Source organism: Culex pipiens, chromosome 1, assembly GCF_016801865.2.
Source record: "Culex pipiens pallens isolate TS chromosome 1, TS_CPP_V2, whole genome shotgun sequence".
Taxonomy (NCBI): Eukaryota; Metazoa; Arthropoda; class Insecta; order Diptera; family Culicidae; genus Culex; species Culex pipiens.
The window spans coordinates 59,368,791-59,439,573 of record NC_068937.1 but is presented as its reverse complement, the minus strand read 5'-3'; the positions used below and the strand labels follow the sequence as shown (position 1 = coordinate 59,439,573).

General features: G+C 38.0%; 7 protein-coding genes and 1 long non-coding RNA gene across 8 annotated transcripts in view; 4 read left to right on the top strand and 4 right to left on the bottom strand.

The window, feature by feature from the left end:
* Window positions 1-10,859: 10,859 nt before the first annotated feature.
* Window positions 10,860-21,823, bottom strand: LOC128093574 (uncharacterized). Its single transcript, XR_008212604.1, has 2 exons — window positions 20,212-21,823; window positions 10,860-14,249 (listed from the first exon to the last, which is right to left on the bottom strand). It is a non-coding gene; the product is annotated as an uncharacterized LOC128093574 (long non-coding RNA).
* Window positions 21,824-46,574: 24,751 nt separating this feature from the next.
* Window positions 46,575-51,438, bottom strand: LOC120425015 (peroxiredoxin-2). The gene is made up of 5 exons (XM_039589386.2): window positions 51,316-51,438; window positions 47,494-47,639; window positions 47,360-47,420; window positions 47,163-47,304; window positions 46,575-47,099 (listed from the first exon to the last, which is right to left on the bottom strand). Exons 2-5 carry the CDS (start codon window positions 47,524-47,526, stop codon window positions 46,637-46,639), a joined length of 699 nt encoding a protein of 232 aa, XP_039445320.1. The 5' UTR covers window positions 47,527-47,639; window positions 51,316-51,438; the 3' UTR covers window positions 46,575-46,636.
* On the top strand, window positions 51,418-53,331 carry LOC120425012 (zinc finger and SCAN domain-containing protein 22-like). Its single transcript, XM_039589384.2, has 4 exons — window positions 51,418-51,688; window positions 51,768-52,349; window positions 52,412-52,993; window positions 53,067-53,331. The coding sequence occupies exons 1-4, from the start codon at window positions 51,572-51,574 to the stop codon at window positions 53,304-53,306; spliced, it is 1,521 nt and encodes a 506-aa protein (XP_039445318.1). The 5' UTR covers window positions 51,418-51,571; the 3' UTR covers window positions 53,307-53,331.
* A 4,184-nt stretch (window positions 53,332-57,515) lies between these two features.
* On the top strand, window positions 57,516-58,486 carry LOC120425016 (translocator protein-like). The gene is made up of 2 exons (XM_039589387.2): window positions 57,516-58,164; window positions 58,227-58,486. The coding sequence occupies exons 1-2, from the start codon at window positions 57,844-57,846 to the stop codon at window positions 58,416-58,418; spliced, it is 513 nt and encodes a 170-aa protein (XP_039445321.1). The 5' UTR covers window positions 57,516-57,843; the 3' UTR covers window positions 58,419-58,486.
* Window positions 58,487-59,456: 970 nt separating this feature from the next.
* Window positions 59,457-62,220, bottom strand: LOC120425026 (translocator protein-like). Its single transcript, XM_039589396.2, has 3 exons — window positions 60,953-62,220; window positions 59,902-60,662; window positions 59,457-59,838 (listed from the first exon to the last, which is right to left on the bottom strand). The coding sequence occupies exons 2-3, from the start codon at window positions 60,223-60,225 to the stop codon at window positions 59,641-59,643; spliced, it is 522 nt and encodes a 173-aa protein (XP_039445330.1). The 5' UTR covers window positions 60,226-60,662; window positions 60,953-62,220; the 3' UTR covers window positions 59,457-59,640.
* Window positions 62,221-62,359: 139 nt separating this feature from the next.
* Window positions 62,360-63,195, top strand: LOC120425024 (translocator protein). The gene is made up of 2 exons (XM_039589395.2): window positions 62,360-62,805; window positions 62,867-63,195. The coding sequence occupies exons 1-2, from the start codon at window positions 62,485-62,487 to the stop codon at window positions 63,071-63,073; spliced, it is 528 nt and encodes a 175-aa protein (XP_039445329.1). The 5' UTR covers window positions 62,360-62,484; the 3' UTR covers window positions 63,074-63,195.
* A 4,218-nt stretch (window positions 63,196-67,413) lies between these two features.
* Window positions 67,414-68,121, top strand: LOC120425030 (iron-sulfur cluster assembly scaffold protein IscU). The gene has a single exon (XM_039589401.2). It carries the CDS (start codon window positions 67,537-67,539, stop codon window positions 67,984-67,986), a length of 450 nt encoding a protein of 149 aa, XP_039445335.1. The 5' UTR covers window positions 67,414-67,536; the 3' UTR covers window positions 67,987-68,121.
* Window positions 68,122-70,731: 2,610 nt separating this feature from the next.
* The window catches only part of LOC120425019 (28S ribosomal protein S14, mitochondrial), a 600-nt gene continuing 548 nt past the window's right edge, over window positions 70,732-70,783 (bottom strand). The window contains exon 2 of the mRNA XM_039589388.2: window positions 70,732-70,783. This exon is cut by the window's right edge and continues 321 nt beyond it. Coding sequence (XP_039445322.1) covers window positions 70,781-70,783 — 3 coding nt within the window. The 3' untranslated portion in view covers window positions 70,732-70,780.

The window sequence follows — 70,783 nt, the reverse complement described above, 5'->3', positions numbered from 1 at the left end:
GTTCTGAAATATCTCGAGTACAATACCGTAAACATAATTCACTTTGAATGTTCCAAAAATATCAAACAAGAATGTTGTTTGTCGGTACACAAACAATATAAAAAAAGTTGTTTATCTTAATTAACATCTTTGAACAAATCGCTCTTTACGCTACACTTGATTTCATACTTCATTTGCATCCGACATTTTCTCCCAAAGGAATCGAGTTGGGAGGATAAAACGGATTCCGACGAAAATAGGCCGTTAATTCAGTTTACACCCGAAATGCACTTGGCCCTCACCCCAACACGATAAGCCAAACGCCGCCGAGTGGATTTTTACCTTTACGCCTGCAAATCTTTGATTGCCCGCACCGAAACAATGCGCTTAACGGGATTAAAATTATAATTACTTGGAATTATTACCGTTCCCGTTTCCTCTCATTGTATTGAGGTTCAACCCCGCGCGAGGTCCTGAAGAAAGGCTCGAACGCATTCCGGAGCAGTAGCAGCAGAAGGGCTTAAGTTAGAAACAATGCTGCTTCTTTCACTTTTCCCGACAATTCGACTCACGTAGCACATTGCGAAAAGCCCAAATCGTTTCGATTTGGTATACAGTTTGGGTTTTGGCAATTCGAATTGGTCAAGTCAAGCATACTAGTTGAGCTCAGCTGGCGCCAGCATTGATATGTGGCTTAAACCGTCGGAAGCGTCAAAGAAAACACAGGAGGAAACAATTATTAATGGGAAAAATAATCTGGACAAGCTGAAGAATCGAGTCGAGTTGTTTTGATGGTATATCATTATATATATATATATATATTCTTTATATGAGGAATACTTAAAAAATAAATCGATTTACAAATGAAACTAACCAACAATTGTTATTGCGAGAGGGAAATTGAGGACACACAACCAAAAGATGTTTTAGTTTGTTCATTGAAGCAGTTTGTCTACACTAAGTGTTGTAGACCTGTTAACGACTCGGTGCAATTTCCATTTAATTTGCAAAAATGAAAACTGATTGTTTGTTAAGACTTTAAATACTGTTTTGTCGATGCTTACTCATTTTTACTCATACTCATTGTTCATTTGGAGAAGACAGAACATCTTTCAAAATTGCCTACATGCTTAGTAAGCCATGCAATGCTTACTTCACACAAATAGAAAAAGCTAGTTCCTTCAACTCCAACTTCTCCTTCTACTGTATAGATACTGTATAACACATGGCATGAGACCTTCATTACAGTTACTTTTTATGTTTTCATAACTGCATGGACAAGCTTGATTCACATCATAATTCCACCGACCGCACCAAATCACCGAGACACAATAAACGAACTTGCGAGATAAAAATGATATTTCTTGTGTCCAGTTGGAACTGCCATCTGCTCGCTTTTGATAGATCTATGGTGCATTTTTCATCCCGTGGTCATCACTCTCGGACCAGCGCAAAACTCTTTGAATCAACTTTTCGCTAATAAATCTTCTTTTTATTATGATTCAACGGAGCCACAAACCACCGCCAGTAAGGGATTGCATTCGCGTAGAGACAAAAAATGAGTTCCAACAGAGACCTCCGAAATCCATCTCTATTATCTGCGCAGCAGTTACCTTTTTCCTGATGGGACGCCCCAAAACTCTGAGTCCTTGTGTCACGATACAGAATATGTCTACCGCACGTGTGTGGCCATCATGGCTTATGCAGCGTACATTGCTGGTGGTGGAAAAGAAAGCAAAAAAAAAAATAATCATCATCAACGCAGCCGAGATACTTGTCCATCAAATACACACCTTCCGTATATGGAGGAAAAATAAGGGATTTTGGGATCGCTAGTTTGAACATTAAAGCGCTAATATTTTCTATATGATCCAGTTTTTTTTTTTTCTTAACTTTCAAAAAAGAAAACTATATTTTTTGAGAATCCTTTGTTACTTGGCTTTGGTCACAACGAAGGAGGGTGACAAATAATACAAAAAAAAATCCAAAAATAAAAATAAATCGAAATGTTTAATAATGTCATGTTTCATAAAACCCTTTTTCCTATTAAAGTTTAAAAAATCTTCAGAATACTTAGATTCGAGAGACAACAAGTTTCTTGCAAAATGTCTGATCCATTGTACCTAATTGTTGTAACTAATAAGGTTCAGCTTTTTTAGTCATTATTTTATGAAAAATATCTACAGTATGTAAAAAAAGTATTCACACCCCTTGGACACTATGCACATTTTGTGATGAAACATGTAAACAATTTAATGTTGATAGAAACCTAGTACTACGTTTTGTTCAAAAACTCATGCCGAACATTTTGCTACAAAAAGTTCTTGAAAAGATGATTTCTATAAAAAGTTCTATAACAAATACTATTACAAAACTCAAAAAAGGTGCAAAAAATATTTGTACACCTTTCGAAAAATTAATATAAATAAAGTTATTTGTTGACAATTCACCATAAATCCAGTTTTCCATTTAGTTAAATTAAAAGTTTTCAAAATAAGTTTTGATAAGTTTTATATAGAATTTCCAGAGTTATATAAACTTTTATTCTAACTAGTTAGTTAACTTTATATTCAATCCAAATTATTTTTGTAATCAGTCAAGGATGCCTATTTGGAGTTGGGAGACTTATTTGTGTTAATTTTTAGAAAGGTGTACAAACTTTGCACCTTTTTTGGTTTTTGTAATAGTATTTGTTATGGAACTTTTTATAGAAATCATCTTTTCAAGAACTTTTTGTAGAAAAATGTTCGGCATGAGTTTCTGAACAAAACGTAGCACTAGGTTTCTATCAACATTAAATTGTTTTGATGTTTCATCACAATATGTGCATTAATGTGTAATATGGTTGTATGGAAAAAAATAAAGTTGTTCAAATTTAGTGAGCACAGCAACTTTTCAGTTCCTTTTGGTGTCCTAAACAACTCCCCAAAGTTTGCGAACGATTGGTTAAGTCCCACTTTGCGCAAAGCGATTAAATTTTCCATATAAATTTGTATGGGGAAACCATTTTTTTGGATTTTGATATTTAAAAAATCCACGTTTCAAGCTATATTAAAACCGGAATCATATTTGATTGCTCTGAAATGTGCTCTACAACTTTCCCGAAGAGAGTATGGTGCTAACTTGTTCCTAAAAAAGATACAGCGTGTTCAAAACTCGTCTAAAACGTGTTTTTTGATCGAAAATCACGATTTAGACGAGTTTTGAGGACGCTGTATCTTCATTCAGGGACAAGCTGAACCAATCGTTCCCAAAAGGAACTGAAAAATTGCTGTGCTGGAAAATCGATTTCGTTATTACACCCTAATGTGCATAGTGCCCAAGGGGTGTAAATACATTCTTTACATGCATACTGTAGTTAATTTTAAGGTAATACAAACTAGGGGGTTTCCTATGTTTTGGGACCATTGAAAAAACTCTCGATATGCATTCCGGGAAAACTCAAAGTTTGGTTGTAATTGTATGTTTAAATGCTAACTGTCCTTAAACAATATTCAATTTCAATTTGAAATGTTAGAAACTGCTTAGTTTTTTTTTAAAATGATTTGTTGAATAATAACAACAACAAAAAAAAACATTCATAATATAATCCCCAACACTCCATAACAACCCATCCTCGGAAGGTACGAAATCTCCCTCACCTCCGCGGACAACCGAACAACGATGCTCGCTGACTGACGCTGATTCCGAACAGGAGCACTACTAACTAAATAACGAGCTCGGGCCAGAAGTCATGCATAGCCGAAGAGTGCATAAAAATGTTTAATTTTGAAAATTGGACTCCTTCATCTAACATCCATGAGAAAAAGAACGCGATTGATTCACCTATTGGGAATCCGAGATTAAGTTGTTAAACAAAAAAAATAAGGTCCTATTCTTATTATATTGAGGGAACAGCATCTAATTCAAGCGTGCTTCTAATGTTTTGTCATATCAACACTTTGACATTCAAATACAGCTCATGAAAAGCATTTTAAACTGAAATCAAGTGATAAATAACTCAAGAAGTGAGCAAGTATGTTTCTATCAAAAGATTTGCAAAATTAGTTGTTTAAATGGTCAAAATCAGCAAACTGGATGGAGTTAGGATCGAGTGCTTAGCCTGCCAAACATACGAGAATTCCCCTAGTTTAAATCGTTTAAATATATTTATTTTTTTCATTTTCATTCCCGTTTTCAATATCAATATAAGGTCAGTGAAAATTTTAGATTAATTTCAAGTTTTTGTCCATCCCCCTTATAAGTTTGTAATCTAATCTAATCTAATCTATTCAGACCCTAGCGCAGCCAATCTTTCGAAGGGATCCTGGAGAGTGCCTTAGGTTAGATGACGCCTAGCACTCTTCTTGTCATTTATTAACATTTGTAGTGCGCCATTGCATTAGAATCCATTGAAACATCACAAGAGTTAAAGCGGCCAGGCCTACTGCGTAAAGCCGTATCGCAGAGATGACTCGTAATTGGGTTGAGTTTGAGCACTGAGTGTTCGAACAACAACACAATTCTGAATCGACAGGGGAGGAAGAAGCGTGGGGACACACCACCATACGCTCCGAGATTTGGTTGTATTCGTTTGGAGCACCATGCTAAGAAGGTTTGGTACTCCGGGGCCCTCTGGGATGGGACATTGTATTTCCACGAATGCCCTGGACACTATTTGCCGTGGTTATAGCGCCTCAACTCGCTCTCTGTAACAGTAGGGGAGAGTGGGGAGACTTGATCCCCGGGGACACTTGATCTCAAGCCTGTATCTCGTCAGCATGTGGGTAAAACAATTAGCTATGTTCTAGAAAGTTGGAGCCTAACATTTCAAAAGGGCACAAAACTTTTGTAAACAATAGTGTATCCCTTTCGCTCAAATGACAGTTTGCATAAGGTGTGAGAGGGATGCACTCTTGTGTACAAAAGTTTTGTGCCCTAATGAAATGGAAAGCACGAGTTGTGCGAAATTAACTAAAACTCATTGTAGAAGACAAAGCAAACAAATTAAAAATGTTTAGATTGAGTCACACACATTTTTCTAAAACGAGCTGCAAAAAACTTCCAAGAGATCTTTTTTTCTTTGTTTTGATATGTATAGAAAACACTAAAAAATTATTCAAAAAAATATTTTTTATACATGAATTGTTTGATAAACTTATCAACTCTAAAACCCTTACGCATTTGATGTTAAATTTATCGTCATACTATTTTTACAATCAATTGTTTAAAAATATGGGTTTAGGGAGACTTGATCCCTGCATTTTTAAAGTCACTGGAATCAGCCTCAAGATTAATTAATTGGGCTGGGTTTTCATACTTAGTTTCCTTTAGTATAGCTGTACATAACTTACTGCAGTTAGAACCTTTTTTCAAAAGTTTTGTAAACAAAAATTACCAGCTTTCGTAAACATGCCTAATTTTGGTCTAAAAAATAATATATTCAGTTTTTAAATATTTTACATACTAAACATGTTATATTTTGAACACAAACGTACAGGTTTTATATGAAATTTCTGTAACTTATAGAAAATTGAAAGTTTGGATGAATAAGAAACATTTTGCTCAAGATTTCTTCGAAATGTTGAAAGGGGGATCAAGTTACCCCTAACATTTTTGAAATGCCGGTTTAAAATATTTTTTTAAAACGCTTGGCATGATTCGAAAAGATTATCTGCTGAAATACCCTTATTAGCCAAACATAGATGAATGTTTAAGCTTTCAATTCATGCAAAAATTTTATAGTTTTGTGAGAAATTGACAGAGTTATGTGCGATACAAAAAAAGGGGATCAAGTCTCCACACTCTCCCCTATTCCTAATTCCAGTCCATGCTCACCAAGTCGTCATGGCCTGGTGGTTAGCATTTTTGCTTACCAATCCAAAGGACGGGGGATCGAACCCCGCCTCGAGCGACTTTGATTTTTCGTTCATATTCACCATTTCAAATTTATGTGTTCTTAACTTTCTCGTTGGGAGCAGATGGGAATCGAACCCAGAACCATTCGCTTACAAAGCGAACACCGTAACCAGTCAGCCACGGCCGCTTCCGTAAATGTCCTTCCCCCTTCTAAGTTTCCACAAAAACAGGGGGAAAGTAGCAACAATATAAATTTCCTTTGGAAATATGTGTTAAGAGGCAGTATTTGTAAATATTGGTCGGTTTGTTCTAGAGGTCGTATCGAGATGCTCCGATTTGAATGAAACTTTCAGCGTTTGTTTGTCTATACATGAGATGAACTCATGCCAAATATGAGCCCTCTACGACAAAGGGAAGTGGGGTATAACGGGCATTGAAGTTTGAGGTCCAAAAATCATGAAAAATCTTAAAATTGCTCCCATTTCCGTAAAACTTCATTAATTCCAACTCTCTTAGATGCATTCGAAAGGTTTTTTGAAGCACTTCAAAATGTGCCATAGACATCCAGGATTGGTTCGACTTTTTCTCTTAGCTTTTGCAAATTACTGTCAAAAATTGATTTTTTTGAAACCCTTATATCTTTTTGCAACAGCCTCCAACACCCATACTCCCATAGGTCAAAAGATAGGTAATTACATGGACTTATAAGCCTACGGTAATAACTTTTTGGCCAATCGCAGTTTTTCTCATAGTTTTTTGATTTTTCTAGAACAAACATTTTACAACGTTAGATTTTGCACTGTAGGCCAAGAAGACGGCAATTTTTGGTCTCAATTTTGTCATATTCGGAATCCTCGGACAATTTCACGTAAGTTAGAAGTATTGGAGTTGTAAATTTGATTTAAAAAATAATTAAATAAAACATTTTTGAAAAAAGAAGTAGATCTTATTTACCCTGTGATCAATACGTCAAATGCTGTATCAAGTAGGCGAAAACCTGTTGTACCCCTAATCCAACAAATTGTTAAAACATATTTTAATTCATTCTAAATGGCAATTTTTCCAATGAAATTTACAACTCCAATACCTCTAACTTTCGTGAAATTGTCCGAGGATTCCTAATATGACAAAATTGAGACCAAAAAGTGCCGCAATGGCGGCCCATAGGGCAAAAACTAACGTTGTAAAATGTTTGTTCTAGAAAAATCGAAAAACTATGAGAAAAACTGCGATTGGCCAAAAAGTTAATACCGTAGGTTTATAGTCCATGAAATTCCTTAACTTTTGACCTATGGGAGTATGGGTGTTGGAAGCTGTTGCCAAAAGTTATTAAGGTTTTAAAAAAATCCTTTTTTAACAGTAATTTGCAAAAGCTAAGAGAAAAAGTCAAACAGATCCTAGATGTCTATAGCACATTTTGAAGGGCTTCAAAAGACCTTTCTAATGCATCTAAGAGAGTTGGAATTGATGAAGTTTTACGGAAATGCGAGCAATTTTAAGATTTTTCATGATTTTTGGACCTCAAACTTCAATGCCCGTTATACCCCACTTCCCTTTGTCGTAGAGGGCTCATATATGGCATGAGTTCATCTCATGTATAGACAAACAAACCCTGAAAGTTTCATCCAAATCGGAGCACCTCGATACGACCTGTTTCACATCGGTGAAAAACTCGCTCTTAATTAATAAATGTGTAATTTATTAAGGCAGTTTATAAAAGTAGCATAGCTGTAATTGTCTATATTTTTTTTTTTTTTTAGATACGTCCTGCTTACTTTTTTATATTAGGCTTGAAAATTGAATTGATTTTTTATATTTCATTGAAATTCCTCTCGACATCGACCAGAGCTGAGTTACACAAACTGGAAATTGAATTTGTAGCAGCCTTATTTATAATAATAAATATTTACAATAATTGTCTAAAAAACCAACCGTAACAGCGAATGCCACAAGAAATGACGCCAGATCATATGGCATGAATGTATGCAAAGCCGACAGACTCCTGAGCACGTGCACGAAAAAATGCATCGAAAATAGTCAGCCAGAGGATAAAAAAAGGAATCAACGATAAGAGAGAAAGAGAGAGTAGTTCCTCTGACGGACGAAATGGTAGCGGTGCTTGCTGCTTATAGATGCACAGCACGAGTAGGAATTGCGTCGCTGGTTGCGTCTACAAGTTCGCAATCCATCACGTGAAAACTATCGGATCAATCCGTGGAATATTTTGGACACGAGCAAAAGCGATGTATTCCACAGAATAAGACTATTATAACTGAGTAAATGAAAAGTTGGAAATAACAAATGGGTAATTCTCCGCACACTCACACGAAATCGGAAAAAGTCGTCCCAACCCCTCTTCGATTTGCATGAAACTTAGTCCCAAGGGTTAACTTTTGTCCCTGATCACGAATCCGAGTCTTATTTTTTTGATATCTCGTGACGGAGGGGCATACATTCGAAAAAAGACGTGTTTTTCAATAATTTTCAGCCTGAATGGTGACAACTCAACAATACAATTTTGAATGTTATAGCTATGTATCATTAAAAGCCACCATACTAAGAAGTTCTGGTGCTTTGGGCCCCTTGAAGGTGAGACATAGAATTTCCGCGAATGCCCTGGAAACTTTTAACGTGGTTATATAACTCGCTAAAATGTGTATGTTCTCATTCTAGATTAAAAATACTCAAATATTGACAAACTATGGCTATGGCTGATAGTTTAGCAACTCTACTAGAAAATTAGTTGTGGTTCTTACTGGATTTTGCTTTACTATGTTACTCCTACTAAAACTGTTTTTTTTATAGATTTAATAAATTTTGGCGACAGAATAGCACAGACAAACAGACATGAAAGTCGAGGTCACTAACTTGTCCCAAAACTGTAACGGTCATTTTTCAAAAAATCGAAAAGCATGGTAATTGTTTTCCGGATTCACCACCAGAGGCGCCATTGCGCTCAGCGGCCGTTCTTTGAAATGACAGCTTTGAGCTTTCATTTTATTTTGTTTTGGTTGCCGACAAGGCGACAACGCGTGGAGTTTTTCTCCGTAATTTTTTATTTTCGAAAATCTTTGGATCGAAGTCGTTTTTCTGGGGCTTCCCGTCTGATCGATCTTAACAAAGACCATGCACTAGGTTCCGCTGAGTGAGCGGAGTCGCGAGATGGTTCCGTTCGGCCGTGCCTGTTTATCCGATGGATTGGTCTGCGCTTGTTTGTGCAATGATTGTTTGTCTTAGCGGGTGGTTCCATCAGTGCAGTTTCTTTGTGGCCGGTGCAGGAGGAGAACTTGCCACAAGCTGCACAGCCTCGTTCTTTTGGGTACGTTTGTTGCCACGTTGATGTTGGCGAAGTGGAGGAACCCACCCCACCCATCTGTCGGTGGGTGGAGTTTCCAGCGCCTTTAACGTGTTTTGTTCATTTGACGCGACCTGGTCCCGAACTTGGCCAGCGATTTGTTCAGGCACCCAAAGGAATATCCTAGCTGCTAGGTCAGATTGTTCTAGGGCATCGCGGTAGACACAATGCAAGCACGGCGTTGGGCGCTCTCCCACCTAGTCAGTATGAGCGTGAAACGGGCGCGACGGGGAGAGCGAGGCTGTGCGGCTGGTGGCGGTTTCTCCTTTTGCACCGGTTGTTGAGGAGACTGCGCCGATGGAACCGACGACGATGGAACCGACGACGATGGAACCGTCCTTCAAGGCAAGCAGTCACTACGCATAGAGCAACGCAGCCTAGTCCACCAGAACACGGACGCGCGGAACCACTCTGCGGCTCCGCTCTCTCAGCGGAACCAAGTGTCTTCGTTATGATCGATCTGATCTGGTGTTGTCCACGGCACGGCACATTGTGTTTCATTGTGGGAGTTTACTTGGCCAGTGACGAAAGGAACAAACTGACCTCGTAGCCGCGTTTTTCCGATTGTTTATGATTGCCTTTGATGCTATGGTTATCTGTCAACATATACTCATACATACATACTAGGGTGGGTACGTTTTTCAAAAAGTTCTCGGATCAAGTTTTAGTATGGTTCCCCTTGTAGGGCATGCCCATAGGGACTTTCATGCCAAATATCAGCTCATTTGGTTGTAAACTGGCTGCGCGCATCAGGGTTAAAGTTTACATGGGAATTACTATTGGAAATTGGAACTTTTTGTTCAAACGCTCCTACAGGTCTGGGAAAATCACGCGCCAACTTCTGGTATGGTCAGGCCTATGGGAAATGGTCTGGAGAACACTTTTCCCGAAGAGAGCATATGGATTCGTTGTCCCTAGACCTGGCGCATCAGCAAACAATCCGATGTCTCCGGAATCGACGGTTTTGCCTGAAAAAGCATCGAATTTTCCTTAGCATGCTATGAAAGCTCGATGAACACCGCGACGCCATACGTCAGGCAAAAAAAAATTGCAAAAAAAATACAAATTTGCTATGCAAAGATTCTGAATTCGACTAAATAATATCAGGATTACTCGAAATGATCATTTTCTAGTTAAAAGAAGGTTTGCAATTGAATATTCCAGCCGTTTCTCACCCACGTGGTAGCTACCTGACGTATGGCGTCGCGGTGTTCATCAAGCTTTCATAGCATGCTAAGGAAAATTCGATGCTTTTTCAGGCAAAACCGTCGATTCCGGAGACATCGGATTGCTTGCTGATGCGCCAGGTCTAGGGACAACGAATCCATATGCTCTCTTCGGGAAAAGTGTTCTCCAGACCATTCTCCATAGGCTTGACCATACCAGAAGTTGGCGCGTGATTTTCCCAGACCTGTAGGAGCGTTTGAACAAAAAGTTCCAATTTCCCATAGTAATTCCCATGTAAACTTTAACCCTGATGCGCGCAGCCAGTTTACAACCAAATGAGCTGATATTTGGCATGAAAGTCCCTATGGGCATGCCCTACAAGGAGAACTATACTAAAACTTGATCCGAGAACTTTTTGAAAAACGTACCCACCCTAATACATACACACTAGTGAACGGCCCGAGCGGTTTAGGCTTTCAGGATTTTTGTGATATTAACTTGTAGATTCAAAACAGATCAGTAAACTTCACTTATCTGTATATTACACTTTTTAAAGATTACATTTTTTTGCGGTAACACTTTCAACTTTTACGCGCACGATCACATCACTCACTTAGCAACAAATAGCTAATTTCATTAAGACTTTCGTCGAGCCAATTCTCTACGTTGAAGCCAGACTTGTCCTCCAGACCTCTTCGCCGAGCCATGCCAGACCCGAACTCTGCTACGTCCCTGGTTGACTCCACGGCGGCTAAGTCCCGGCGGACTCTTCCCAGCGGCTAAGTCCCGGCGGACTCTTCACAGCGGCTAAGTCCCGGCGGACTCTTCACAGCGGCTAAGTCCCGGCGGACTCTTCACAGCGGCTAAGTCCCGGCGGACTCTTCACAGCGGCTAAGTCCCGGCGGACTGCGGCCTCCACCGCTAAGTCCGGCTGGACTGGGGCCTCTGCTACTGGTGGCTGCTGGCGGGTCCGGCTGGTCTGGGGCTTCTTCAGGATCTGGAACTGGACTGGGCTTGAACTGGCTGGAACTGACTGGAACTAACTGGAACTAACTGCAACTAATTGCCCTCCTCAAGAATTTTGGGGTTTTTATAGTCAGTCCCCGAAAACTCTACTCAATTTTGTTCTACTAAAAGTGGTCAGTTTCGATGAGAAGCATCGATGAACCTCATGAATTAAATTATGCAGACCTCTGCAATTCTTCATGACTTTCCGTATGGTGTAGTGAGTACACCTCAAAATCGGAAGTCATGGGTTCGAACCATTGTCGTGAAACTTTAAATTATGTTATTGGAATATCAAAATTATGTTCCTAAAACATTCTCAAAAATGTTGGTCAATTATGAGAAGGTCGAATTCTCCATTGAACAAACATGCCAATGAATTTGGTTAAGCCACACCCTCAATTTCCCCTGTGTAATAACATCGCACATTCATAATTGAAAGCTTAACCATTTTTTTGATTGCCTAACAATTGGCGAAATTTAATAAAGGGCTTTTCAGGTGAGGATGACTCATGATCCACACCTGTACATAAGCTTAATTATTTGTCGCGCAACGCGAGTCGACGGGTAAAATTATTTATGCTTGCGTAAGCGCGCATGGTCAGAACTGTGGTGAGGATCGAAAAATGGACAAATTTAATGATTTAAATTTGAGGTCGCTGCATTCCCCCACACTTACCAGCTAGATGTTTGTATACTTGAAAAGCATTAAGAACATCTATCGAAAGTTATTTGTAGGTTGGAAGAATATTCCCAAAACTAATAATTTGATTTGTGAAAAAAAAACTATGCAAAAAATCATAAAAAATATAATTGGCTGGCTATAAAAAAAATTATTTAAAAAAATGGTTTGGTTAATCTCCCCCACACTTATCAGCTAGATGATCGTCTGAAAGAAATGATCATCTCTGGAAAGAATATTGTCGGGTGTAGTGATCGTGCGGTTTACAATTTGATCTTCTTGTGCTTTCTCGTAAATTGCTTTATAATTATAATTGCTCTTTTCATTTTTCTACTGTAAAATTATTTGCATTACTCTTTTGATCTTCTGTCCTGTTAAATTACTTGAATTGCAGTTTCGAACTTCGCTTGTAAAATTATTTTCGTTGAAACTGATTTACATAAACTTGCATTTGAAATTAATTTTCATTATCTCTTCTAAAAAAAATCATTGCATTTTTTTCACTGTAAGCAAAATTTGTTGTTGTTGTTGTAGAACTTTGTTGATCGGCTGGTTGTTATCGTTGTCGTCTTCCATCAAAAATCGTCTCTATCGTGAGGCTATTCATTCCACAGTGACTTGGTCAATTGGTCAGTTTTCGAGGCTAAGGTGTTGAATTTCGTCGATTAGTGCAATTGTCGTTTCCATCATGAATTATGCTTCATAACCCAACTGTGAGTTGACTGTGGTCAATTTTGAGAGTGCATTGACTTCTTACTTGCTGAGTATTGCGGAATTGATCGTAAATCCAATTTTTTTTTTTCAAAATTGGACTTTTCCAGTTAATTTGCACATTTGACTTTCTCGAATAATTTACATCGGTTGATGCAATTCTTTCCAAATGTTTAGGACGTGTTGTTTGTCCGAAATTGTCATTTCGTGTAATTTACAACTTTGGCTTTTGTAAATTAATGACATCCTTTTCAATAGTTTCAGACGTGCAGTATGATCTCAACTTGCATTTTTGTTCCATAATTGATGTTTCGCATTTCAATCATCTTTACTTCGCTTAATTCCACATTTCGATTTAGTAATTTGTTTTACGTGAATGTCTCGTTACTAAACTTGCGTCTTAATTTGACTTGATCCTCATTGATATGACCTTTTACGACAACATCAACACCGTTACCTGTCCAACCTCCCGCATGACTTTGCCACTCACCATCTTGCCATCACAAAATTCTGCATACGAACGCGTAGAACTTCTCAGCATACGAACGCGTCGATCATCTCAAGTCGTTTCGTCTCTCGTCTCTGCCATAATTTACTTCAGTTTCTAGTTTTGTTTCTCCCACAAAAATGTCTTACTCGTTTTCTTCGTATGAACAATATTTTATAATTTTCAGGAATCTATCATTTAATTTCTGTACAAAATTAAAATTCAAATTTGCTTACAATCTTATAAATCTTGTTGATATTTTTATATGAAATCAGTTTTTTTTTATTTTTATACAAAAAAAATCTGTTCTATTTGGCTTATATTTTTATACTTGATTAAAAAATAACTCTATTAAGTTTTTCATTGATCCTATCATCTTGTCATTGCAAAACTGCGCATGTTAAAATATCCTTCCTGTTATATCAACTTTTTATGAAATCTGTATGTCATTCAGTGTTTTCAAATCTGTTACACTCATTCAGTCAATTTGTTTATTTGAGCAATTCGCAATAAAATGTTGAATTTGCAAGAAAATTTGTTGGTTCAATTTTCGGTCTAATGATAATGTTCTGATTTTTTTTTTCCTCTGAATTTTATCAGTTTAAAGGTATTTTTCCCTTGAAGCATTATTTTATCCCTTGAAAATCCCTTGAAGCATTATTTATCCCTTGATTTTCCCTTGAAGCATTATTTATCCATTCCCTTTAATTATCATTTGACTATCCCCATAAAGTGCAAATGTTTTGAAATGTTTTTAACATATTGAATCCCCCCATGGATTACAACTGTTTTGAAGCTTTATTCGACAAAAATAAAACTCTCCCCATAGAGTACAATTGTCTACTTTTTAATCCCTTTGGCGTTGCTTTATCAGTTTATGTATCCCTAGATCGGAACTTTTACCGTCCTTTTCGATCTTTTTAGATTCCCCACGATATACTCACAAATTTTACCTTTCCTTGAGCTGTAGTTCATATTCGTCCTTGTTGAAATTGTTGTCTTCTTGATCGTCTTCCAATGGTTTCCTGTAAATCCTTCGTATTAGCGTATAAAAAGTCTGAAAATATATTCTTAATCCATTGTTAAGTAAATTATAAAACACATGTTTACATTCAACTTTCATTCTGGGTGGCCTTCCCTTGTCCAATTATTCTCACACACATTCTTACTTGCATACATGTTGTTTTGGAACATTTAATAATCACACCATCTTCATTTGCTTGTCGTTGAAATTTCATTATTGTTCAGTCCGTTTGATTTGTTTTTATTTGTAGTTAAAAATTGCGTAATTGTTTTTCTAAAACCCTGTTAACCCATTTAAGCTCAATTAAGTATATTCCCAAAATTGCAACCCAACAGCTTCTTAATTGTTTTAACGTGTTTCATCACTGCTTCATTATTATGTTTATATTTGATCATTATCGCTTCACGTGGTTTTTTTAAAAAAAAATAATGTATAAACTCAGTACTTGTTTAAACCCCATCAATTTAATCATTTATAAAAAATATCTATCATCCCCAATTCATAACATTCTTGATTGCGCTTATTTTTGATAATAATCATTTTGTTTAACTCAACATTAATTCATTTATCATACCAAATCAATCATATATTCTTTTTTCATGTTTATTTTTCTATATAAAAAAATCGGTATTTGTAACACATTTGTTTGATTCATTTAGTTCTCTTGATAACAATCGTTTTTTTTTTTTTTTTGTACTTCATCATTCATATCAATTCAATAAGTTTTTTATTATTATTATTTTTTTGTTCAATATACATAAGTAATCCCGTGTGTTAAAAATAAATATTTTCATTCCTTGTAGGCTTTTGATATTAATCGTTTATGATACTATGTCATTCATTGCATAAATCGCTTATTTTTTTACTTTATTTTAACTGTACTGTAATTGTCATTTCAAAATATTTTTCTTGTATTGGAGCATTTCATTTTAAATTATGATAAATGTATATTGTTAAAAAAAATATTAAATGTATTTTAATACGGGTACATTGTGAACTATCATTTAGTGTTATGTTAATCATTATATTTTCTAAGTCTATTATTATGTACATTTTCAAATTTGTTTCCATTTTTGATAGTGGTCGTTTGATCGCTGTTAAATTTAACGATATCGTAAGGGCCTCGCCACTTATTTTGTAACTTTTGACCAATTCCTGTTTGTACCATTTGTATCAAAACTCTATCTCCCCACATTGGTACCCAATCATTTGTCTGTTTGTCATAAATTTCCTTTCTTTTTTCTTTTGATAATATTAAGTTGTTTCTAGCAGTTTCATGAGCATCCATGAATATATCTTTCATTGAACAAATATAGTCGTCATAATTTAAATCTGAATCATTGATTTTATAAATTGTGCTTGGTATTGTAGCTTTTCTTCCATACAAAAGTTCATAGGGAGAATATCCAGTTGATGAATTTTCTGTAGTGTTGTATTCAAACATAAAATATGGTATTAATTCATCCCAACATTGTGGATCTTTGCCAATAAAATTTCGTAAATAAACTTTCAACTCTCTATTTGATCTCTCTACTAAATTAGCTTGAGGATGATATGCACTTGTAACGATCTTTTTAATGTGCAATATTTTGCATGTATGTTGCAATAATTTGCTTACAAAGTTTGTACCTCGATCGGTTACAACTTCTTTAGGAGCACCAAATTTACAAACAAAGTTTTCGACAAAAGTTCTAGCAACAGTAGTACTTTCTTGGTTTTCCATGGGAGCTACAATCAAAAATCTTGTTAAATCATCTTGTATCACAAGTCCACAATTGTTTCCATTATTAGAAATTGGTAACATAACCACATCCATATAAATTTTATCGAAAGGTTCATACGATGTTGTCGTAATTTTCATTGGCATCTTATTTGCTGGCCATATTTTATTCTTTTGACAAGAATCACATTGCTTTACATAATTCAAAACATCTCTTCGCATATTTTCCCATGTAAATAGAGGACTCATTCTTTTAATCATTCGTTTACCTCCAACATGACCACCCAACGGTGCGTCGTGAAAATCTTTAAGCACTTGATCTCTGTCTTCTGGCTTTACATAAATTCGTTCATTTTCTGTTGCATACAGTGTAAATGACTTTGAACGTTTCATTGCAAAAAATCGTAATAAGTTTAGTTCCAACTCTGTTTTAAATATTCTATGAGAAATAATTTGTATAACTGATGCATCTTTAGCAAAATCAGGATAATCTTTAAAGCTTTTAAATAAACCATCGAAAAATTCTTCATTTTTAACTGCTGAACGATATGTTCCATTCAAAATTAAACCCCAAATTTTCTTTTGCGGGAATACAAATATGTTTTCATTGGTGTAATCCTTAATACCATGTGGAAGGTCAATGTATTTACTCAATTCTTTGTGTACCGTAACACTGTTTAATATCATAAATGTAGCTTCGGCTTGTTCAAATGGTATAATATTTTTAGAGAATTTTAAAACGTTAAAATCGATATCTGTATCTTGGAAATCCTTGTAGGTAAATGTTTTATCGTTGCTCTCATCGTCATCATCTAAATTTATGTCAATTTGTTGAAGTCCATTCATATTATTATTCCAATTAGTGTTGTTTCTAGATAAATTCTTTCTGTTTGAAGTATTTGTTGTGTTTTGATTATCTGAAATATTTTGTCTATTTTGTTTTGCTTGTTGACGAGTTGTAATTGCTACTAATTTTGATGCTTGTTTATCATCTGCATGATCTTCATCATTATTTAAACGTGAGAGAAAATCTGCAACCACATTGTCCTTTCCTTGCTTGTAACGAATTTCACATCCAATGCCTTGGATTTTCAAACGAAGTTTTGTCAAAGTTGGTGAAGTTTCCTTCAAATGCCATAGAGCTACCAACGGTCTATGATCTGTGTAAACGATAAAATCTTGGTTATAGATAAAATGTTTGAAGTGGTCTACTGCCCAAACAATAGCTAGTAGTTCCTTCTCGATAGTAAAATAATTTCTTTCTGCCCCGATAAGCGCACGACTTGCGTAAGCGATAGGGTGATCATTTGATTTCTCATTAGTAAGAACTGCTCCGATAGCATAATCGCTAGCATCAGTTGTCAAAACAAATTTGTCATTGTAGTTCGGTCTAACTAAAACTGGTTCTGAAATTAAATAGTTCTTTAATTCTTCGAAAGCATTTTCACATTCTTGTGTCCAAATAAATTTCACATTTTTCTTTAATAATGCATTAAGTGGCTTACGTTTATCTGCAATGTTTGGAATAAATTTTCCATAAAAATTAATAGTTCCCAAAAATGATCTCACATTTTTAATCGTCTGCGGCCTTTTCATGTTTTTGATTGTATCAATATTTTCACTAGTTGGTCGAATACCTTCTTCATTAATAATATGACCCAAATATCTGACTTCTTTGTGTAAAATTTTACATTTTGATGGTTCAACTTTTAAATTATGTTCATGTAATGCATTCAAAACTTTATATAAATTTTCATTGTGTTCTTCGATAGTTCTACCGAATACAATAATATCATCCAAGTATACAAACGCATTAACTGGTTGTATTTCATAAATAAGTGTGAATGTAAATTTTTGAAATGTTGATGAACTATTTTTCAGTCCCATTGGCATTCTTAAAAATTCATAATGTCCTAAAAATGTTGAAAAAGCGGTTTTCGCAGCATCCTTTGGGTTAATTGGGATTTGATAAAATCCTGATTTCAAGTCAATGGTTGAGAAATATCGAGCTTCTCCAATACTGTCCAAAATTTCGCTAATAAGCGGTATAGGGTACACAAATGGTTTAGTAATTGTATTTAGGTCTCGAAAATCCACTACAATTCTGTAGCGTTTATTGCCTTCGGCGTCTAAGTCTTTCTTTGGGATGCATAATACCGGTGCATTCCACGGACTTTTACTTGGGCGTATTATCCCTAATTTTAGCATTTCTTCCACTTGTTCTTCTACGTGTTTCTTGGTAGCTTCAGGAAATCTATATTGTCTTTTATTAATTGGAATTTCAGTTGTTGTCTCTATATCGTGCATGGTTAAATTGGTATAAGTCAACTCGTCACCCTCTAAATAAAATATTTCATTAAAATCATTCAAAATATTATTAATTTCTTGATTGATATCGCCTTTCAAGTGGTCTGTTTTAACCAATTCATAAATTTTTCTCATTCTTTCATTGCCTGTAAGTTTCTCATGCTTCATGTTTTCAATCACATCATAATCCCGATCATTTTCTAAATTCATCTCTTTTGGGTAATCTTGGTTATCATCATCAATTTCAATTTGATCGTCATAATACTCTTCAATGCACGGTTGGATTCTGCCATTGCAGCCATTGTCATTATCATAATTATTTCCATTATTTTCATCATAATTTGTATTAAAATTGTCATAACTATTTGCTTCAATACCTGCCATATTTACTTTGTTTATATTTTCAATGTCATTGATTCTAAATAAATTGGTCATTTCATGATTATTATATTGCATATTATTTGTGTCAGGCGTTCGTAAAACTATGTTGTCGAAACTTTGACTAATATATAAGGTGTATTTCTTTAGAAAATGTGCTCCAAGAATTGCAACATCAGCAAAATGCTTCAAAATGTAAAACTTTTCCTCGTATTTTGAATTTCCTATCAATAAAATCATATTTACAGATCCTACTGTATCTTCTGCTATTCCATGAACCCCTCTAATGGAAATTCTATCGTTGAAATCAATGTTAGTTAAACGCATATTACTAACCACATCCCATCTTACAAAATTGTTACATGATGCGGAGTCAATTATAAATTTGTGAAATTTTGTTGGATTTGCCAAGGTAGCAATATTTGCATAAAATATTGAATCATTATTGAAATTGATTTTTAATGTTTCATGTGGTGGAATGTATTCGTTAAATTGCAGTTTAAAATTATTTGGAATTTGATTTTTATTGCGTCGACTATTTGTATAAGTTCGTTTTAAAGTGCTCTTTGCAGTATTCGTTTTATAACATTCATAAAATTTGTTAGCTTGATAATTATTTCTGTGATAAATTTTTTTATTTTTGTTGTTCCTGAAATTTCTGAATTTTCTGTCAAAATTAAGGTTTGAATTTTCAGTACTAGCAAGTAACCTTTGTTCGAGAGTTCTTAAAGACTCTCTGTCAATTCGTTCATTTTCTAAAAATTCTAGCAAATTTTCCAACTTCATATGACGGTTATTAGTGGCAATTGCTTTGATTTCATTATTTATAATTCCAACTATAAAGTGGCTTTTTAAGCAATAACCTGTAAATGAATTTTCGTTGTAACTTTGATCAATTTTTATGATTTCGTATTTTATGTCAAGAACTCTTCCTGCATATGATTTAAATGATTCATCCCGTCCTTGTTTCAGAGTTTCAATTTGTTCAATTATACTACCAAAAGTAGTTTTGATACCAAACTCTCTAATTAAATTTGCCTTGGTTTCTTCCCAAGTGGTTGCATAAATTCGGTTAATACGTGCTGCTGCTTTAAATTTTAGTTTCATAAAAACAATATTTAAAAATTTACTCTGATCTTCGCCTTCAGGAATTTGATCAGCATAATAATTTATTAATATTAAAAATTGCTCCAGTGAGTCTAATGACCCATCAAATTCTGGAATAAGCTGGATTAAATCCGTCATCTCCAAATTCGCCATCTTTAACGGTGCACATCAACAAGAGCTTTTGCACCAAGATTTTTGTTACAGATATTTTAGTATTTTCGAAACTACGGGAACTATCGATATAATGTTTTATTCATCCCCTAAAGTACTGTCTACTAAGTGATTTACAACAAAATTTGCCTGTTTTTACAATCAGATTTGTGCAGGATTGGGTCCGTAAGTTTGTCAATTTTGGCATAAGAAGACAACAACTTCCTTGGTTGCTGTGCACCCTTTTAAGCGTGTTTTTAACTATTTACATCAAATTTCGGTATAACTTTTGTTTACTCACCCTAAACTGCCAGATTTCCATGGTCGTCTTCTTGGGTGTCCGATGCGGCCGAATTTCGTCTCCAGTTGATCCAGATGATCTCGTCATTGTTGAATCCCTAGTGTTGTCCATCGTTGGCCGGTTTTGAAATTTTCGATGCTTCTGCCATTGGTCGAGCCCGTTTTGGTTCCATCTCGTACTGCTGCATATTTGCTTCCATCTTAGAACTCCTCACATAACATTTTCTTCAATTTAACGTTTTTTTTTTTTACACTATTTTAACTGTTTGTTACTTCGCGAAATCATTTTGTTCATTAATTTTCACACATAGTCACATTTTCAACTCTCGGTTTTGTCCAATCAAAATGGCGTGTCCAAACACACACAGCGTTGCTTTCCGCTAGTCACCACCTGAACGGCCCGAGCGGTTTAGGCTTTCAGGATTTTTGTGATATTAACTTGTAGATTCAAAACAGATCAGTAAACTTCACTTATCTGTATATTACACTTTTTAAAGATTACATTTTTTTGCGGTAACACTTTCAACTTTTACGCGCACGATCACATCACTCACTTAGCAACAAATAGCTAATTTCATTAAGACTTTCGTCGAGCCAATTCTCTACGTTGAAGCCAGACTTGTCCTCCAGACCTCTTCGCCGAGCCATGCCAGACCCGAACTCTGCTACGTCCCTGGTTGACTCCACGGCGGCTAAGTCCCGGCGGACTCTTCCCAGCGGCTAAGTCCCGGCGGACTCTTCACAGCGGCTAAGTCCCGGCGGACTCTTCACAGCGGCTAAGTCCCGGCGGACTCTTCACAGCGGCTAAGTCCCGGCGGACTCTTCACAGCGGCTAAGTCCCGGCGGACTGCGGCCTCCACCGCTAAGTCCGGCTGGACTGGGGCCTCTGCTACTGGTGGCTGCTGGCGGGTCCGGCTGGTCTGGGGCTTCTTCAGGATCTGGAACTGGACTGGGCTTGAACTGGCTGGAACTGACTGGAACTAACTGGAACTAACTGCAACTAATTGCCCTCCTCAAGAATTTTGGGGTTTTTATAGTCAGTCCCCGAAAACTCTACTCAATTTTGTTCTACTAAAAGTGGTCAGTTTCGATGAGAAGCATCGATGAACCTCATGAATTAAATTATGCAGACCTCTGCAATTCTTCATGACTTTCCGTATGGTGTAGTGAGTACACCTCAAAATCGGAAGTCATGGGTTCGAACCATTGTCGTGAAACTTTAAATTATGTTATTGGAATATCAAAATTATGTTCCTAAAACATTCTCAAAAATGTTGGTCAATTATGAGAAGGTCGAATTCTCCATTGAACAAACATGCCAATGAATTTGGTTAAGCCACACCCTCAATTTCCCCTGTGTAATAACATCGCACATTCATAATTGAAAGCTTAACCATTTTTTTGATTGCCTAACAATTGGCGAAATTTAATAAAGGGCTTTTCAGGTGAGGATGACTCATGATCCACACCTGTACATAAGCTTAATTATTTGTCGCGCAACGCGAGTCGACGGGTAAAATTATTTATGCTTGCGTAAGCGCGCATGGTCAGAACTGTGGTGAGGATCGAAAAATGGACAAATTTAATGATTTAAATTTGAGGTCGCTGCACTAGCCTGTCCCATTTTGAGGTCATGTCGAGGAATTTCAGGTGCTCACTTCTTAAATGATAGATTATGATGTTAGGAACAATGTTTTCTTAGACAAGAAAAAATAATAAAATACTTTCTCGCACCCCCTAGTCGATTTACTGAAAAAAGTCACTTTTTTGAACAAATTTTCTAAAATCGCTTGGAATCAATACAAAAACTGTTTCGATCAGGTGTGTATTATCTTCAAACGATAGGTTTTTGTCCATAGATTAAGATGCACTATCAATATTGGACCAAAATTTAAGTTTTTGGACTCTCCCAGGCGGATTTGTGTCGAAAAAATCGCATTTTTTCGAAACTTTTTTCAGAAATGTTCATTTAATTTAGGGTAGCCTATTTTTCCCAGTAAAACCAATACATGCAGCTTGTAGGAAATTTCATGGCGAACCTTTTTCCCTCTGAGAAAATGCAATTTCGACACTCCAGAGCCGAGATATTTGAGTTTTAGTGAGGAAAAAAGTGCCAATTTTCAAAATTTCTCAGAATTCAGAAGCAAGGCCTACTAATTACACGATGTAGCAAGCATATGTCTCAAAGGTCAAGGTATGCTTTTTTATAGTAATTTTGGCGGCTGAATCCAAATCTGAAATCAAATTTCGTGTAAACAGTGATGTTTTGGAGCTACACCCTTTTGGAATGTTATTTGCGTGTTTAAGAGGCAGTTTTTGTAAATATTACTCGGTTTGTTCTAGAGGTCGTATCGAGGTGCTCCGATTTGGATGAGATGAGATGAGATGAGGGAAGTGGGGTAAAACGGGCATTGAAGTTTGAAGTTTCCAAGGATTTCGAATATGACAAAATTGAGACTAAAAAGTGCCGCTATGGATGCTGTAGGGACAATAACTAACGTTGTAAAATGTTTTTTATAGAAAAATCGAAAAACTATGAGAAAAACTGCGATTGGCCAAAAAGTTATTACCGTAGGATTATAGTCCATGAAATTCCCTAACTTTTGAGCTAAAAGAGTATGGGTGTTGGAGGCTGTTGCAAAAAGATTTTGAGGTTTTAAAAAAATCCATTTTTAACAGTAATTTTTTTTTTTCATCATCCCGGTACGAGAATCGAACTCACGACCTCTGGATTGGAAACCCAGCACGCCGCTAGTCGAAACCCATCCCCTACCGGTCAGTATTCCCAGTGAGCATATTTACTCTTTTAAGGGATCTGACTTTGCCGAGCCAGACAGGAATCGAACCCATCACCTTCCGCTTACGAGGCGAAACCCGCAAAAGCTATGAGAAAAAGTTAAACTAATCCTGGATGTCTATGGCTCATTTTGAAGTGCTTCTAAAGACCTTTCGAATGCATCTAAGAGTGTTTTGAAATGATGAAGTTTTACTAAAATGCGAGCAATTTTAAGATTTTTTATGTTTTTGGATCTCAAACTTCAATGCCCGTTTTACCCCACTTCCCTTTGTCGTAGAGGGCTCATATTTGGCATGAGTTCATCTCCTGTATAGACAAACAAACGCTGAAAGTTTCATCCAAATCGGAGCACCTCGATACGACCTCTAGAACAAACCGAGTAATATTTACAAAAACTGCCTCTTAAACACGCAAATAACATTCCAAAAGGGTGTAGCTCCAAAACATCACTGTTTACACGAAATTTGATTTCAGATTTGGATTCAGCCGCCAAAATTACTATAAAAAAGCATACCTTGACCTTTGAGACATATGCTTGCTACATCGTGTAATTAGTAGGCCTTGCTTCTGAATTCTGAGAAATTTTGAAAATTGGCACTTTTTTCCTCACTAAAACTCAAATATCTCGGCTCTGGAGTGTCGAAATTGCATTTTCTCAGAGGGAAAAATGTTCGCCATGAAATTTCCTACAAGCTGCATGTATTGGTTTTACTGGGAAAAATAGGCTACCCTAAATTAAATGAACATTTCTGAAAAAAGTTTCGAAAAAATGCGATTTTTTCGACACAAATCCGCCTGGGAGAGTCCAAAAACTTAAATTTTGGTCCAATATTGATAGTGCATCTTAATCTATGGACAAAAACCTATCGTTTGAAGATAATACACACCTGATCGAAACAGTTTTTGTATTGATTCCAAGCGATTTTAGAAAATTTGTTCAAAAAAGTGACTTTTTTCAGTAAATCGACTAGGGGGTGCGAGAAAGTATTTTATTATTTTTTCTTGTCTAAGAAAACATTGTTCCTAACATCATAATCTATCATTTAAGAAGTGAGCACCTGAAATTCCTCGACATGACCTCAAAATGGGACAGGCTAATACACACGTCCTGCTGTCATTGGGGAGACAGAGATTCTAGGAATCGTAGATAGATGTCGTTAGTGGGCAAACAGATTTCAAATTTAAATTAGTCCCACTTTTTTAACTAAAAATTGTTCGAACTTTCATGTCTGTTTGTCTGTGAGAATAGCAACAAAAAGGATAAAATGAAATTTTGGTTTTCGTTTGCAAATATATTAAATACATTGATTTCAGTTGATTGCACCAGTTTAAAAAAATCTATGGCAAAGAATAAAAAAATATGGTGATTTCACTTCTACTTTCATTAAAAAAAAAAGTTACTTAATCCACCCTTAGGTGGTTGGTGCCTTCCTCACATTTAGAGGGTAATGCTATCCAAAATAAATACAAAAGGGTTCTATCAACTTGATTCATTATTCATACCATCAGATTGGGTAGTCAGATATCCATAATTCAGGGCTCTTATGTGCTTATAACTTTTGATAGGGTTGTCAGATCTGCAATCTATTGAACTCATTGAAAAGGTCTTTTGATTACCTATCCAACGACAAGTCGCATGATAGTTCCGGACAACGTTTTCATCCAAATATCTGAGATCCAACCTCTAGAAAGTGCATAAATAACACATAAGTGCTTATAACTTTTTATAGGGTTGTCAGATCTGCAATCTATTGAAACTCGTTGGAAAGGTCTTTCAATTACCTATCCAACGACCAGTCGCATGATAGATCCGGACAACGTTTTCATCAATATATATGAGATCCGGCTTGAAAAAAGTTCATAAATAACACTTAAGTGCGTATAACTTTTGATAGAGTTGTCAGATCTGCAATCTTTTGAACTCGTTACAAAGGATTTTTAATTACCTATCCAACGACAGGTCGCATGATAGATCCGGACAACGTTTTCATCGAAATATTTGAGATCCGGCCTCTAAAAGGTTCATAAATAACATTTAAATGCTTATAACTTTTGATAGGGTAGTCAGATCTTCAATGTCTTGGACGCGTTGGAAAGGTCTTTTGATTACCTATCCAACGATTGGTCGCGTGAGAGATCCGGACAACGTTTTCATCGAAATATATGAGATCCAGCCTCCAAAAAGTGCATAAATGACACTTGAGTGCTTATAACTTTTGATAAGGTTGTCAGATCTTAAATGTTTTTGACGCGTTGGAAAGGTCTTTTTATTACCTTTTTAAAAATGTATAGCATGACGGGTTTTCTTACAAAAACCACCCTTTTTACGATCTTCCGGACTTTTGTTCAAATCGTTTTTTAGCATAACTTTTGAAGTACTTAACTAAACTTTATAATTTTCAATAGCAACTTATGGGACCCCAAAACGGATCGAATGAGGCCAAAACGATCCAAATCGGTTCAGCCAGTGTCGAGATAATCCAGTGCAAATTTTTTTGATCAACTTCCCACCACACACACAGACATTTGCTCAGAATTTGATTCTGAGTCGATATGTATACATGAAGGTGGGTCTAGGAGGTAAAACTAAGAAGTTCGTTTTCTGAGTGATTTTATAGCCTTTCCTCAGTAAGGTGAGGAAGGCAAAAAATACAAAATAAAATTTAAAATGGCGAACTATCGTTTTTAATATAAATAATATAATTAAAACTTAACACTGATAAATTAAATAATGAACTAAAATCAAATAATATGCTTAAATTGCGCGTTTTCACTGCTTTTTTTTTGTTCCCTTCTGTTTTTGAGAAAACTTTTTCCTAAAACAATACGGGAATAAACAAACGAACAATTAGTTTTAAAAAAATATCTTACTCACTGAAACACTCCAGTTTTAATGTAAAAAAAACATGTTTCTCAATTATATATTTTGAATCCAAAAAAATAATATTAGTTCAGGTAGATTCCTCCCACCGATGGCGGTAATTTCAAATTGAAGCATTTCAGCTTCGATCCACCAAAAAGTATTACTTTTTCATAATGTGACATACGCTGGTCAAATTTGAATTAATTCGAGAGAAACAATTAATCAAAGACTGTAATTTTATGCTAAATTGAACTTTTTTCCCGATTTGTTTTTAATTAGATAGGCACTTGTTGAAACTTTTTAAAATCATCTCGATACATAATGCTGTACAGTTTCAGTAAAAAGAGATGTTTTTTTTAATTACGTTCGTTCTTGCTATATTTTGCTACGAACGCTCTTAATTTCACAAGCCTACAAAACCAGTGATAATTTTCCCGGTGATGTATCGAGAAAACGCATTCATTCTGGAGGCCTCATGACTGATAGGCATGCGGCGTGCACTTTTTTTACTCCATTTCCCCGGATGGTAATTCTATTCCGTGAGCTCTTCACAGACCACGGTGCTCAAAATACCGTTATTATGAAAAAAAATATGCACTCCGAGATTTTGGGGTCTATCGATTCCTTACACCATAGCGCATCTCTGTGCAAAAAATAAAAACATTTGCTGATGTAGTTTTCGAGATACAGCCCTTTTAAGATGTTACATCCGATTTTTAATAAGAAAACCAAAACAATCAATACAATTTCAGTACTTTAAAGAATATGCATTTCGAGATAAAGGTGTTTTTTGCTTCATATGACTGTCAAGTATCTCTGGGCCAAGTTTCAGAAGGTTTGCTGATGTAGTTCTCGAGATACAGCCATTTTAAAATGTTATTTCCGATTTTTTCAAAGAAAATCCATAAAATCAATACAATTTCAGCACTTTAAAGAATATGCATTTCGAGATAATGATGTTTTTTGCTTCATATGACTGTAAAGCAGCTCTGGGCCAAGTTTCAGAAGGTTTGCTGATGTAGTTCTCGAGATACAGCCATTTTAAAATGTTATTTCCGATTTTTTCAAAGAAAATCCATGAAATCAATTTAATTTCAGCATTTTAAAGAATATGCATTTCGAGATAATGATGTTTTTTGCTTCATATGACTGTCAAGTATCTCTGGGCCAAGTTTCAGAAGGTTTGCTGATGTAGTTCTCGAGATACAGCCATTTTAAAATATTATTTCCGATTTTTTCAAAGAAAATCCATAAAATCAATACAATTTCAGCACTTTAAAGAATATGCATTTCGAGATAATGATGTTTTTTGCTTCATATGACTGTCAAGTATCTCTGGGCCAAGTTTCAGAAGGTTTGCTGATGTAGTTCTCGAGATACAGCCATTTTAAAATGTTATTTCCGATTTTTTCTTGGATTTTCTTTTAAAAAATCGGGAATAACATTTTAAAATGGCTGTATCTCGAGAACTACATCAGCAAACCTTCTGAAACTTGGCCCAGAGCTGCTTTACAGTCATATGAAGCAAAAAATATCATTATCTCGAAATGCATATTCTTTAAAGTGCTGAAATTGTATTGATTTTATGGATTTTCTTTGAAAAAATCGGAAATAACATTTTAAAATAGCTGTATCTCGAGAACTACATCAGCAAACCTTCTGAAACTTGGCCCAAAGATACTTGACAGTCATATGAAGCAAAAAACATCATTATCTCGAAATGCATATTCTTTAAAGTGCTGAAATTGTATTGATTTTATGGATTTTCTTTGAAAAAATCGGAAATAACATTTTAAAATGGCCTTATCTCGAGAACTACATCAGCAAACCTTCTGAAACTTGGCCCAGAGCTGCTTTACAGTCATATGAAGCAAAAAACATCATTATCTCGAAATGCATATTCTTTAAAGTGCTGAAATTGTATTGATTTTATGGATTTTCTTTGAAAAAATCGGAAATAACATTTTAAAATGGCTGTATCTCGAGAACTACATCAGCAAACCTTCTGAAACTTGGCCCAGAGATACTTGACAGTCATATGAAGCAAAAAACACCTTTATGTCGAAATGCATATTCTTTAAAGTACTGAAATTGTATTGATTGTTTTGGTTTTCTTATTAAAAATCGGATGTAACATCTTAAAAGGGCTGTATCTCGAAAACTACATCAGCAAATGTTTTTATTTTTTGCACAGAGATGCGCTATGGTGTAAGGAATCGATAGACCCCAAAATCTCGGAGTGCATATTTTTTTTCATAATAACGGTATTTTGAGCACCGTGCAGACCTCATCACTATTTCGTGACCAGATGAGGCGACATTTTTTTCTGATCGAAGGCTCACGCTGGCAGCACAGCACGTTCCTGACAGACGAAGGATGAACTTTGTTAGTTTGTGCACTTTCATTTGGCGAATCAGCGAAGCTGCCCTCTCCTCCATCACCAGAGGTAGAGCTTGATTGAATTCCTGATAAGAGCGGAATCCATGCATCGGTAATTCGGATGAATGTCGAAATAATTAGGAGAGGTTTTAATTAACAATGCATACTCATAAAATATTATATCATTTTGATTATTCTCTCTTTTAAAATATTGTTTTTCAAAATTAAAAATTCTTTGTAAAATCAATTTTAAGCAACTCTTTCTGAAGGGACCATCCGAAAACCACGTGGACACCTTGGGGGGGGGGGGGGATTTCAGCGGTTGTCCACGCTCCATACAAAAAAGTTAGTTTTGTATGGAAATTGTCCAAGAGGAAAAGGGGGGGGCGGACCTGAGATTTCAAAAAAGTGTCCACGTGGTTAATGGATGGTCCGGAAACAAAATTTTCAAACGGCTGAACTTTCCATGTTCACATACAGTATATAAAAAAAAGAATTTACACCACTTGGGCACTTTGCACATTTTGTGACAGAAAATGTACCGTAATCTGGGGTGAATGTGGACTACAGTCTGAATAGGGACAGCAGTTACAAGAGCACTTAAAGCTTTTAAAATTTGAAATGGATGTACACATTTTGTTGGCCTGAGTCTGTTCTAACCGAAACCAACCAGAAAAATTAAAATATTGTGCTCCAACATGGTTCAAACTACTGTCCCAATTCGCCCCATGTGTCCAGATTGACCCCAGTTTACGGTGAATAAATTACAGTTTGATAGTACTACGTTTTATTCTGAATTTCATGCCGAACATTTTGCTGCAAATAGCTCATGAAAACATGATTTCTACAAAAAGTTATATAACAAATACTATCACAAAAATCAAAAAAGGTAAAAAAAAGTTTGTACACCTTTCTAAAATATAACATAAATGCAGTTCTTGAGTTTTTTTAAAAAGGTTCAATAAACCAAAATTCCAGTTTTTGCTTTTTGAGTGTTTTTGAAACCGCCTTGAGTCAGGGGTATTAAAAAACACCCAAAAAGCAAAAATTGAAAATTTTGTTTATTGGACCTTTAAAAAAAAAAAAAAAAACTCCAGAGTTATTTGTTGACAAATCACCATCAATCCAGTGTACCAACTCCAAATAGGCATCCTTGACTGATAAAAAAATAATTAAATTGGATACTTTGTATAAAAGTTAATATAACTCTGTAAATTCTAAATAAAACTTATCTAAACTGAATTTTGCAAACTTTTAATTTATCTAAATGTTGATATATTACCGTAGAGTTGCCAAATAAACATTTTGGAGGTTTTTGTACCGATAGAAATGATTTTTCGTTGGAATTTCGTACAAACCCGGAATTTTGCATCCGAACCGGTCGGATGCCGGCGGATTTTCCGACGACGTAATTCCGGGTTGGTACGAAATTCCAACGAAAAATTTTTTTGCAACTTTGAACTGAGGAAAACATGAAAACTATTGATTTAAAATCAAACTGACAGTGAAATAAAAATGTCTAGTTGGCAAAGCTTTGGCCACATCAAAAAAGCAATTATTTTTTTTTAAGTTTTTAAAATTCCGTACAAATCCCTATTATGCAAAAAAATCCGTACAAAAATTTCAGCCTGTTAAAAATCCGCGTAGAGAGTCGAAAATCCGTACGGTAAGGAAAAAAATCCGTACAATTGGTAGCCTTATGTATGCTACTTACTGGCCAAAAAGATCAAATTTAATGCACTTTTGATCATAATTTCTATTTTTTGAGACCATTTCTCATCATTTTGGTGGCACACACATCCACACGCAAGATGAGAGGTTAACTGCTTAACGAAAGTCTCGACACCGTAACGGGAGCTTTTGTCTCGAAGCCTAACGGTACAGCTACACCCTCCGAAGAGGGTGGAGCCCCCCTTACCCTGTCTGCATACTACCAAAGTTTCCACCGGGGCCCCGCGGGGGTTGGTTACTCGATCTCTGTAATGGTTCACGGCGTCTTTTTCAGGGGGGCAGTATTTTTTGAGAAATAGCAAGAAAACTGTTATATACATATGAAAGCGTGGAACATCCCCGTTCATTTGCTGGGCAAACGAAAATCATTGGTCGGGAAAAATCAAAGTTATCCTCATTTGAAGTTTTTGAACTTTTTTTCTATGGGGCGAAATTTCGTCTATTTCAATTTAGTATTGTTATAAGTCTACATAGACATGATTGATGGTTCAGATCATATAATTTTTTATGGGAAATGATGCAAGGAACATTTTTCCTGAAGCACGCAAAGTGATTGAAAATAAGGGAAAAAAGTTATAAAGGTTTTATTGAAAATTTGGGAGATTTTCTGATAAAATTGCACACCCCTTTCCCAAAAACCGCAATGTTTTTGATATTCAGATCGTTATTTTGATGAATTCCAGAGTTTTTTTTTTATTAGGTCCTATAAACATATGAAAGACAATAGTTTATTGGTCCTTTTCAAAAAAAAACTCTGGAATTCTTTTTTGAGAAATGTTTCTGGGCCCAATAAGTATACAAATCACAACAGAAAAGTGTAAACTTTTATGAATTTTGGATTTTAACCTAATCAACATATTTGTGTTTGTTTTGGTTATAAAATTTACCGTTTTCATAAGGTTTTCACATTTGTATTAGTCTTATTTAAACTCACAAGAGATCTCGTACTTATTTTGAGGTCAAGTGATAATATTATAAATCAAAATCAAATCAAACCATCCACATTAACGACCCCCGGGTCTTTTGTGGTCTGTATTGCAAGTTTCTGCTCGAACCTAGGAGTCCGAAGGCTTGAATGGGGAGAGCACCCAAACCTCTTTCTACTCCAAGGAACCTTCCACCCCAGTGTTTGAACTGACGACCTTTGGATTGCGAGTCCAACCGCCGCCAGCGATTCCACCGGAGTAGGCTTGGTTTGGTGTGTTGTTTGTACTTATGGCATGGAGATGACTCCTACACCTGGAATGACTTAACGGCCTAACAACCAAGGCCGAGACCGACATTTTACTTCCTCATCCGATGGAAGGTTGGAGCAGATGGGAATCGAACCCAGAAACATCCACTTACAAAGCGGACAGCGTAACCATTCGGCCACGCACTGCCACTGTAAATAAAAAGATCAATTATTTGTGTATTTTTTTGCAAAACAATTTAATTGTTGTATTGTTCGTTGTTTCAAATTTGGATGCCAGACTTGTTTAGTATGTTAAGCTCAATTATTTGAGATTAAATTACTAGATTTACATACAATTAAACTTTTTAATGATTTTTACGCAATATTTATGTTATTACCAATAATTGCAAGTTCAACTCTGTAGTTTCAATACAAATAATATAGCCCAAATGGAAATACAAATTAACAAAAGACATATAAATAGAAACCCTGTGATTGTATTTACACTGCATGTCTCAATTAGATAAAAAAAAATATATCAGGTGGACCATGTACGCACAAAAAAGTGAAAATTTAATGTAAACGGTACATTTTATAACCAAAACACACAAAAATATGTTGATTCGGTTGAAATCCAAAGTTCAAAAATGTGACTTACAGTTGAGCATAAACCCAACCAATTACACTTTTCTGTAGTGATTTATATACTCAATGGGCCCAGAAACATTTCTCAAAAAAGAATTCATCGAAATAATGATCTGAATATCAAAAACATTGCGGTTTTTGGGAAAGGGGTGTGCAATTTTATCAGAAAATCTCCCAAATTTTCAATAAAACCTTTATAACTTTTTTCCCTTATTTTCAATCACTTTGCGTGCTTCAGGAAAAATGTTCCTTGCATCATTTCCCATGAGAAATTATATGATCTGAACCATCAATCATGTATATGTAGACTTATAACAATACTAAATTGAAATAGACGAAATTTCGCCCCATAGGAAAAAAGTTCAAAAACTTTAAATGAGGATAACTTTGATTTTTCCCGACCAAAGATTTTCGTTCGCCCCGCAAATGAACGGGGATGTTCCACGCTTTCATATGTATATGACAGTTTTCTTGCTATTTCTCAAAAAATACTGCCCCCCTGAAAAAGACGCCGTGGGTTACTTTTATCCCGACCAGCACCGCGGGGAGGCCAGGGTATCGGAGTTACAGGACAAGAGGCTAAAAGACCACTTGGTGTGTCTATTTCATACCTACTGTACATACATGACCAACCAACTTTTTTTACATACTGTATGTAAAACCACAAGGTTTGAGCCGAATAAAAAAAATACAGAATTTAAAAATGGTCGAAATCGGTCGATTTCGTAGAGAATTGTTCATATAAATTTTTTATCACTTTGAGATAATGATGCAGTTTTACTCCAAATCATGTACCTAGTGTAGGGATTATGGGTTGCAGGATTGAATATGTAATAAATTATCTAATGAGTATTTATATAAGATTGAAAAAAAAAAATAAATAACAGCTTAGAGCGCAACAAAAAGTGCGCACCTTCATGAATATTGCCTTGTTAGCTGACAGATTGCGTATTGAGTGCGAGAGCGCGCTAGCGAGCTGCGAGAGAGAACAACGAGCGAGAAAACAACGAGATGCGTGCGGCCGGCGAAAGAGAGAATGAAGATTGTCAAATCAGTTTTGTGGTTAATTTCTGTGGAATAAGACGTGTTGTTTGTTAATTGCAAAATATCTGTGTTTTTATTATAAAAGAAAGTCCCCGATCACGACAATGGCACAGTCCGGTAAGTCGAACCTTTTGATTCATGAAAGATTATTTGTTTTGCTTGAATTGTTGTGTTGTGAAATCCAACAGTTTTGTTTACCTGCCAGGATGCAGGTCCAAAGTTTCGCTTTGTTGTTTTGCCTGTGTTTTGAAACAGGTAGATTTTTGCTTGAACTTGTTATTTGAAATTGATAAAAGGCATAAAACTATCTGCGATAATTGACGGTCTTGAATTTAATGAATGATTTGCTTGTTGTTGTGATATTGGGAACGAATGTTTTGTTTTGAAGTAGTAAGTTTGGCTTTTCGTTGTGATAATTGAAAACCAATGTTTTATTCTAAGTTTATGGTGGAATTTGAAGGAAAATAATTTGCTCGAAATTTGATTGTTTTTGTTCAATGTTTTGTTTTTAATTTGATGCAATGTTTAATTGTTGCTGTGGAAATTGAACTCCAATGTTTTGTTACGAATTAGACTTCAATTTGTTTTCTTATTTTTGTGATTGATGAAAATCAATATTTTTTTTTAATTTGACAAAAGATTTGACAAGATTGTGGAAATTGAAAATCAATATTTCGTTTTGAATTTGATGGAGGATTAGTTTGCGATTGAAGGTAGATAATTTGTTTTTAATTTAGTTGTTGTTTTGGTAATTGAAACCAAATTTGTTGTTTGAATTTTATTGTTGTTATTATAATTGACGACCAATGTTTTGTTTTGAATTTGATGCAAAATTTGATTGTTATGGATTGTTGTTATTATTGATGATCATTATTTTTATTTTTTGTTTTGGATTGGATGCTGGTTATTTTGGTAATTGAAGACCAAATATAAGATAAATATTTGCTCAGAATAAGATAAATATTTGCTTCTTGTTAGTTTTGTTTTAAATTTAATGAAAGATATGCTTGTTGTGGCAATGACTTGATACAAAGTCCAATAAAATCACACATTACAAAATTTACAGGTTTAATTTTGATTGAAAGATTTGATTGTTGATGAGGGAATTAAAGACCAATGTTTTGTTATGATAAGATGACAAATTTGCTTATTTTTGCGATAAATGAAAACCAATATTTTGTTTCGAGTAAGATACGAGGTTTGATTGATATTGTGGTAATCGAAAACCAGTTATTATTTTGAATATGATGATAGATTTGCTTTTTGTTGTGGCAATCGAAGGCCAAGATTTGTTTTCTGAATTTGAGTTTTGTTATTATAGATCGGTATTTTTTTCGGTTTTAAATTTCATGCAATATTTGATTGTGGTTTTATGATGGGCAATTTTGAGTTTTAAATTTGACGCAATATTTGATTGTTTATATGGTATTTGATGACCAATGTTTTGTTTTAAAGTTGATGCATAATTTGATTATTAATTTTATGGTTAGTGAAAAATTTTTAGTTCTCATTTGAATCAAGATTTGATTGTTGTTATTATTGACGATACATTTTTACAGTGAATTTGATGCAATATTAGATTGTTGCTTGATGCTGTGGAAATTGAAAACTATCGTTTTAGAATTCTAATGAAAATTTTATAGATTTATGCAGAAATTGACAATCAATGTTTTGCTTTGAAATTTGATTTGAGCAACGTTTTTGCCTTCCTCACCTTACTGAGGAAAGGCTATAAAATCACTCGAAAAATGAACTTCTCAATTAGACCTCCTAGACCCACCTTCATGTATACCTATCGACTCAGAATCAAATTCTGAGCAAATGTCTGTGTGTGTGGTGGGATGTTGATCAAAAAATTGTCACTCGATTATCTCGAGACTGGCTGAACCGATTTTGTCCGTTTTGGCCTCATTCGATCCGTCCTGGGGTCCCATAAGTCGCTATTGAAAATTATAAAATTTGGTTAAGTACTTCAAAAGTTTAACTAAAAAAACGATTTTAACAAAAGTTCGGAAGATTGTAAAAAGGGTGTTTTTTGTAAGAAAACCCGTCATGCTATACATTTTCAGAAAGGTATTTAAAAGACCTTTCCAAAGCATCCAAGACATCGAAGATCTGACAACCCTATCAAAAGTTATAAGCACTTAAGTGTTATTCACGCACTTTTTGGAGGCCGGATCTCAGATATTTTGATGAAAACGTTGTCCGGATCTCTCATGCAAACTATCGTTGGATGGGTAATCAAAAGACCTTTCCAACGCGTCCAGAACATTGAAGATCTGACAACCCTATCAAAAGTTATAAGCACTTAAGTGTTATTTACGCACATTTTGGAGGCCGGATCTTAGATATTTTGATGAAAACGTTGTCCGAATCTATCATGCGACCTATCGTTGGATGGGTAATCAAAAGACCTTTCCAACGCGTCCAAAACATTGAAGATCTGACAACCCTATCAAAATTTATAAACACCTAGGTGTTATTTATGCACATTTTGGAGGCCGGATCTCATGATCATCTCATCTTATCTCATGATATTCATGCGACCTATCTTTGGATAGGTAATTAAAAGACCTTTTCAACGAGCACGAATTGGATTGAAGATCTGACTACCCTATCATAAGTTGTAACCACACAGAAAAAAAATGATGGTAATATTCATCAGGAAATGGTGACAGATTATGTGGCAAAATAAATGATAAATTTTAACAAAGAAAATGATGAATTTTCATCAGTTTTTGATGAATATTTATCAGGTTCACATATTTACACATTTTTTATGTAATATTACACAAATAAAGAGGTAATATTCAACCTACCAAATTTTCAACATTCCAAAATTCAACTTTTTTTTTCTGTGCACATAAATGCCCTGCAATATGAATATACCCAATCTAGTGGTATGAATAATGAGTCCAATTGATAAAACTCTGAAAAACACCGCCATTTTGTGTCTATTTTGGATAGCACCCTTTAAATGTAAAGAAGGCACCAACCACCTAAAGGTGGATTAAGAAACGTTTTGCCGTTATAATTGATTAGTCATAGTTAATTTTGAAGTCTCTTCTGTGTTGGAGACTGACAACCCTCTGTGATGGTAGTCAGAAAAAAGTCCCCTCTGTATTGGAGCCTGACAGACCTCTGCGATGGTAGTCAGAAAAAAAGTCTCCTCTGTGTTGGAGCCTGACAGACCTCTGCGATGGTAGTCAGAAAAAAGTCTCCTCTGTGTTGGAGCCTGACAGACCTCTGCGATGGTAGTCAGAAAAAAGTCTCCTCTGTGTTGGAGCCTGACAGACCTCTGCGATGGTAGTCAGAAAAAAGTCTCCTCTGTGTTGGAGCCTGACAGACCTCTGCGATGGTAGTCAGAAAAAAGTCTCCTCTGTGTTGGAGCCTGTCAGACCTCTGCGATGGTAGTCAGATTAAAAAAAAAATAATAATCTGTGCTGGAGTTCTTTGCGAAAGCAGGCAGATAACAATCTCCTCGATAAAGGAACCCGATAGACTTTTGTGATGATTTTTTTAAATAACTTCGCAAAAGGAGCCTTATGGATTTTAAAAATATATTGTTCAGCAAATCTTTTCATTCAATTAAGGACCGTCTTTAACATCACAAAAGAAATTGACCTAAGAAAATGAATAAATAAATTTAAATGTGAAAGTGAGCACTTTTTGGTATCCACAGATAAAGCAATATGTATTGTGGCGTTATGTCTGTGAACTACCTAAAAAATGATTTTAAATTCATCGAATAGAACGGTTGTCACTATAACTAACACTGGAGTTGTCCTCTCTTGAAAGATAAACCTCTAAATTGAAAGACGTTAATGATTAAGTATTCCATATTGATAGTTGTTATGGTTAATTGTTACTTTAATCGATTTACTCAGCTGTGATACAAAAGTTGCTTGAAACCCAACATTATTTCACAGGGAAGTAAACATTTAAGTAATCGTTAACATGAACAATACATTATTAGTTAAAAAAGGTAAAATAATTCACTTAATAATTAATTTGATGCATTTTTAAATAATAAATAAAGGAATGATTAATCATCAGAAATGCTTAAAATATAATTTAAAGTGTGAGAGCGTTGCGTCACAAGAGAAAATAATACAAATATTTAAATATTAATTTTGAGTTGAGAAGTATGAGTAACAATTTGAGCAACGAAAAAAAAACGTATTTAAAAAAAACTAGGAAATATTTATTATATTTATTTTTATTTTTCAATGCAATATCTGTTATTTGTATCAAAATAGTTCAAAATCATTCATTAATTTCGATAGAAATTATATTTTAACACTGTATCATTTTGTTGAGTTAAAAAAATACTTTTAGAATTTTTGTTAAGTAAATATATCAAAATTAAATTAAGAGAAACATTATTTTGAAATAAATTAAAGAAACTTTGGGGTTCTTTAATTGATTGTACATAATTATGAAACCAAACTTTTTCAAAACACATAACAGGAGATTATCAGCAAAGAAAAAGTTAAAATTGTAAATAAGAAAAGAAATTATTGACAGGGATCGTAAAGATCGCGATTTAAAAAAAATAAGTTTCCGTGAACAATCTACTCATGTAATATATCAAAGTTGCTTGGAACCCATTTTACATTACGAGAAAAATAAAACAAAATATTTAAATATAAAACATTAAAAAATCTTTCAGCTGTTTTTAGATAAGCAAGATACGTTTTGAAGGAATTTATGGTTAGGATATTGTCTCCTCCGTGTTGGAGCCTGACAGACCTCTGCGGTGGTAGTTTGAAAAATGTTTCGCCTGAGCTGGAACTTTTTGAGAATGTAGTCAGATTGAAATCTATACATCTATGCATTACAAGAATAATTGAGTAAAATATGTTTTTTTGTTGATATCTGATAAGCACAGTACATTTTGAAGGTATTTATAAATAAAATGACCTTAAACATTGTTTTGATCATGATCAAATGTAACATTGAATAATCTAATCTACGGTAATATCAAAAGTGCTAGAATCCATACCATTAGCTACATTAAATACAATTTAAACAAAAAAAATAATTAGACACATAAAAGAAATCGAATATAGCGGAACGGCATTTATTTCAGTTTACATAATATATTTTTATTATAACAATATACCACATGATTTTGTTTTATTCATTAGAATAATATTTTCTGAACTAGGTTTTGTTTCAAGATAAACAAAAATATTATTAAGTATACACAACAGAGAAAAAAAAAACTATTCGGTTAAAACTATCGTTTGTTGGGTTAAAAGATAGCGTAAGTGAATACTAATAGAAAGTTCAAAATTTTTAATATAAAAGTTGAAAAATGTTGATACTACCATGCATTTATGGAACAAAATCGTTATATCGGTAAAGTTTTTTAAGAAAGCTTCTGTGGCAAGAATAAACAATATTTGATTTTATCTATATATAAAAAAAATTTCGAGGGTTTTGTTCGAACGCGAATCAGTTGAACACGAGAGGTCGGATTGGAGCGCTCTTTACTGCGTTGGGTTCGTATAAGCCCAAGGAAGGTTTTTACGCTAATAAGTTGACACTTTGGCCACTCTGGAACCGATTCCGGAGCATCGGCAAATTGTATGGAGAAAGTTACGTAAAATCAAATTTTGATCACAGGAGGCCGAATAGGCAAAAAGGCAAAAAACGTCAACAAACCAAAAATAAAACAAGACGAAGTTTGTCGGGTAAGGCTTGTTTGTTATAAAAATTGTATATTGTGCAGCAAAGCACATTTTGGGCATCAATTGAATTATTTATATTATTTTTGCGTTTTGCTTCATTTATTGAGATTGTTTTTCAAAAAATCTTCTTAAACTGAAATATGGATTTTTTTTTTTTGTTTTATAAAAGTGTACCGGTACTGATGAAAACAAATTCTTCAAAAATATTACTGATTTTGCATTTTAGTAATTTTTGCCATGATTTATTAATAGTTTCAAAATGCATGATTCATGTATTGTTTTTTCTTACATTTTGCATGTTATCGGATTCTTAATTTTGTATAGTATGGCAATTAGTTAAAATGCTTCAATTTTTGATACAATGTTATTGTAAAAAAAAAAAGTTGTTTGTTTTAGCTGTACAGCTTGGTTAGGAATAAATGTAAATCTTACTAAAATGTACTGTACGGTAAAACTAGTCTGCCACTAAGAGCCAAAGGCTCACTGGCAAATAAAACGATTAAACTTAAACTTAAATTACAGAAAAGTACAAATAAAAATATTGAAAATGAGGAAGGAAGGAAGCTTGCTTGTAGATCCATTTTGGATGTTTTTGGGTATTAATTACAAACATACAGAATATACGTTTCATCACGTCTGCATTTAATATTAAAATCAGTTTATGTTTACCTTCAAGTCCCGTTTGGTGGATCAATCGGACGTAGCACTGGGCTTGGGCTCATAATCCATGAATCGGTTTGATCTCCGTGGCGGGCGCACTTAAATTCAAAGTGTGAAGTTTTTGTTTCATTTTTTTTTAAATAAGCTAAATAAATTACCATATTGTTTATAAATTTTAGAAATGTTTATTCTTTGTTTTTATGATACATATAAATTTCAAACAAGAAAAAACGCCAGGATTATGCTTCATTTGTTATTTACGTCAGCAAAATGTAAGATTTTTGATTTTGTACACATTGTTTTATTTTTCATATTCACAAAATGATAATAAATTAAAATAATTTGATTCTATTTAATTCAAAATGTTTTAAAAAAATAAAAAAAAGCTTTTGAATCTAAACTATTATTTTTTTTTAATTCGTATTGTGTTGTTTCAGCAATGTTTGTAAAATTTGCTTTTTAATTTTAATTTACATAAAATTAAAAGAAAATCAGTCAGGTAAACAATCACTTATCTTGTAAAAAATGATACATCTGCATTCATTTGAGAAGTATTTTAAAGTGTTACAGCGGAAGGACGACCGACGCGGTCAATAAAACGCGGTTTAGTTAGTCTTAAGTTAAAACGCGTGTATTTCGTTTAGATACTTTACTCGAAGTGAGGCGAAGTTAAGCTTCCCTCCAAAGCAGCGTTTGACAGCTAGCGCGTGCACTGACGGCGCAGTAAAGTGGGGGCACACGGGTTGCAAGGGGTTGCACACTCAATACGCCCGCTCAAACACAGCAATCCGGTACACCAACACTGGTCAGAATCCTCCGTTTCTCACGGTCCAGTCGCTCCCGTAGCTCATTCAGCAATTCCAGCGAATAGTCAACGTAGGACAGAGCACTCGAAGCAGAATGACCGTACTCCACCTCGTAGTCTTTGTGCCACGCTGGAGGATTTCGATTCCGGTCCGGTCTGGCGGCTGGAGCAGGAGCGCCGTCGATCGGCACAGGTGCTGGCTCAGCAGCAGGAACATCTTCGTCCGGCTCGGTGCAGCTCTCAAAGTCTTCGTCTTCTTCAACGACTTCGTCGTGTTCCACAACACTTTCTTCTTCATCTCGACGAATCAGAATCATTGGCACATCACTTTCTTCCGTTGACTGGATCACACCCTCGGCAACTTCCACTGCATCCGGATTCTCCACGAAGTCGACATCTCTTGCGACACTCTCCTGCTTCGTTTCCGGATTCCACACCCGATATCCGTTGTTGGAATAGCCGATGAAGATCCCCTTCCAGGCTTTCGCGTCCAGCTTCTTTCGGCGCTCTTTGGGAACGTGCACGTACACCTTGGAGCCGAACACACGAAGGTTCGAAACGTCCGGCCGCCGTCCTTCCCACACTTCGAACGGTGTTTTGTTTCCTTCGTTGGCGTTCGTTGGACTGCGATTCGTTAAGTAGGCTGCAGCCTGAATAGCTTGGACCCAGAAACTCTTATCAATCGCAGCATCTTCCAGCATGGCACGTCCTTTCTCGACGACTGTGCGGTTCATCCTCTCACTGGTGCCGTGCTGTTCGGGGGTGTAAGGCACTGTACACTCCATCCGGATCCCCTTGCGGTCGCAGAAATCCTCGAAGGCCTTGTTCTTGTACTCGCCTCCGTTATCGCACCGCAGCCGGGAGATCTGCACTCCGAACTTCGCCGTCACGTACGCTTCGTACTTCATGAACCGTTCGAGCACCTCATCTTTCGTCACCATCGGGAACACCATCAAGAAATGGCTCCAATCGTCTATGAATGTGACGAAGTACCGTTCACCGTTTGCACCTTCCGGTGAGATAGGTCCGCAAACATCCGAGTGAACAATTTCAAGCACTCGCGACGACCTCTTGCCATCGCGCACGGAGAAAGGCTTTCGTGTTTGTTTCCCGACGACACACGGTTCACACACGACGACGCTGTTATCACCGGACTGCGGCTTCAAACCGTCGACAAAGCCTTTCGCAATCAGCTGGTTTAGCTGATTCATGTTCAGGTGCCCGAACCTGCGGTGCCACAACTGTAGGCTCTTCGTAATGCGTCCACAGGCCAACAACGACTCACTTTCAACACTTTCGATTCTGTACAGATCGAGCTCGTAGAACAGACCGCGACGCGCACCATTGGCAACCAGTTCGGAGTTGCTGAAGATCTTCACACTTCCTTTGTCAAACACCACTTTCATGCCTTTCTTCTCCACTTGCAGCACTGAAAACAGGTTCATCCGCAGCTCCGGAACATACAGCACGTTCGACACCGAACAGCGCCGACGCTCACCGCCGACGATGGTGTGCAGCCGCACCGTCCCCGAGTAGTGCGCCACGATGGACTCTCCATCTTTCGCCACGGCAATCTCCACCGGCTTGGCCAGCAGCGTCAACTCATCAAAAAGCGTCTCGTCATTCACGAGGTGATCCGAGCAACCGGAGTCCACAATCCAGCGCACCTTCGACTTTTCCAGTGGGTATCTTGCACCCTTCTCAGCAGCAAAACAAATCTCGCCACCACTGCTTTCAGCAGCGTTCGCCTTCGATGTTCTCCCGGTCGCTGGCCTCGGCTCCTTCTGTTCCTGCATCTTCTTCGGGCAATCAGCGGCCTTGTGCCCCTCTTGTTGACACCCGAAGCACTTCAGCTTCTTCTTCGGTCGCGACTCTTTGTCACCAGCAAAAGCCGCCGACTCAGTTTTCGGGGTGACCAACTCGACACCTATCGCCGATCGCTTGACTTCTTCACCGAGAAGACGACACTTCACCGTCTACATGGTCAGTTTCTTCTCCTCCATCGACTCCAACGTCGTGACCACTGTCGCGTACGCCGATCCCATGTTGAGAAGCAGGTTGCAGACGACGTCTATCTCGGAAATTACCGCTCCCATTCCGCGGAGCTGTCGCACCAGTCGATCGTGCTCGAGAAAGAAGTCCTTCAGCGGCCCGGAAACATAGCGGTGGGCCATCAGCTTCCGCTGCGCTGCCATCCGACCAGCGATGCTTTTGCGCTCGAAGATCCCGACCAAGGCGTCCAGAATTTCCTTCGGCGTCTTCAGATCCTGCACATGCTCCAGCTGGGAGTTGTGGATTCTCGACACCATCAGCATCTTGCACCTCCGATCCTGCTTCAGACGCTTCGCCAGCAACACCTTTTTCGCCGCCCTCTGCGGCTCAGTATCGCCCTCTGCATCCTGCAGCGCCGGATCGTCCGCCGCCTCCACTTCCAGACAATGCAGCAGTTCGGCGTCCTCCAGCATCACCATCAGCCGGTACTTCCAGGCGGGAAACTCGGTCCCGTCGAACAGCGGCATAAAGAACCGCTCGCTCCTGTCCTCTTCCGCCATAACTTCACTTTCACTCACTCGCTACGCGTTACTGGGCACCGTAACCTAAAGTGTTACAGCGGAAGGACGACCGACGCGGTCAATAAAACGCGGTTTAGTTAGTCTTAAGTTAAAGCGCGTGTATTTCGTTTAGATACTTTACTCGAAGTGAGGCGAAGTTAAGCTTCCCTCCAAAGCAGCGTTTGACAGCTAGCGCGTGCACTGGCGGCGCAGTAAAGTGGGGGCACACGGGTTGCAAGGGGTTGCACACTCAATATATTTGTGGTTTTTTCCTCCTCGCTTTTTCTTTTTCTTATATTTTCAGGTGTTTTAAATTTTCAACCTCATCAGTGCATTCCATTTTCTACAACTCCTGCGATCGGATGTCAGCCTCTTGGACAACATAGATGAAACATTTCAAAGGCTGTGCTTTAGTATTTAGATCAGCATGAAAACAAAGTCGAGGAACCCGACGAAAATCTTTTAGGAAATTTAAAATAAACATTGATTGATTTAGCATTCATGCAATTTTTCGGTTAGGAATTATGATTGATATTCGTCATCTTGAGAGTAGAAAAGAGGGAGAATGTAGGGATTATGGGTTGCAGGATTGAATATGTAATAAATTATCTAATGAGTATTTATATAAGAATGATATAATTCATAAATAACAGCTTAGAGCGCAACAAAAAGTGCGCACCTTCATGAATATTGCCTTGTTAGCTGACAGATTGCGTATTGAGTGCGAGAGCGCGCTAGCGAGCTGCGAGAGAGAACAACGAGCGAGAAAACAACGAGATGCGTGCGGCCGGCGAAAGAGAGAATGAAGATTGTCAAATCAGTTTTGTGGTTAATTTCTGTGGAATAAGACGTGTTGTTTGTTAATTGCAAAATATCTGTGTTTTTATTATAAACAGGGTTGTTACGGGAGAGTCGAAAAAAAATCCGCGCCAAATCCGCGCCGACCTAAAATCCGAAACCGCGCGAAATCCACACCATATAAAAAAATATCGCGACCAACATTGAGGAAATTTTATTTTTTAATGAAGAAAAACTAATTCAGAAAGTATTTGATTAAAAAACTTATTTTATGTTTAAAGGCTCCAAAAGAATGAAAGCAAAATATCCATTTAAAAAAAATCCTCAAGAGACGGACAAGGCAAGGGTCATGATAAAAAAAATCTTCAAAATAGAAAATACAATATTTAAAAACCTAAAAATTTAACTTCAAAAATGTAACCTCAAAATAAAATCCAAATCTAAAATAATAATACAGTGGACTCTCTCGTTGTCGATATTGAAGGGACCGTCGAGAACGGGAGTTATCAAATTATAGAACGAAAAATCAAAGCAATCTATTTGAAGGGACTGAAAAATTTATTGACAGCTGGGGCAATATTGATATCGAGAAAATCGACAGCCAGAGATTTCACTGTATGATAAAATTTTAAATCTCGAAAGTCTAAATATTCAAAATTAAAGAATTTTTATACAGTTTGTAATCCAAAATCCTCGCTCAAATTTCACTCCGAAAGAAATTTAATTTCCGATATTTAAAATAATGTCTTCTCATAATTTCAAAATCTCTTGCATAAAATAGGACTTCAAAAATTGTGGAACTCAAGAATTTAATAATTTAAGAACTAAGAATTTAAAAATAAAAACATTTAAGAATTTACGAATTTAAGAATTTAAGAATTTAAGAATTTAAGAATTTAAGAATTTAAGAATTTAAGAATTTAAGAATTTAAGAATTTAAGAATTTAAAAATTTAAGAATTTAAGAATTTAAGAATTTAAGAATTTAAGAATTTAAGAATTTAAGAATTTAAGAATTTAAGAATTTAAGAATTTAAGAATCTAAGAATTTAAGAATTTAAGAATTTAAGAATTTAAGAATTTAAGAATTTAAGAATTTAAGAATTTAAGAATTTAAGAATTTAAGAATTTAAGAATTTAAGAATTTAAGAATTTAAGAATTTAAGAATTTAAGAATTTAAGAATTTAAGAATTTAAGAATTTAAGAATTTATGAATTTAAGAATTTAAGAATTTAAGAATTTAAGAATTTAAGAATTTAAGAATTTAAGAATTTAAGAATTTAAGAATTTAAGAATTTAAGAATTTAAGAATTTAAGAATTTAAGAATTTAGGAATTTAAGAATTTAAGAATTTAAGAATTTAAGAGTTTAAGAGTTTAAGAATTTAATCTAAGGTTTTAGAATTTAGAAATTTAAGAATTTTAGAATTTATAAGCTTAGGAATACTAAAATTATTTTAGATTTGAGATTTTTTTCTATATTGTTTTGAATTTGAAATTTTTGACTTTTTAATTTTGATTTTTTTAAATCTTCAAATTTTCGATCACCCAAATTTTTGGTATTTTGAATTTCAGATTGCCAAAATTTTGAATTTCGAAATTTCAGATTTTTTAAATTACGTTTTTACAAATATCGAAAAAAAATTAAAATGTATTTTGATTTTTTTTTTTGTTATAATAAAAACTATTCAAACAATTTTTTTTCGATTTTTTGAATTTCTGAAGCTTTGAATTTGGAATGTTCTGATCTGATATTTTCGCCAAGAATGTTTAAATTTAGAAAAAAAATATTTCTACCGAATAAATTCCATTCCAAAATTCGAAAGTGGAGGCCAGCTTCTGTTGCGTCCAATCAAGCTCATATTTGGCGCCCACCAGAACAAGCCCCAATAATAGTTTTTGTTACACATTCTAATGTCTATATCTTCGGGAAAAGTTTGTAATATTTGATTTACAAAATTAAAAATTGAATAAATCCAGTATAAAATTAAAAATAAATAAGGTTAAAAATCATTACTCAAAACTCAGAAGAAATTAAATTTTGAGAGCCGGAGATGTTAAGAAATTACAAGAAACATATAAAAAATAATTTCTACCTAATCTTCATCTTCATTTTTCGACGTTTCGTACTAAGAAAATACAAACAAACATTTTCAGAAGAAAATTCAATTAATAAAAATTATGAAATTCTTGCACTCAAAGGAAAAAACAAATTATCGTAATTCCTGATAATATTTTTCTTAATAACTTGAAAGTAATTCTATCTCTCTCAATTAATTTATTTATCAAAATTGCCATCCGCGCGAAATCCGCGCCTGAGCAAAATTAGCCAGCAAATCCGCGCCAGATCCGCGCTATCCGCGCGAAACGCGCCATCCGCGCGATCCGCGCCGTCCGTAACAACCCTGTATAAAAGAAAGTCCCCGATCACGACACCTAGTACAGTCCATACTCGATTACGACGATCATCGTCCGGCCACTTCAAATTCGTGTTTCGCATGCTTTATATCATGCGGTACCAAATCTACTACCGGGAGATTCAAGACAAGAAACTTGAAGAAAAGTTGAAAAAAATTGTAGAAAAACAATGGATTAAACTAAATAGAGTTATCTAAGACCGAGCTCACGCACACCATTTGTTTTGCTGGCGGGTACAAAATTTAACCTCAATCTTTTTCGTGCACGTATACGCAATACATGCGCACGTAGATAACTCTATTGTGGCGAGACGAATCGATTAAAGCTGTTTTAGGTGATTGCTTGGAAGATTGCGTATTTTTGGTGAGAGGCTTACCTATTAAGGTGGTAGAAGGTGTCCTTCACTCTTGGGGCAATGACTGTCTATGAAGGTTCTGAAATGAAAAAATAATCACTATATGTAAAACGTTTCTACAAACAACACAAAAAAAAACATTTTTTGATTGAAACATTCTGAATCAAGATTTGAATGCTTTTTTTTTTTCTAAAACAAACATGGCGCCAACTTGCCGATTTGGAATGATGCCTTCCAGAGCCTTAAAGGTTCGGCAGAGGCAGTCATACATTTATTGCCGTGATGGAAGCAAGGGTTTCTATGCGAGATGCCACTACAGCCGCTACTTATTTCCGGCGCTTGAGGAAGGAAAAAGAACACATTTTTTTCTATGCCCCAAAACTCCAATACCGTAGCAAGGTTAAAAGCATTTGAAATCTCAGATTGAAATTTGAAAAAAGTTGATTCATTTTTTTTTCAAAGCCAAATGCCATACGTTTATTTCACTTCCAAACAACACAAAATAAACACCTAACCATGCTTATTGAAATATTCCTTCGATCCCTTCGGGTCCGGCTTGATGGTATCGGCGTTGGCCTTCGGGTCCCAATTGGCTGGGCAAACTTCGCCGTGCTTTTCCACAAACTGGAACGCCTTAATCAGGCGCAACGTTTCGTCGACCGAGCGGCCCACGGGCAGATCGTTAATCGTAATCTGGCGCACCACTCCGTTCGGATCGATAATGAACAGACCACGGAGCGAGATTCCGGCCTCCTCCAGCAGCACACCGTAATCAGCGGAAATCTTCTTGGTCAGATCGGCCAGCAGCGGGTACTCGAGCTTGCCAAGACCGCCGCTCTTTCGCGGCGTGTTGCACCAGGCCAGGTGCGAAAAGTGCGAATCGACGGACACTCCGACGACTTCGGCGTTCAGCGCGTGGAAATCTTTAATGCGGTCACTGAAGGCGATGATTTCCGTGGGACAGACAAAGGTGCTGGAGGGGGGGAGTGGTCAAATTAGTATCTTTTGTTTAAATACTGAACTACAGTAAACTTACAAATCCAACGGGTAGAAGAACAGCACCAGATACTTTCCCTTGAAGTCAGCCAATTTGATTTCCTTAAAATCATTGTTGACGACGGCCGTTCCGCTGAATGGAGGAGCCGGCTTTTGGACTTGAGCGACACTCAGAGCGCGGGCTAAAAGCAAATCATGCTGAAACTAACTCAAAAAGGAACAAAGTGAATTGCTCACCAGTATGGAACAGGTTCTTCTGGACGGTTCCGGAGCTGGCCAGCTTGGATAGCTGCGGAATCTGAGAGATGGAAAACAAAAACATTACATAATCGTGTAGCGATAATTGTTTAAAATTTTTCAAAATATCTTACGTTGCGGAGCAGGGCTTTAGTTGCGAACGACATGGTGTTTGGAGAAAATATTTAACTGAGCAATTACAGAATAAATTATATGATTGCCGGTGAAAATTGTGTACTTAGCTGATGATGTTGATCAAAAACGGTACCGGAACATCAACCAAAGAGTATTGAAAATAGAGCGCGGACTCGGAACAAATTTCCAAAAATTCATGGAACCAACCAAAGGTACAACCGTAACGCCTTTGATGAGGCGTTACGAGTTTGAGGCGTTATGAAAAAAAATGTTGTGACCATTTTGATCTCAGCAATCCCTCTCGATTTCTTAAGTTGACAGTTCGTTTTGCTTCGAGGAAAAAAAAAACAACAACAACCCACAACCCTCGCTCGCAACGCCTGATAGGCGTCATCCATAAAGTATGTCACGCTCTAGGGGGAGAGGGGGGGTCTGACCAAGTGTGACATTGCGTGTTATAAGTATAGGAAAAGCGTGACAAAGGGGGGGAGGGGGGGTAAATTTTGGTTGATTTTAGCGTGACGTACTTTATGGATGAAGCCATAGACACGCACTGGATCGGTTTGTGACCGCCGTGACCGCAGTTCTGAATAAGAAAGCCTTACACAGACTTTAAGCGAAGCGTCGAATCGGCCGCTCAATCCGGCCTTTATGATGAATAGCTCGTTCGGTTCCAACGGTCCAACAAGCAGGTAAGCTCAACGTTTTGACGGACGCTGATAGAAAACAGCTTTTAATTAATTTAATTTTTTTACAGATCCTATGAACCTGACCTGACGGTTGTAACGACGGAACCACTCTACTTAGATCCATCAGCAAGCGAAAAAGTTCCCCCTGGCAGCACATACGCTGAATACTGATTATTCTTGTTTCTCAATTTATTCCAATAAATAAACGTAAGAAATATTCGTGTTTCCAAAAAACAAAATGAAAGAAAAAGAGGGGCTGTGAGTCGGCGTCGGAAGTCGGAGCCGGAGTCGGTGGAGTCGGGTTTTTTGGAGACCGGGAGTCGGAGTTCGGGATCGGAGTCGTCAAAACTCGAACAGCTGGAGTCGGAGTCGGAGCCGGAGTCGGCTAAATTTTATTAGCTGGAGTCGGAGTCGGAGTCGGAGCCGAAAATTTCTGATAACTCGGAGTTGGAGTCGGAGTCGGAGTTATCTTAAATTTAACAAATATTATGTTTTTTTTTTATTTTTAGTATTTGCAATAATATTGCTTTATTTTATTTAAACGTCTTATATTTTTAATTGTTTTTCAAGAGCATGCGTTGACATTTTTTCATATTTTAGAGTTTATTATTCATAAATGAAACCTGTAACTATCACTCTTTACATGTATGTAGTATCATCTAACTCAAACATGAAAACAATCTAGGTTTCTGTAGTAGAATATTTAATGATTCTCGACTGTTCTTTTGCTTACATTTAAGTACACCTTTCCACTTCTATTATGCCAAAAAAAATCTAGTTCACACACAGCCCTCTTTTAAGATAGCGAAAGTTTTGGGGATATATGTGAATCATTTTTATGAAAAAAGTTAGAGATAAAAAAACCATCCCAAATCAAAACACAACCATATTTCAGGAAATCGGACAAAATTCCTGACAGTATAACTCTTCCAAAAATAATCAACGATGTATAACATCTATTATTGGCATCACCAGTAATAAGAGTAAAACAAATAAAGTGTGCGCTTATAAAATTAGAAAACTGACAAAAAGTAATCAACAACCCGTTGCACACTACATTTGGGGAAAATTAATTCACTGAATATTTTATTAAACTTATCGATTGTCTTCATGTTTACTATTTTTCTATTAAAATCTGAGAATGTTGATTACTAGCAAAACTATTTTGATATTGTTGCATTAATCGTTGAAGAAGTCTAAAGATTTCGGATAGGATAGAATTTCACGTTTAAATAAAGTATAGGAAAATTCTAGGTTTTAATTTTTAATTCAACATGATTAAATAAAATAAAATCACATATTCTTCAACGGTAAGAAATTTCTCATACAGTTTTTCACGCATTTGATAGAATATTGCAACTCAATGTACTACAACATTTTTTCTCGGAAGCTTTACGGATTTTTTTAAATTTCCGTGGACTTTAAAAATATTTTAACTGTGGATTTTAGTTTTTTATCCAATTCAAAGTTTTTTATATATTTAGATGGAGTCGCGACCAACATAAAGCTTCGTTTAGGTGAAGAATTCAAGAAGTATCGCGCGCTCTTTATAAGTAAAGACATTTTGAAAATTAGAAAAAAAAATCCAGGTAAAATAATTTTAGGACACGAATATATGAACAAATAAAAACATTAAGGTTTACCCCGAAGATTTTTTAGAAGCATTAGATATAGGTCACTGTGCTAATGAAAATGCACCCTAAAAGTGAGCAAATTGAATTGATTGATTAATCGCATTCGGGCAGTTTCTTTTAAGTCATTCAAAAAAAATATCATTTAAAATTTGAGCTAATAATAAATTTACTGAAAATTTGAGATAAGAAAATAAATCAAAAAACTAACACATGTTCTTCTGACAAAGCCTTCAAAACTGGAGAATATAATTGATTTCAGTTTAATCACGATAAAAAAGTTAAACTGATTTTTTTCGTTTATTTTAAACTTAGAGAGTTTTTAAATAATCCTATTTATCAATGTTTTTGAAATAATAGTTAACTAACTTTTGAAACATTCAAAAATATGTGAAGTCGGAGTCGGAGTCGGAGCCAACCATTTGTTGAAAGCTGGAGTCGGAGTCGGAGTCGGAGTCGGCTAGAGTTGGTAGGCCGGAGTTGGAGTCGGAGTCGGAGTCGGTTGGAGCTGAAAGCCGGAGCCGGAGTCGGAGTCGGAGTCGGCTAATCTCAGAAAGCCGGAGTCGGAGTTGGAGTCGGAGTCGCTTGAAATATGACCCGACTCCGCAGCCCTGGAAAAAAGTGTTGCAAAACAATTGCAGCGGCGTCGTTGTGTTGGCGACGTTTCATCCCACTGGTAGGATGTTCAGCTCGGTTCTGCCCAGCAGCCCGGCCAGCTCCGGCGTGGTGCTGCCGTTAGTGGTGAGCTTCCGTCACCTGCTGAATATGCTTTGGCCGGATCATTGCAAGTGAACCGTTTCCCTAAATATATGAAGAAGAAGCACCGCTGTTGTACGTCGCGTCGGCGGTGGCGAGGATAGTCAGTCAGCAGCTGGATTATGCTGACCAAGATTCCATCCTGTTAAACGGCCTGAAAAGAATAAGTTAATCATATTCAACTTTGGATAAGCTTTTGCTTAAGCTAACCTGGGAAAACATGATTTTATCCTTGTCCATGGAGGATGACCCAGGTCGTGGGTGTTGCAACGCCGATAGGGGAAATTCTGTTGTGCACGTTAATCTAGTGCTGGACTTCCACTGCTCGAAGGACTATTAATCAAATTCAACTCGTTTAGTTTGACTTGGTGGTTCCTCCGGGACGGAAAAATCCAAAAGAATTGTTAAAAGTTGCGTCCTTCTGCCCGGGCCGGTGTCATCCCGTTGCTGCTGCAAAGTGCTCCGTGCGCTATGTCACGAGGTACTCAACGGCCCAGAAAAGATGCCGGAACGAGAACATTTTGTTTTGCCAAACTTATCCATTTTGGCAATTCAGTTTCAAAACAGGGAAAAATTTTGACAACTTGAAATGTCATCGAAACCGTAACGCCTCTCCACTGAACAATAATTGATAACCCCAAAATTAATTATCCAGACTGCTGCGACGTGTACCGCGTGTACCGCGTTACGGGGTCAAAAATGAATAGCCAGTGTACCCTCTCATTTCCCTTCTCTCTGCATCAACTCTCGCACACAACGCAATCAGCTGGACACAAATATGACAGTTGGAAGTTGAATACACTTTGATGAAAAACAGCTCATTGAAAAAATGGCGTGTATTCATTTCATGTGATACGTGAAGTTAGCCCTCTCCTGTAATGTTTGCTTGTTTATAACCGTTCACATTTAACGTGTAAATGTCATTCGAGTGAAATATTGCAGTAACAACACCGGAACAGTTTTCGCGGTTTTTGCAGAAAAAGATAGTTCTGAACTTCCGGATGGCCGCTCACCACTACCCGGACGTTTGCCGCTTCTGCGGAGAACACAACGACGTTATTGTTGACTTGATATCGTCGCAGCTGTGCGATAAATTGGTAAAATATTTTCCCCTGAAGGTAAGATTGTTTTGATGTGGCTATACTTTTCATAAGATCGTATGAGCGTATGAGATTTAATAATAGAATTTGTTTTCAGTTTGATTCCGCCGATTCCCTCCCAAAAGTGTCCTGCACGGACTGCGCCAGCATCATCCAGCAAACCGAGGGATTCATCCTAAAAGCACAGGAAACCGAAAGAAACCTGCTGGCAAAGACAGGTCGTCCTCAGCCCGCTAACAATGTCCTCTCTCCGTCGGAAATCCGCTCACTAGCGTCCAAAGCGTCTCAGCCTAAATCAGCCGATAAGCCCAGCTTGAGCGACGTCCTGCAGAAGCTCGGGTCCGGCTTGACGGTGAAAAAAGTTCAAACCGGTGACAGCAAGTCTACGGACCGGAATGCACACGTGTCGGGCGTGGAGCAGTTCCTGGCAATGAAGATGGAGGTGCTGGACGATGAGGTTGAGAACATTCCTACGGAAGACTTGATTCAGTACAACGACACCGATGACGAGGATGCGCAGCGTGAAGCACAGACCAGTTTCAACAACATAGTCTCGGTTAACGTGAAGGAGTCCCACTCAGACTCGGAAGAGTGGCACGAAAGTTACCTGGAGGAGGCGTTGAGCGAGGAAGGAGACGAAGATTATACGCCGACGCCGTTGTACAGTGGGAAGCGGAAGGTAAGGTGTTGGGATTGATTGGTTGAAGAATTTATGATAGTTTCCATTTATCTTTTGAACAGCCGAGAACAAGACGACATTTGCCAAAGCCTAAGTCGCGGCCACGCGCTCCGGCGGCGCAAAGTGTCGTCATTAACCTGAAGGATCCGTGCCACTTTGTGTGCGTAACGTGCAAGGGCAAGTTCAGCAGTTTTGAGGAATTGCAGGGTCATCTGGACCAGAGCGTGGCATGCAAAAAGGTCAACAGCACGTGCGAAGTTTGCGGCAAGGTTTGTGCGAACAGGAAGATGCTTTCCCAGCACAAGTTAACCCACAGCGAGCGGCCGCAGTACGTGTGCGACCAGTGTGGAAAGGTTTACTCGAACGTCTTCAACCTCGAAAACCACAAAAGTCAAGTCCACGGAGATGAAACTGACTTTGGATACGTGTACAAGTGCTGCGATCTAACGTTCAAAACGCGCCGCGAACTGAACGAGCACACCGCGACTCACACCAAGATACTGAACCTGCTTTGCGACGCTTGTGGCAAGTCCTTCACCTCCCAGAAGGCTCTAAAATCCCACGCTATGAGTCACACCAACATTCGACCCTTTTCTTGCGATATGTGCCAGAAAGCATTCCGCACGAAGCTTCTGCTGGTTCAGGTACATTTCAATTATTCAGAAACACTTTATTAAAACCAAGACCTACCTATAACTTGTAATTTACCCATTTCAGCATGCCCACGTGCACACCGGCGTGAAGGCGTTCAACTGCGACATTTGCGAAAAGGCGTTCGCCAAGAAGGAATCGCTACGGAAGCACTATAAAACGCACTCGACCGAGCCGGTGTGCTGGTCCTCGACGGGGGAAAAACTTTCGGTCAAACCTATACAATCGATGCAGCAACCCAAGCAAGAGGAGCTGCAGACGCCGCAGATTCCTGCCATGTTCAGCGGGATCAACATGAGTTTCTGAAAATAAATTTATTCAGATTTTTGGAGTCGGCTGGAATACATCAGAATTGTAATATGTGAACAAGCCTTCTAAACAATCAACTACCGGAAAATTCGCAGCTAACGCTCGGTAAGTGAAACGGACATTAATGCAACCGTTGGTCACAGTTCTTGAACGAATCATTACGGCTCGGTTCACGTGTACGTTACACTGCAAATACACAGCCAACACCGGCGCTGATTTGCTGCCATCGTGTTCGTGGTGTTTGCGAGAGTTCGAAGGCATGTGAGGAGCACAACGGAGTAGCATACGGGTACCAGCCGGAGAGGTTAGGAACACCAAATTTCGAGGTAGGCTCGTTTCTTTATCAGGGCATGTGTGAGTGCGCCCAGCACTAGTGCTTTGACAAGGTAAGTTCGTAAAAAATGGTTCTGATCCTGTTAGGCAACAACCTCAATCGACATAGTTTTTTTTCCTTTGATTCCCCTGTAAAATGATGAATTAATTTTAAGTTAACCCCTCACCCTAAACCTTAGCTGACTCCTCACCTTAAAAATGTTCTTCTTATCTAATTTTATTTTTTCTTCAACAGTGAGCGAGTTGTGGCGCTATAACCACGGCAAATAGTGTCCATGGCATTTGTGGAAATACAATGTCCCATCCCCGAGGGTCCCGGAGAACCAAAACTTCATAGCATGGTGACTTCCAACGAATTACTAATTAAACAAACAGGAATTTGAGCGGGAAATTCATCTGCTGAACATTCGTGTTAAAACTCAATCCACTTCAACGAATCATCTTTGCGGTAAACTTTACGCAGTTGGCCTGGCCGCTTTAGAGTTTGTTATGTTTCAAAGCAATATAATGCATTGGGGGACTGCAAGTGTTCATAATGACAAGAGGATGCTAGGCGTTATTCAACCTTAGGCATTTTCCAGGATGCCCTCGAAAGACTGGCTGCGCTAGGGTTAGATAAGATTAGATAAATGAAATCAGATTTTGGAATCGGCTGGAATACATCAGAATTGTGATACCGGCAAGCTTCCCTGCACCGTGCGGTACACGCGGTTCACTTGCACCTCGGGTTTGCTTTGCGCCTGCTTTGTTCGGTTTACACCCGTACCCGACTCACACGAACCGAGGGTATTTTGGTTCATCGTACCAGCGCACCACGACACTCTCGGTTCGCCGTGTCGGTTTTGTGTCTGGCACTCACCCATGGCATGAACCCGGTGTATGAGCCAAGGTGCTTCACTCGATACGAGCCGAGGTACGTGCCGTGGTACGCGCTGGCGGTACAAAACGAGTTCAATACCATGGCGCGTACAACGGCACGCTGGGTTCATGCCATGGGTGAGTGCCAGACACAAAACCGATGGGGCGAGCCGAGAGTGTCGTGGTGCGCTGGTACGATGTACCAAGATACCAATACACAAATGGGTTCAGGCACGTACCGAAGCTAGAAAACCAAACCCGCGGTGTGCGTTGGCACTGGCGCATGGGAAGCTTGCTACCGGAGAATTCGCAACTACTTGTGTTGATCGCGCTCAACGCCTGCTTGTTGCTAGGCGGTTCGAGCGGCAAACTTGTTGTTGTTGACGACGTCGATGACAGCTCTGCCGTTGCGCAGGGGCGTAGTCGTTCTCGTCGTACGGGTGGGGGCAAACACTATTCGGTCGTCCCGAACATTCTCCCCCCCGTTGAGTTCTCTCAACAGACGGAACTCGATCCTGGGTGATGTTCTTGCTGGACTGCGTACGCCGCGCTACTCCAGGGTTCCAGAGCCGTTGGATCGCACCTTCGTCAGGTGGCCTTTGTGCTTCGCGATCATCGGTTTGGTTTGGTTCGGCGGCGACGCATCGATTCTGGAGGGCACCGATCACGAGCAGTGCCATAGCTTCACGTCGATGTTGCGCTTCGATCTGGGAGATGCGGGAGACTCGCCTGGTGCGATTCTCTCTCTCGTTCGGGTTGAGATTGGTTGTAGTTGGAGCCGTCTTCCGATGGGCACGGCTTGTATCAGGTGGGCTGGCTGGGTGGTACAGCTTCGGCGCGGAATGTTGCTTGATCTCGGAACCGTCGTTCCTTTCTGGTTCTGCTTCTGGAACACGGTCCGGCAGGACGTAGATTGCCTTCGGGACAGGACCCGGCAGGGCTTGAGTTGCATCCGGATGATCTAGCGATGCGATTGCCTCCAGGGCAGGGCCTGGCAGAGCGATGAAATCCTCCGGAACACGGTCCGGCAGGTCGGAGATTGCCTTCGGGACAAGACCCGCCAGGGCTTGTGTTGCATCTGGAACAGAATCCAGCGATGCGCTTGCCTCCAGGACAGGGCTTGGCAGAGCGTTGACTTCCTCCGGAACACGGTCCGGCATGGTGGAGATTGCCTTCGGGACAGGACCCGGCAGGGCTTGAATTGCCTCCCGGACAAGGCTTGGCATAGCGTTGAGAGCCTCCGGAACATGGTCCGGCAGGTCGGAGATTGCCTTCGGGACAAGACCCGGCAGGGCTTGAGTTGAATCTGGAAAAGGATCCAGCGATGCGGGTGCCTCCAGGATAGACCCTGGCAGAGCAGTGAAATCCTCCAGAACACGGTCCGGCAGGGCGGAGGTTGCCTTCGGGACAAGACCCGGCAGGGCTTGATTTGCATCCGGAACAGGATCCAGCGATGCGGGTGCTTCTAGGACAGGACCTAGCAAAGCGGGTGTCGTCTCCGGAACAGAGTCCGGCCAGACGGGGGTGACTTCCGGTACTAGGACCGGCCAGCCGGTTGTTGTCTGCAGGGCAAGACCTGGCAGAGCGGGGGTCGTCTCCGGAACAGGGTCCGGCCAGACGGGGGTGGCTTCCGGTACTAGGACCGGCCAGCCGGTTGATGCCTCCAGGACAAGACCTGGGAGAGCGGGGATCGTCTCCGGAACAGGGTCCGGCCAGACGGGAGTGGCTTCCGGTACTAGGACCGGCCAGCCAGTTGTTGACTCCAGTACAAGACCTGGGAGAACGGGGTTCGTCTCCGGAACAGGGTCCGGCCAGACGGGAGTGGCTTCCGGAACTAGGTCCGGCCAGCCGGTTGGTGCTTGTCCGTCGCACCTGGCGTGTGCGGATTCTTCACTGTCACGTCGCGCACAAAACCACATTTCGTGTGTCACTTTTTCAGGCGGAAACTAGTGGCCACTCCTCTCGGTGGAATTGTTCATTTCAGAGCTTATTGTTCGATTCACTCGTGGTTGCATTGCGTCACTTGGTCGTGACGCACTCACACACACACACACGCGCGCGGTGATTTGGCACACGGCGTGCAAGTTTGAGCACGTCCGGTCGCGGGCAGCAGCAGAACACTCTTCAATCCGGGTCGGATTGGACCAATGTTTCTGCACCGGCCACGGTTGGCCAGTGTCTCGGAGTGGACTGTATTTAGGGGGGTCGGAAAGGGGTTCGAAGAAAAGACACTGGAAGGTTCTACTTTCACTTTCTCTATTTTCTCCTACATCACTTCCTTCTTCTTCTTCTTCCGCTCTTCCTTCCTTCACTTCTGCTGCTGCGCGTCGCGTCCGGCACGTCCGACGGTTGGATGACTTGTGTTGATCGCGCTCAACGCCTGCTTGTTGCTAGGCGGTTCGAGCAGGAGGGTGCTGTGTCCTATCCCTCGCCAGACCAGACCAAAATCCATGATAAAGCTGTCAGACCAAATCTGTCAGACCAAGACTGTCAGACCAAAGAATAAAAAGTAAACAATCTTGGTCTTTGACGTAGGTGCACAGAAATCAAGAAATGAAAATTTTAAAAAGAATTTTATAATTTTAATTCAACAACTGGTTTTGGACTGCAAAATTAAATATACGCTAGAAAATGATTAAATATTGCGGCGTCTTGTACACCGACAATTACATAAGCAGTTAAGAGCCTTATTCGTCCACCTTAATTTTTGATCACGTTTTCGGTTTACACCAGAACAATCTTGAAATTATTCATGCGGATTTGTGATTCCTCTCGTTCCATCATTCCCTTGGGTTCGAGCGGCAAACTTGTTGTTGTTGACGACGTCGATGACAGCTCTGCCGTTGCGCAGGGGCGTAGTCGTTCTCGTCGTACGGGTGGGGGCAAACACTATTCGGTCGTCCCGAACAAATCATTACTTGACAATCCTCAAAAAGGTTCCATCAAAATATCGTATTCAAGCACTGAATCGAAAATCATCAAGTTCGATATCCATATTGCTTAAACTCGACAAATGTCTCCTCATGGGAGCATCCTCGGAGGCTCGTTGCCATTCCGGGTAATGCCAGATTCCGTCGACTTGTTAATTTCCATGACCGTTACCGAAAACCATGAAGTTTGATACCCATATTGCCAAATTCGGGCAAACCAATTGTGTTATGTATGTACACTCTAAATCCGTTTCGGGTTAGAAGTTGACGAAAGAACGTTTGCCATAGTTTTGCTGGGTCATTGAAAAAAGAACCTTATCACAGCAACCTCTGCCCCGTGAGCAAACAACTGACGTTCCCACACCAAATCAGATTAAACTTTTTTCAACTTCCAACTTTTTCTCTTCAAAATTATGACCCGTGAAATTCCGAAAATCGCCGGGGCCATTGCGTTGCCTCTGGTTGGCGGGCTGGCGAACGCGTACCTCACGCTGCCGGAGTTGCTACGGGGCCACCAGCGGTTGAATTTTCTCCCGGTCGTACCCCCGAAATGGATGTTCCCACCCGTCTGGACCGGCGTGAACGCCGCCATGGGTTACGCGTCCTATCTGGTGTGGAAGGATGGCGGAGGCATCACCGGAACCGCCAAACTACCCCTGATGTTGTACGGAACCCAGCTGGCGTTGAATTGGACTTGGTCGCCGATCTTCTTCAAGTTGCGCTGTTTTAAATGGGTACGAATCTTTTGAGTGAATTTCAAAGATTTCCTTTCTTAAGCAAATCATTCCCTTCTTAGAGCTTCTTGGAATCTCTTGTCCGTGCCGGGGCGGTCGCGGCCACCGGGCTGGCGTTTTTCAATGTGAACAAACTGGCCGGTTATCTGGTCGTTCCGTACTTTGTGTGGTGCACGTGTACTTCGCTGCTGAACTTTGAGTTCTACATTCGCAATCCAGGCGAAGGCGCAACCGTTGAAGAGGAGAGCTCTTAAAATTGGTTCAAGTTTTCATGAACAAGAAACTGCTGAGTTGTTGATTGTATATTGTTTTATATAAATATTTTTCTCATTAATAATTTTGTTTATTTTGAATCATACCTATCCTCTGAGTCGGAAGATACGGCCATGACGACTTTCGACCCAACGCTGGACTAATTTAAGATTTCCAGGATACTCGATCTCGTGCTGTCCGACTCCAGTCACCGACTGTACAGAGCCAACGCGTACGCTGCCTTCCCCGAAGGCTTTCCCGCAGTCTTGGTTAGGCGGCATACTCAAGTATACACCAACTCAGAAAAACAAAAGAAGTAATTCAGTAATATACCGGCATCAGATCAACTATGGATCACCGTTTTCAATTAGATCAAACACTTATATATTCGATCTCATTGGGTTTTTTAGCCAAATTTTCTATAGTTTTTTGCATTTGAAGAACCTTCTGTTACCAAGCGGTTATTGCAAGGAACACCAAATCTCTATGAACCAGTTATTCACACAAGTTGTAAAATTGTTATTTCGATAAATAAAATGAACTGAATTGAAACACTTATATATGAGAAATTCTCATAATAACATTTTATGTTTGACTGGTTTAGGATTTCCCACCTAATTTTCCGATTAAATATTGATTTTGTATAGCTTATGACAGAAACAAGCTCATTTCCTATTTTTTTCAGAAGCATTAATCTAACATCAAAGCGCTGATGGGATCGATGGAAATGCCTGACCTACCTGTTGCAATGTATACGGTTTTTTCTCCTCTGTAGAATCAGAAATGTGTTGTTGCTCGAACATCTCGTGCTCAAACTCGATCTATAACAACGAATCATCTTTGCTTTCTGAAGATTGGTTGCGCTATGGTTTTGCCAACCAATCAAGTTTTACCTATTTTCTCCCAAACCGATTAGACTTGAGTAACTCAGTATTAATTTGATGAAAATGTTTTATTTACCATAGTTTAAAAAAGTTTTTAAAAAATAGAGAAAATGATATTAATTTTTTTTTGTCTTCGCAATTTTCAATTTTTTTATTCATTGAATATTAGATTTTGGTTTCTATGAATACAATTGTTTATTACTTTTAAAGAATAATACGTTTCAATGCATTTATTGTAGATGTATCATACAATTATAACTTAACAGAACTCTAATAAATGGATGTGTTTATAGAAAAGTAGGTTCTTTAGGCGCGCTCGAAATCTAAAGAGTTGAAATTTTCAGCTACCTTCCGTGATCGCTTCTATGATGGCAGTTTGCTCGGGATTGTGCTTGTAAATCACAAAGTTCAGCAACGAGGCATACGAACACCACACAAAGTACGGAATGAAGACGTATCCGGCAATCTTGTTAACTTTGGAAAACGCAAATCCGGTGGCGGCAACCGCACCGGCCAGGGCAAGAGATTCCACGAAACTCTGCAAAACCAATTATTTGAATAACCAAAAAAAAACTTAGAAAATGATTTTAATTAATCATACCCATTTGAGCTCGTGCAGCTTGAAGAAGATCGGCGTCCAAGCCCAGTTCAGGGCCAGCTGAACTCCGTAAAGGATCAGTGGTCCTCTGGCCTTTCCGTTGAACCCTCCACCGTCTCTCCACACCAGATAGGAAGCGTAACCCATGCCGATGTACAGTGATGTCCACACTGGAGCAAACACCCAGTTCGGAGGTCGAAACGAGGGCAAGTTCAAACCCTGGTACCAGCCAGCAATCTCCGGCCTGGTCAGATATCCGTTGATCCATCCGCCAACCAAAGGCAGCGCGATGGCCAGGATGATTTTTGGAATCTCACTTCTCATCATTTCACGGGACTTTACCGCGGACAGCAAACTACGACACTGAACTAATCTTAAAGAGATTAGTTTTAAGTTTTGAAGCTGGGCCAACCAAAAAACGCCAGAAACATCTATCTCTACGAATACAAACAGGCATGTTGAAACTAGGGTGAAGCAAATTTGACGATGAACTTTTTGGGAAAAGCATCTAAGCTCGGTGGAATTTTGGCCCAGAACAAATTAGAGATCGAGCTATTGACTTCCCAAAAAAGTCAAATTTGTATCACCCTATTGAATGTAATAAAATGATCACACAAAATACAGTCTTCTTTAGTGCGCAAACACGAGGACAAAACGAGAATGAATAGAGTGGAAAGGGCGAATGAACCTAAATGAATCGAATTGTGTTCACCCATTTATCGGCCGGTATGTTTACAATGACATAAAAAGCCGGGTGTTAAAACCTTTTTTTTTTTTTTTCATAAAATTATTTTTATTAGGTCCTTTTCGGTACTGGGACCTGGTTAGGACCGAGTCGGCTTTTGTAATTACAAAAAACTTAATAATTACAGAGGATCTTGTGTGTAAATGTTAGTGGGAGGGGAGCCGATTACCCGCGGCCTACTCGGGGTTAGTAGGGAAGGGATTGATGTTAAAGACAAGGCGTGGGAAGGGAAGGGGGATTGTGTAGGGGTCTTGGTTGGCTCTTCTGGCCTTTGCGTTTTGTCCTCAGCCGCAACTCGGGTGTTAAAACCTTGACAGAACCAATTTTAGATGTCAGTGTTTGGATAACAACCGTGCCATCATTGAAATTTTGTTCTTAGATTCCCATAATTTTAGTTTTACACTTTCAATCTTAAAAAGATGATTTGATATAAATCACATGTTTGCTAATATCACCCAAATCTCTGTCTTGTCAACCTGTTATTATCTAAAAAACTGCTCAAAACTGGTTTCAACAAGCCCACGAAACATCTGATTGAGTTTTGTTTTTCCTGCATTGTCATCGCAAACATGCCGGGACTAACATTTGATTCATCCACCATCACACCGCCCATTTGCGCTCACTCGCTCTTTCCACTGTATTCAGTCTCGTCGGCGTGCCCTCTCGTGCGTATCGCGCTGAGGAAAAAGTGATAAAAATTGTGTAATTATATTATTGTATACGAGCCGTGTGGTCGCATAAAGGTCTCATTTGCGGTCTCTTCAACAAGCTGATTATTTCACTGACGTATACTTCTTTTCCGCCAGGATCTACCAGGATCTGTGGCGCCGTGATTTAAGATAAATTTTAGTATCTTTCAAACTAAGTAAACCATAACTATAATTTTTGACATACACAATGAGTATTATCTACAAAAGGATTTACATACAACTAAATTTGACTATTTTTATAATCAAATCTGGAGCAACATTTGAAAAGGGCGCATAAGCATTTTGACAGCTAGAACTATTTTGCAAATTCAGAGCCAACGGGTAACTATTTAACAAATCCCCCACCGTTAGAAAGTTGCTGGGAAGGCCAGCTATTGTTTAACACATCGAATTTTGTGAAAAGGTTACCTGTTGGCTCGGAATTTACACAATAGTTCTAGCTGTCAAAATGCTTATCCGCCCTTTTCTCGTGTTGCTCCAGAAATTATGTCAATATTAAAACCAGCAATGTAACACTTTTGAAAGAGTATTCTAAAATTCAGAATTCATGATCATATTTCATAATGTTTCACAAAATTACACAAAAAGCAGGAAAGATTAAAGGTATTTCTCCTAAAAATGCTCTCCTTTTGTCAATATTCTCATTCCCATGGCTTGCATAGACAGTTTTCTTTGCGAAACAGAGCTTTGAAGATAGTTTGACATCCATCCTTTTGTTTGTTGGACGTTGTCAAGACTCTATCCCTAGGAATCAGAAAAAAATGAATCGATTCTTCATTTAGCATCGTTCTGTAAACTGATACGGTTCTTCCTCGATGATCCCACCGATATAAACAACTAAAAAGATTATCTCCTTTAAAGTAATTTCAATATTGGACTAACAGAAAATATTGTTATAGCAGTCAAAAAGAATTCCAAATGGTAGATAGGTCACCTTTGCGAACACCAGCCCAAGTTAATACCTGCTTGTGTGTTGGTAAACAGATAGATGTTTCTAGCATTTTTTGGCTGGGCTGGCCGGTCACACAAACTCGGGACTTATCGCAGTTGCTTGGTGCAGTGACGGGAGATTTGACGTCCGCCGAATTTAATTAAACAAAATATTCTGTACATTCCGGGACAGCAGCAATAATGAGTGGTGAAATTCCGAAAATCGTCGGAGCCATCGCGCTGCCCCAGTTTGGTGGATGGGTCAACGGGTACCTGACCAGACAGGAAATTAAGGGCTGGTACCAGGGGCTTAACTTTCCCTCGTTCCGACCTCCAAACTGGGTTTTTGGACCCGTGTGGACCTCTCTCTATGCAGGAATGGGATACGCTTCCTATCTGGTGTGGAGAGACGGTGGAGGATTCAACGGAATCGCCCGAGGACCATTGATCCTGTACGGAGCTCAGCTGGCGCTGAATTGGGCCTGGACACCAATCTTCTTCAAGCGCCATGAGCTGAAATGGGTATGACTCATATGATTTAATTACCAAAGATTAGTGGAAAATGTTATCTTCCTCCTTGCAGAGTTTCGTGGAACTGCTGGCGCTGACCGGATCGGTCGCTGCCACAGGATTTGCATTTTTCAACGTGAACAAGCTTGCCGGATACCTGTTCATTCCATACTTTGCGTGGTGCTCGTTTGCGGCTCTGTTGAATTACGAAATTTACAAGCGCAATCCCAAGCAAACCGCAACCATTGAGGAGATCACCGAGGGCAAGCAGAAATTGTAAAAATTATCAATTATGCAACCGGCATTTTGCTGATCAAAGGCTCTTTTAGTTAGTATTGTATTTGATATAACGCAGTTGTGTAGAATATATTTTTATATAATATATGTATCTGACTTATTGAATCAATTGTCTATCAGCATTTCATTGGGCTATCATGACGCACGTCTGAATAAATTAATTTAGGTAAGATAGCTTTCATATCTGAACAAATTTGCTAAAGGAGCGTTCATTTACTAAGTAACGAAAATAAACGGATTTACCAAATTTCCATACAAACATACAAAAAAGTAAAAATCAAAACATAACAACAATAAAACATATCAAATTTCAAGTATTTCAGATGATTGCACATCTGCAAACAATATTTATAAGGGGGTCACATAAATTACACCAACAATAACGATTATTCTTGCAAAATAACCTTCAACCACCATTTCAAACGCACTTTTAACTGTTTCTTTACATAAGTAAAAAATCAAAACAACACAACAGTTCTCCCAACACAAACTTAACAACGAAAATCAGCAGCCGCCGATTAAATAACAACACACTAGTTGAAAACTGACTGAAATGTCAAATTCGAAATAAATTCCTTCAGATGCAAACCGCCACGACAATCAGCCATTGGCTCGCCGCGGCGATTGAGGGGCGAACAATATTGAAACATTTCAGCGATCAGTTTGAACCGCCCAGGCGATGCGCCCATGGCACGCCAAGGCGGATAGAGGGCGGACAAAATTGAAAAATTTCAAATGTCAAATTTCAACCGCCCAGGCGGTCCGCCAGGGCGGACCACACGATCAGTAACGTCTGCCGATGCGTAACGTCCGCCCTGAGTTAATGTGGGTTTCTGTACGGTCCTGTGTTAGAATGTTTTGCTAGGGGAATTTGAAAATTTCAAATTTCAGACTAGGGACTCGTTATCGGCCTGTAGTGGAGGAATTTGGATGCTTCAAATTGCAAGAGGTGGGTTTTTTGTCCTCTATCTGACCACCATAAAATTTCCTTCTGAGGGTTAAACCGGTTCCGGGACAATCCGGATTGTTTAACGTATTTGTTCCGAAACAGTATTTTTGGTCGAAAAATGTCAATAAAAAACATGAAATCAATGTACTTTTTGAACAAATATTGTTGAAACTTGTCAATAGAAACTCTTACAGCATAGGATAGCAATTTTATAAAAAAGAGGTTGTTTAGATACTAATGTTTTGATAAGTTTAACCTAAAAAACTTATTTAGCCAATTTTTAATATAAACTTACTAAATAAAGTTATCAGAAGTTCAAAGTTGCCACAAACTGGCTAGAGGTACTTGTATTTGACAAAGATACTTTCAGAAAAAAACACATAAAATCTAGTACTTTGTTCAGAAACTCATTGAAAATAACACCAAGTCTGTTTATCCCATCGTTGAACTTCTACGCATATTTGTCTCACCAAGTATTTTCTATCACGAAATCATTACTTTTACGACGCATTGTACCTTGTTAACCTGTTGTATAGCAAGAGGATTACAAATAAGGATGATGAAATTTTAACCGGTGTGATTAGGAACATATAGGGCGAATAGGGACCCAGAAATCGTTTAAAAAATTTCAATCGCGTTTTTCTCAGTTGGCCTTTTTTGAACATGGGACAATTATGCGTAGAACGGCAGTAAAATGCTTATAACTTTTGATAGGGCTGTCAGACTTTCAATCTTTTGGACTCTTTGGAAAGATCTCTTGATTACCCATTTAACGACAGGTCGCACGGTAGATCCGGGCAACGTTTTCATCAAAATATGTGAGATCCGGCCTCTAAAAATTGTATAAATAACACTTAAGTGGTTATAACTTTTGATATAAAGATCTTTAACGTTTTGGGCCTGTTGGAAAGGTCTTTTAAATACCTTTCTAAAAATGTATAGCATGACGGGGTTTCTTACAATCTTCCAAAGTTTAGCTAAAATCGTTTTTTAAGCATAACTTTTTAAGTACTTTTCTAAACTTCATAATATTAACTATGGTCTTGTGAGACCCTTTTTTTCGTTTTCTTGTAAGACCCTAAGATGGATCGAACGAGACCAAAACGGTCCAAATCGGTTTGGCCAGTCCGGAGATAATCGTGTGCATATTTTTCGGTGCACGGACTTACAGACATACACACGCACAGACATTTCGTCGCTAACATTTCAATAAGCGCTATGTCTCACGCAAAGCCTATGTTTATGACGCTTTTTGAAATGTTACCGTCGATTTGTTCAGATTTTGATTCTAGGTCGATATTTATACGTGAAGGTGGGTCTACGAGGTTGAATTAAGAAGTTCATTTTTCGAGTGATTGTATAGCCTTTCCTCATTGAGGTGAGGAAGGCAAAAAGCAGCATTTTTAGCAAATCTGGAGTTTTTTTTAAAAAAGGTCTAATAAACCAAATTTGCAGTTTTTGCTTTTTGGGTGTTTTTTAATACCCCTGACTCAAGGCGGTTTCAAAAACACTCAAAAAGCAAAAACTGGAAAATTGGTTTATAGGCAATCAAACGTTAAAATTACCCCCCACTAGGGCGCTGAAACTTGGGGTGATGTTTTCATTATAACCTACATCGAGTGAATTGGTTTGAAATTTGAAATTTTTTTATTGCGGGCGCTCTAAAATTCTTTGTGTAAGTATGGGTATTCGGCGCCGTCGTTCCGTGCCATACTTTCATACACTTAGGAGCCCAGGGCGGCGAAGTCCTTGTAGATAAAAAGGAAGACACTAGTGGTTGGTACTAGCAATGGTGGCCGACAGCTATAAAGTCAACTTCGTTTATTTCATCATAAAATCGACATTAATAGCAAATTTTACCATTTTTAGGTAAGAAATAAATAGCTTAATTGATATAAACGAAAATATTTTTGTGATGGCCGATTTAACCTGTTCATTATCTGATTCAAAATAAGGGAATGTTTTAATCAACCAAAACCTAACTAATCGATTGTGAATGTAGATTATTCAAGTGGACAAATATTTTTTCAAGTCACTTCTACCATAAAAACAAAGCTCTGCTTGAAAAATGATAATTGGAATGATTTTCAAAATTAGCAATCTAACCTCATTCTCGCGTTTTCAATCCGGATCTCAGAATTTTCAATGAAAAAGGCAGCTTAGCAAAAAAATTAAATAGTCAGTCGATAGAACTTTTTATTTCTTACCTCTTGTTAACTTTATTTTATTCAAAAAGATCAATTTTCTTTTTAAAAACCTTCAAATAGTTTTCACTCCCCTTTGCACTTGTCGCGCAAAAACGTAAATGTAACCTTGCACCAAAGTTCTTCTACTCAAATGTTGGTGGCGAATCGAGTTTTTAGCTTTGGTTTTAGGGGCCTATAGAGTTATCTACGTGCGCATGTATTGCGTGTACGTACACGAAAAAGATTGAGGTTAAATTTTGTCCGGCCAGCAAAATCAAATGGTGCGCTAGTGTGTGTACGCGAAACGTCATAAAGCTCTATTGGACCTTTTAAAAAAAACTCCAGAAATGATTACCATATGCAACGTTGCCAGATTATTTTATGGGAAATCTGTATTTTCTTAAAAATAAATCTGTATTTTATCTGTATCATGTCAAATTCGAAGCCATAGAAGATTTTTTAGACTTTTCACAACAGATTTAAGCTTTTTAATCATATTAAAGCATAATTCAATTACTAAATTATTGAAATTTTCAAAATAAATCATTTTTAAAAAATCTGTATATACAGATTTTTGTGATTTTTGGGATCAAAAAATCTGTATAATACAGATTTATCTGTATATCTGGCATGGCTGACCATATGGTCGGGCTTTCAGGGTAGAAATCAAAATTGAGTAAAACACTTAGCTGAAGATCAGCGGTATTAGGGAGCGTTCTTTTATTACGTAACGCAGTAGGGGGGGGGGGGGGGTCGGAGGCCGTGTTACGCTCCATACAATTTTTTAAAATTTGTATGGAAATTTTGTTACGAGGGGGGGGGGAGGGGGTCTAAAAGTCCGATTTTTCGCGTTACGTAATAAAAGAACGCTCCCTTATGAGTAGATTTCTCGAGTTTTTTTTGATTAGGTCCTATAAACATATGAAAGACAATAGTTTATCGGTCCTTTTCAAAAAAAAACTCTGGATTTGATTACCCGTGCAAGGGAGCGTTCTTTTATTACGTAACGCGAAAAATCGGACTTTTAGACCCCCCCCCCCCCTCGTAACAAAATTTCCATACAAATTTTAAAAATTTTGTATGGAGCGTAACACGGCCTCCAACCCCCCCTCCCCCCCTACTGCGTTACGTAATAAAAGAACGCTCCCCAACACAAAGGTTTGTTATCGGAGAAACGTCAAAATCAGGTGCAGCAGCAATTTTTCTTTCTCCCCAAAACAACTGCGCATCAGACAGGAAGTGACTGCTCCGAAGTAAAGAACGTTCTTGTGTGTTATTGCGAAATTCGTGCAAGTTGCAAAACAAAAACAAATGGCTTCGCTGCGTGGAACGGTTCCGGTTCTCCTAAAACTCCGCCGCGTCCAGAGCGTCCCCGGGATGCTCTACCACGCGAACGTGCTGGACCACTACGAAAACCCGCGCAATGTTGGCTCGATGGACAAGAAGGACAAAACGGTCGGAACCGGCCTAGTTGGTGCTCCGGCTTGCGGTGACGTCATGAAGCTGCAGATCAAGGTCGACGAGAACGGCAAAATCATCGACGCCAAGTTCAAAACGTTCGGCTGCGGATCGGCCATCGCGTCCAGCTCGCTGGCCACCGAATGGGTCAAAGGAAAGACCCTGGACGAGGCCAAAAAGCTCAAGAATACGGACATTGCGAAGGAGCTGTCGTTGCCGCCGGTCAAGCTGCACTGCTCGATGCTGGCCGAGGATGCCATCAAGGCGGCCCTCGAGGATTACAAGAAGAAGCAGGACAAGTAGGAAGGGAGCGCAAAGAGTCTAGTGATTAGGTACATTACATTGTAATTAGAGTGAGTGTGGTTGATTATGCAAGATGGTGTTATTAAACTTGATATCGGTTTGAGAGAGAAAAATAAAGAGTTGCTTAGAGGAAAACTAAGATTTTCAATTGCCTAGTCATTTAGTGGACAGCATTATTTCCGCACGTATTCGAAATCAGCGTAGTACTTTTTGATATTGTTTTGTAGAGGGATCTTATCTATTCAAAGGAAAATGTAATAAAATGCACGCAAACAGCAATTTTAAACTCATTTCAAGCAAAACAATATAAATGGGCTAAAACCGAAGACCCATTTACATTGTATTGCTTGAGATGTATTCCAAGCACCTTCTAGCAAATTTTCGCAATTTCGGCGTTGCAAAAACTATTTTTCATGTTAGTGACATATTTGTACTAGTGTTGACTTCAACGTTATATTTCTTTCTAACTAACTTATGCATCCACTTTAAGTGAATGTTTTAATAATATTTAGCATGTTTGAACTTTTATATTGATTTTTTGATGAAATACCATTGTACAATCCCGCAAAATGATTTTTTTTCGGGAAAAAATAATTTCCGTAAATGCATAGATATTTTGAAAACTAATGATTACAAAACAACTGTTTTTAAAGCACTTAAAATCGAATGTTCAACGTCGTTAAAATCATAAACATAAACTTCAAAAAATATTTGCAATGGCAAAATAGTAGTTTATGCAACAAGTTGCAAAAAGATGATTTTTCCAGCACGAGTCGTACATTTATCCAACGAGGTCCACCGAGTTGGATAAATACGACGAGTGCTGAAAAAATCAAGTTTTGCAACGAGTTTCATACAACATTTTTTGCAATTCCGAAAAACACCCATTGAGTGAAATTTTAAGTCAAATTTTCATGTATTTTGTCAATAAATCGTGTAAATCAAAAAAATGTTGAAAAGTGTTACTTTTCGAAACAAGTGCTGAAAAGTTTAACTTTTCAGCACCCATTTCAGTGCTGAAAAGTAGAACTTTTCAGCATTTATTTTGAAAAGTGTTGCTATTCGATTCTGTTTTTTTGGTACAGAAAAGTAGGCTATTTTGTCGTTCAAGAATGACAGGAAAAGTAAGTAGTTTCACGACGGAATTGCAAAAAAGATATTGTTTTACAAATATTGCAGCCGGTGTTATGAATGAGTGATAGAAAAAAACTATCATTTGGTGATTCCTATACATCATTGTCATTATACGACCGCCGCTAGCATGTGAGTTCTCCTCTTTTAACTCGTTCTTGCAAGGGCATTCTCTTTCTATCACCCCTTCTCTTTTTCTCGCTCACACACACTCGTCGAAGATTATTTTGTTTTCTCAGAAAACTGCTATGAAAGAATGCGAGAGGGGGATTTGGAACCGACCACACTTTACGTCCCGTTAAACTGCGTTGGAAATTGTTGTTTTCTGACGGCTTTTGTGGCTATGCTTTGTTGAAAAGGAATAATTGTGAATCCGGGAATGAGAGAGAAACAGAAAATGTCACAAGGAAGTGTTTTAACACGAGAACGAGACAGGCTTTTGCTGAGAATTTCGCGACTGAAAAAGGGCAGCGAAAGTTGGGAGATGCGTTTTTGACCATGATAATTGTACACCCAACCCCCGGACGTTGGTCACTTTTTCGTTTGACACTTTTTGCCTTCCTCACCTTACTGAGGAAAGGCTATAAAATCACTCGGAAAATGAACATTTTAATTAGGCTTCTTAGACCTACCTTTATTTGTACATATCGACTCAGAATCGCCAGCTGAGCAAATGTCTGTGTGTTTGGCTGTATGTAGACATGTGTACCAAATCAATGTCACTGGAATATCTCGTCACAAGCTCAACCGATTTTGGTCGGAATGGTTTTAATCGATCCGTCTTAACGTCCCCTAAGTTGCTATTTAAATTCATGCAGTTTTATCATGTATTTAAAAAGTTATGTTAAAAAAAACTGTTTCATATTAAATTAAAATTATGGTAAAAAGGGTGGTTTTTTCATGAAACCCTCACATGTTATATATTTTTAGAAAGCATATGAGAAGACCTTTTAGGTGGAGTAAGAATTTTCAAGATCTGACTTACCTATCTTAAATTACAAGCAGTTTAAAAAATGGTTTGAATTCACATAACCTCAACTGGTCGGGTTTGATCGCCACGAAAAAGCCGTGTAGAGGGATGCCATTTTCCTCAAAGGCCGTGTCTGTATAATCTTGACAAAAAGTCTGTAGGTTTTTTTACTCATCACTTATTTTTATTATGACCTCTTAGGTGCTGCGAACGCTAGGGGAGATCCATAAACATGTGGACACTATAGGGGGGTTGGAATCACTATAAATGAGAGGAAGGCACCAACCACCTAAAGGTGGATTAAGTAACGTTTTTAGCTTGTCCCCGTTGGATGGTCAAAGTCAAACTAAAAAGTGACGAATTGTCACTTTTTACACGGCGCTCACGCACACTATCAAAAGAAACGTTTGGTAGTGTGTGTGTGTGAACTCCGTGTAAAAGGGGTGTCAAACTAAAAAGTGACCCCGTTCGTTTGACAACAGTTGGTGTCAAACCATCGGGGTTTGAGTGTAGTAGGTAGCTAGGAACTGAAAGTTTGATCACGGACGTAGTTTGATATTTGTGCAACATTTATTCTTAGTCACGAAATATTCTGTAGAGACAAGTCATTCGGCAGGTTTTAGAAGCATGGAAAATACATCAACCAATCTTTTCTCGTATTTTTTGAAACTAATCTATATTTACATGAAGCGCTTA

What these genes read in the sequence shown, in the direction of transcription:
- LOC120425015 (XM_039589386.2), bottom strand. Translation starts at nt 47,526, where the DNA reads ATGTCGTTCGCAACTAAAGCCCTGCTCCGCAAC. An exon ending in CTAAAGCCCTGCTCCGCAAC is followed by an intron (nt 47,421 to 47,493) that starts GTAAGATATTTT and finishes TCCATCTCTCAG; the next exon opens with ATTCCGCAGCTATCCAAGCT. An exon ending in GAAGAACCTGTTCCATACTG is followed by an intron (nt 47,305 to 47,359) that starts GTGAGCAATTCA and finishes ATTTGCTTTTAG; the next exon opens with CCCGCGCTCTGAGTGTCGCT.
- LOC120425012 (XM_039589384.2), top strand. Translation starts at nt 51,572, where the DNA reads ATGGCCGCTCACCACTACCCGGACGTTTGCCGCTTCTGCGGAGAACAC. An exon ending in TGTACAGTGGGAAGCGGAAG is followed by an intron (nt 52,350 to 52,411) that starts GTAAGGTGTTGG and finishes TCTTTTGAACAG; the next exon opens with CCGAGAACAAGACGACATTT. An exon ending in CGAAGCTTCTGCTGGTTCAG is followed by an intron (nt 52,994 to 53,066) that starts GTACATTTCAAT and finishes TACCCATTTCAG; the next exon opens with CATGCCCACGTGCACACCGG.
- LOC120425016 (XM_039589387.2), top strand. Translation starts at nt 57,844, where the DNA reads ATGACCCGTGAAATTCCGAAAATCGCCGGGGCCATTGCGTTGCCTCTG. An exon ending in AGTTGCGCTGTTTTAAATGG is followed by an intron (nt 58,165 to 58,226) that starts GTACGAATCTTT and finishes TTCCCTTCTTAG; the next exon opens with AGCTTCTTGGAATCTCTTGT.
- LOC120425026 (XM_039589396.2), bottom strand. Translation starts at nt 60,225, where the DNA reads ATGATGAGAAGTGAGATTCCAAAAATCATCCTGGCCATCGCGCTGCCT. An exon ending in AGCTGCACGAGCTCAAATGG is followed by an intron (nt 59,839 to 59,901) that starts GTATGATTAATT and finishes TTGGTTTTGCAG; the next exon opens with AGTTTCGTGGAATCTCTTGC.
- LOC120425024 (XM_039589395.2), top strand. Translation starts at nt 62,485, where the DNA reads ATGAGTGGTGAAATTCCGAAAATCGTCGGAGCCATCGCGCTGCCCCAG. An exon ending in AGCGCCATGAGCTGAAATGG is followed by an intron (nt 62,806 to 62,866) that starts GTATGACTCATA and finishes TCCTCCTTGCAG; the next exon opens with AGTTTCGTGGAACTGCTGGC.
- LOC120425030 (XM_039589401.2), top strand. Translation starts at nt 67,537, where the DNA reads ATGGCTTCGCTGCGTGGAACGGTTCCGGTTCTCCTAAAACTCCGCCGC.